General features: G+C 31.1%; 2 protein-coding genes across 3 annotated transcripts; one reads left to right on the top strand and one right to left on the bottom strand.

Moving 5' to 3' along the window:
* The first annotated feature begins 5544 nt into the window (after nucleotides 1-5544).
* On the top strand, nucleotides 5545-44632 carry l(2)k14505 (ATP synthase mitochondrial F1 complex assembly factor 2 homolog l(2)k14505). Of its 2 annotated transcripts, none has more exons than XM_066737294.1 (6): nucleotides 5545-5605; nucleotides 5933-6126; nucleotides 6197-6307; nucleotides 6384-6564; nucleotides 44201-44316; nucleotides 44382-44632. In XM_066737294.1, exons 2-6 carry the CDS (start codon nucleotides 5938-5940, stop codon nucleotides 44523-44525), a joined length of 741 nt encoding a protein of 246 aa, XP_066593391.1. In that variant the 5' UTR covers nucleotides 5545-5605; nucleotides 5933-5937; the 3' UTR covers nucleotides 44526-44632. The 2 variants fall into 2 exon arrangements, with proteins under 2 accessions (XP_066593391.1, XP_066593389.1); XM_066737292.1 differs by lacking the exon at nucleotides 5545-5605 and adding an exon at nucleotides 5635-5870.
* Nucleotides 27271-29303, bottom strand: LOC136779737 (uncharacterized). The gene is given in 2 exon segments (XM_066737497.1): nucleotides 27271-28253; nucleotides 28256-29303. Coding segments are annotated over 2 exon segments (2031 nt in total).
* Nucleotides 44633-54912: the final 10280 nt, after the last annotated feature.

Raw genomic sequence — 54912 nt, 5'->3', positions numbered from 1 at the left:
AGTCTTTAAAAGGCTGTTTTGCTCTTGGTACATCAAGTGAGCGCTGTAGCGCAGGCGGTAAGGTTGCCGTTTATGATGCGGTGGGCTCGTGTTCGAGTCATGGTGAAGTTTAAAATTTTTTCATTTTTTTTTTCATTACAAGGATTATTTTTTAATAACCATTAATTTATTGGACTCAATAATAAATAAAAAAATGCATTTGTTAACAGATTAATATAAAAACATTGAGTTTATTTTACCTCAACTCATTTGTTATAATAAAACGCATTTTCTGTATTTATTACCAAATCTAATTAATTAATGGCTACATTTGACCATTTTATCAAAATTAAAAATCAATTTAGGAAAAGCATTTTTATTTGCTTTGAGTTTTTAGGTAAACGCAGGACCACCTCACACGGATGACACGTAAAAATGTCACGGTTAGCGGTAGTCGCTCTTCTTCTAAAGCCAATGTTGCCTGAAGTCCAAATCACACCTATGCTCTCCAGGCATAGTTGTGTTTGTACCGCTTCCCTTTAAATTTTCTATACTGCTGCTTGCTAGCGCTTATCTTCATTTTTGTTGCTAAAAGCTTGATTCTGGCATCACTGCCGTGTGGAACTATTAGTTTGCTAATAAAAGCAGAGGCTTAATTTTAAGAGTTTGCAACATATAGTAATTAATATAGATACAATTGTAAAAAGAAAACAAAAATTTTATTTTACATATATTAACTTTAAATAAAATCCCACAAAGTACTGTAAAATATCTTACATGTTATATAATATATCTAATCTGTCAGCTTCTTTATTTTAATATTCATCTCAATTATCACAGTTTGATCCTCAGCGATGACACAGTAACCACATTATGGTCAATCTATTCTTTTTTTTAATGTTCGATCCACATAGCTTCATCCTCAGCAGTGATACAGTAAACACACGTACATTACTATAATTTAATCTGAAACAAAATCCCACAAAGTACTATAAAACATCTTACATTTTATATTATATATCTATTATGTCATTTTCTTTATTTATTATTGTATTTACCCAAATTGCTGACTCATTTATTTTAATGTCTGTCTCAATTAACACAGTTTGATCCTCATCAGCGATGAAAAAGAAACAACATTATGGTGAATCTATTCCTTTTGTTTTAATGTTCAATCCACATAGCTCCATTCTCAGCATTGACATAGTAAACACATTACTATAATTTAATCTGAAATAAAATCCCAGAAAGTACTATAAAATATCTTACATTTTATATTATATATCTAAGTTGTCAGCTTCTTTATTTATTATTGTATTTACCCAGTTTTTTCACTCGTTTATTTTATTATCCGTCTCAATTAACATAGTTTGAATCTCAACGATGACACAATAACCACATTATGTTTAGTCTATTCCTTTATTTTAATTTTGAAAATCTGCATAGCTCCATTCTCAGCACAGTGACATAGTAAACACATTACTATAATTTAATCTGAAATAAAATCCCACAAAGTACCACAAAATATTTATATCTTACATTTTATATTATAAAATTTATTGTTATACTTATCTAAAATGTTCAGTCCTTTATATACTTTTAAAAATTATTTTTATGTACATTTTACAAATTTCGTCACTTTATTTATTCACTTATACCATCAGTATATCAGCTGTCAGTAAGATTAAAACTGTCACTTTATTTCTTTATATTACTTTATAACTTGTGGTATGTATATACTAACATTTGTCTTGGCTCACGGACCATGCATTATGTATTTTGAAATTAGTAATTAGAAATATCTATATTGCGGTCCCTCTACAGTCTCTACCCTCTGACGTATTTCCGCCGACCAGTAGTATCAGCAGCGACTATAGCGTAGTACCCAAAATAGTACTACGCTATAGGATATGTCGCTTTTGGGTACTACGGTAGTACCGAAAGTACTACACTTGGCAACCTTGACTGACAGCTGTCAAATGGTGCGGTTAACCTTTATTTTCGAATCGTAAACAAGAATAATATTTTCGGAAAACGATTGCGGAAAAGAAGAAAGGATTTTAGTAAATAACGGAGAAAGAAAAATATATCAAATGAGTATTAATTAATATCAAAACATAAAAATTATTGTAAATTTTTAAGGAAATATACTTTTTGATTATTTTATTTTTGTTACAGGTGAAATTCTGTTCCTGATGAGTTTCAATTAAGGAAAAAAGTACTTATAGACCAATAAATGAAAAAGCATTAAATTATAAAGCATTTCTGTATAGTCCAGTCATTTCAATAATTTAGACATAATGTTATAACAGTGAATGTGTAAGCGATTGGTGTATATACAACCAAGTTTTATTGTAAATTAGTAATGATGTACGTTAATGTTTTGATTGCTACTTTTATAAATTAAAACTAGTTCAAGTAACCTAATATTTATATTTCTTCCCTTATTCCAAATTCTATATACACATAGTACGTAATTGCATATTCTCATATTAGTCATATATTCTTTAAATTACTAACAAAATTACTACAATTTTATATTTGTAGGGCATAACTGTTTCTTGCAATGATTTTTATTATTCGATCAATGTAAGACAAGTTGCATTGGGTTTTCTGCTAATGTTTTATTGATCCACCACATCCTTCCACATCTTGTGTGACATTTATTTGGCTCTGTTGCACTATTTTCTTCTAGTCTATAACATATAACATTAATTTTCTAATCATTTATACATACACACAGATCTGATAATACTGCTGATCTGCAATTATTTTTGTAATAGTTGAAATGATTGTTAAACCATTATCTTCTTTAATTTGTAAAATGGACATTTGAATGATACTATTAAAATTTGTCATCTTTTCTGCGAGATATGCTCTCATAATACTTGTGAAAATAAAGTTCTTTAAAAGGTATTTGTATACTGCTGAGTTCATCTTGTTTTTAGCTTCAAATAGTTTTCCCACTACACGCATAGATATCCATTTTGAATATAGAATACTTATTTCATTACATCTATTATGATGTTGTTAGGATTGATAGAAAGACATATCAATTCTTTGAAAATGATATAATATATATCTAGTAAAAAGATAAATTAAGATTTTAGAACAAATGAATTTCACATACAAATAGAAGTAACAAAATATGTATCATATATTGAGGATGGATATCCAAATGTGAAGTTGGATAATTATTTGAAGCTAAAAACAAGAAGCATTCAGCAGTACATTTAAATGTATTGGAGAACAACATCCTCTCAAATGTAAAGAGAAGATATCCTATGGAAGAGGTGCCAAACATTATAAGCACAATATTCAAGTGTCCATTTTTCAAATTTAACAGAACAATGGTTTACCAATCATCTTAATATTTATAAAATCAGTTAGTTAATAGAATAGCCATATCCAAGTGTATTTAAAAATAGCACAAAAATATTGGTATATGTTGAAACTTGAAAAAGGGATTAACAAGGAAAATAGATGTCATACAAGATGTGTGGAAAGATGTGGTGGATCAATTAGCCATTTGCAGAAACCCTTTGCAATTTGTCTTACATTGATCGAATAATAAAAATCATTGCAACAAACAGTTATGCTGTACAAATATAAACTTATGGTAATTTTATTAGTAAATTAAAGAATATCTGACTAATATGAGAATATGTAATTACGTACTATGTGTATATAGAATTTGGATTAAGGAAAGAAATATAAATGATAGGTTAATTGAACTAGTTCTAATTTATAAAAGTAGCAATCAAAACATTATCGTACATCATTACCAATTTACAATAAAACTTGATTGTATATACACCAATCGCTTACACATTCACTGTTATAACATTATGTCTAAATTATTGAAATGACTGGGCTACACAGAAATGCTTTATAATTTAATGCTTTTTCATTTATTGATCTATAAGTACTTTTTTCCTTCATTGAAACTCATCAGAAACAGGATTTCATCTGTAACAAAAATAAAATAATCAAAAAGTATATTTCCTTAAAAATTTACAATAATTTTCATGTTTTGTTATTAATTAATACTCATCTGATGTTTTTTCTTCTCTGTTATTTACTAAAATCCTTTCTTCTTTTCCGCAATCGATTTCCGAAAATATTATTCTTGTTTACAATTAAAAATTAAGGTTAACCGCGCCATTTGACAGCTAAAGACAAACTCCATTTTGCTACAGTTAAAATTCCCTAGATAAGGAGTTAAGGATGCTTACGTTCAGTGATCTGATGCGGGTTAGGGTTAGACCCAGTTTCAGAGCTGCAACTTTCGAAAAAACTCTAGATGGATCCGAGTCTAGTGAGGAGGCTTCCGCGAGTGATCGGATCCGGGTTAAAGGGGATTAAGGTAGGACGTACTCAGACGTGATCGAAATTCAAAACAGCATTGGTAAAATTTCAATAAGCAAATAAAGGTAAACTTAGTTATAAACTTTTATTATTAACATTTTATCACGTAGTTTTTTAATTTCATCAGGTAAAAATAAAAAATTAAGAAGAATTAAATTATATTTAAAATGATAACCTTAATCTTATTTTTATTGTATTTAAATGGCAATAAATTTTCTGTATATTTGCAATTAATTACTAAATTTTTTCAGAAATAAAGATGGATCAATACTACGCTCACAATAGATATGTAGGTATGTAAAGTTTAAATGTAGTACAGAATACTAAAATAGTAAAGTATTCAGTTTTATTAATTATACTTTAAATTCCTGCACAACCCAAAACATTGGAGTGAAAAAAGTGTATTTGCATTAATTATTAAATCTTAATTTCATTAGACTTTATTAAAAGGAAATATTTTAATTAATACTTTCTTTTTTTTGACAGATCTGAATAAATATTACTGGACAATTGGAAGCACAAAATTGTTGTTGGAACATATAAGGAAAAATAAAAATATAATACAAAATAAAAATATTGGTCAAAAAAAATTATGGGAGGTAATTGCTGCAGAATTAGGTAAAAAAGGATATTTAGTTAATGGCAAGCAGTGTTCAAATAAATGGAAATCCTTTAACTTGTTGGTAAAACCTATTGCTATTGGTCACTTGTCCGTTTTTGACACTTCAATCACGTCGGAATACGTCCTACCTTAACCCCTTTAACCCAGACCAGATCAGATCCACACGCGGAAGCCTCCTCACCAAATCCGGGTTAAGCTAGGGTTTTTTTCGAAAGTTGTATTACTGCGACTGTAGTAATCCCTAACCCGGATCAGATCACTGAACGTAAACATCCTAAGGACCGACTATCGGTCCATGAATACGGCCGTAAGAGCTTATTATACCTAAAACACTATACTTCGTTTCTTCTCTGTGAATCACATACATTTTACGTGGTATATTCAATTCTCGCCAACAAACTATACAGCGTAGTATCTTCCAACTTGGCGGACTTGGCAACGCTGATTCTAAATTCGATTAGCGTTATCGAAAAGCTTTAGATTACAATCTAGGGAATTTTCAGTTTTATTTCAATTTCGGTTGCATCGCTGCTACAAGACCAATCCAAATCCGAATTAGATCGTAAACGCTCGTGATTAGATGCCAATCCAATCCGATCCAATCCGCAGAAAAGAAACACACGCCAGATTGATCTAGTGAGTGTAGTTTCTTCTTGTTGTCAGTTGCATAACTGTGATAGATTCCATTCCGATCCAATAAATATACAATCAGAAAAGAAACACCCTGTGAAAAGAAACGTCCACTTTTCAACGGTGGGAAGAAAAGATTCTGTAAATGTGTAAATGAACAATTCTCTCCATCGTCTCTGGTTAAAAATGTTCAATCGTTAATACTTAACAATGATAATGTTTTATAGATGTTTTCAGTTATCCTCAGTCGTTAAAATATTTCGAAGTTATGGTAGTTATAATGAGGCTCTGTTAAAAAATCTTGCTTTAAAAGTTAATTTTTATTTTTTACAGCTACTATGAAAAGATTTTACAAAAATACTAATATTTTATTAAGTAATGGAAAATACGAAATTTCTTTAGACCAAAGAAAATTGAAAACTCCAAGTGGTAGGATATTAGAAATTAGTAGCAAACCTTTGGCTTATGCAATTGCAGCAGAATGGGATTCTCAAGTGGAAATTATTCAAAGAAGTAACATGCATTTAGTAAGTAATTAAATCTAGCTAACAACCTTCAACATGTTTATTTCAATTTTATGTACTTTGATTATTCTAGACAGCATTATGTAATAGTGTGTTAGACAACCCAAATAACCATTCCAAGACAGATATGGTCAATTATATTGTGCATTGTTTGGAGACTGACACCACCTTATTTCAATCTAATGTATGTAAAATTATTTGAAAATATATAACTTTATAATGTATGGCTTAAGTATATTATATAATATCCATATCTGCAGGAGTCAGAGGAACTGTACAAATTACAATGCCTATATTGGGATCCTTTAATTCAATGGTTTTGTAATAGATATCAAGTTGATCTTGTTAAGACGCAGAGTATTAATACACCTAACATATCACTAAGCACAAAACAGACTTTAATAAAACATCTGGTGTCCTATAACTATAGCTCTGTACATGGTAAGATTTATGCTAAAAAATTTATAACAGAGATCTTGCAAGTACTTTGAAAAATGTTAAACTATTATATAGCTTAATTTCAATTAATCTTTAACCAAGACAAGGTACTCTGATAGAGACTGAATATTAATCTGATCTTTAAGTACTGTTGGAATGGCAAAACAAGTAAGTTTTATGTATATTGTAATAGGATAAATTTTAAAATTCTCTCCCTTTCATTCAAAATTTGCATTTTCAGATTTTTGATCATTGATTTGTACAGTAGGCTTATCTGTTTTTGCCATTACAATGGCCCTTACTGACAGTGTTCCTTATTGTTTGTTTTATTTTTTTAGCTTTCAGTTATTCATCTGTGTCAATTTTAGTTTCAAAATCTGATATTCAATACAAAATGTTATATAGAATACTTCAAATTAAATAATGAGAGAAAGTTGTTGTAGGAATATTTTATTGTAGTATAACTGATCACATTTCTTTAGTTATTTTGGTACATTAGCACAGGGCTTGGAATTATTCACACATTTCAGCTATTTACTATAGTCACTAATAGAGATTTCCTATTAGTGACTATAGTAAACAATTGAAATGTACAAAAATTTCTGAGCCCTGCACTAGCACATCTTTAGGTAAGGTTAGTCTGAATCTAGAATCATCATAAGAGGTTAAAGATTGATACCCCTAATTCTAGTTTCAGTCAGAAGAAATTAATTGTATTTTTTAAAATCAAAAGGAGCAACCAAAATTCATAAAAATGATGATTGGAAAAAGGAATGGTTTTTTCATTTTTAATTTATCTATGCAAAAATCTGTTAAGCATTATATGTTGATGATCTCATCATTTACATTTTATGGTTTATTTTTGTAGTTTACACTTATATGCTGAAATGGCACAATACATGTTTTGTATATTGTAGCATTTTTCGATCAAATGCTACCTGGGATTTTTTCTTTTTTCACGTTTTTCGTTTCCTTTACTTCTATTCATGAGGAAATGTTAAAAAACAATCTAAATGTATAAGTAGCATCCCAATTTGTACTTAAACCTTAAAGTTCCATATGGGGTTTGACACCTAGTAAATTTTGTATATACTAATTAACCAATTGTGTTGAATTAAAAATGTTATAGATAATTTACCACCGAGATATGAATTTACATTTTCCTTAAAATAATGATAAATAATTTAATTCTTTAAATTTTTAGCAAAAAAATGTCCCATATCCGCATTAATGTAGATATTGAAATACTCTTAGGTGTTAAACACGCAGTATGCTTTTTATGTAATTTTAAGATGTGCCCTTTGAGGGTTAATTGAAAAACTTAACAAAATATGTTACATGTATTATATTATTTTCAGTGTAAAAGTGCATGCAACAATAAGGAATCTTTAATCTCAGAGTCTAAGCTTACATAGGCAATATACATAAAGTGTACATATACAGAGTCAGAAAAAAGTATAGGTGCTCTTAAACATTTCGGCAGTTACATATTTTAGAGAAGAATATTTCAAACAAATGTTTTGTAGCTTTGAGGTGAGGATAAAATGGTATCATTGGTTTGATCTTGGAAAGTGTACTAATGAAAATGTAGAGGTTAGCTTCAGTTTTTTAAATAGAATTTCCTATATTTGATTGTTCATTATAACTAATCATAAGAGTTATCGAAAATTTGTTATTATTTTTTTATCTCATTCACTCTTTTACGAGATACAACTGTTTAAAGTTTTTAATAGAAGTGAATTTGTTAAAATAGTATGCGTGACCGCTTTACATAGGAACGCGCGTATAGTTACTCTCCTACGTATAGTTTCTAATCGAAATATCTCATAAATAACTGCATGAAATGAAGAAATGATAAGAAAGTTTTTGAAATCTCTTATGATAATCTACAAGAATAAGTAATAGGAAATAGAAAGCTTCGTTTAGAAAAACTCAACATGACGTTTATATTTGCTACAGCACCCTTTCCAAGATAAACTCAAGAATACCATCTCATATGCACATCGAAACTAGACGTCTTTTGTCTGAAAAATATTTTCTCTAAAATACATAGTTTCTGAGACGCTTAAGGGCTCCAGACTTTTTTCTCATCCTTTATAAAACATGTACAGATAAATTACTGATGCGATATACAAAAAAACTGTATAGTATGCATGTACAAGGTGCATTAACATTCGTGCAGTTTTTTAGAAACTTAGATAGAGGATGAAAAATTTATTCGAAAATTATTGAATCAGAAAATGACTCCATGAATTGTGAACGGTTGATGAATGATTGAAAGTTGTAAATTTCGTCTAAGGATTATTACACGTCAAAACAGACAAATTTCGGAGTATAACATCGATTTTTTTTTGTTTTTTTCAAAATAAAATATGTTAAAATATATGAAAATACATGATTTTTGGTGCTGGTTGGAATGAAAAATATTTTTTGGTTCGGAGATATGAACTGTCAAAATTTGCAGTTTTGCTGTTTTCGGTCAAAATACATCATCTTTGAAAATTCATATCTCCTAAACGAATGAAGGTAAGAGAGTCTGACTAAAACCAAAATACTCAGAAAAATTCATAATATATACAGAAAATATAAAAACAATAGTTTGTCATAAATTTTTAATACCATTAATAATTGTAATATAAATTTAAATTAACGAATGTGTTGTCATACTCAGACAATTATAAAAAAAATTAGGAATGTTCTTTGGGATATTTTCTACAGATAATGAATAATTAAAAATTTAATCATCTTTTAGTTTTCATAGTGAAAACAATGATTTTATCACGACGCGCACGGTCGAAAGAGTCGGCCAAGCAATGTAGATCGTTTTAGGCACATACACAACTGAGCACGGATAGCCTCTACGCGTCGAACGCCTTCAATCTATGGATTATATAAGTTAATAAAATGTTTAATTCTTTTATTCATGTTTTTATTGCTATTATATATTAAAAATAATGTTGTCACTATTCTGCTATATGAGCACTCCCATCATATTTTACATTTAACGAAGAGTAAAACTGAAACATATTTTTTAAGTCATGAAACAGTTCGAAAGAAAAAAATTTACAGTTTTTCAGAAATAAAAAAAAGAAGGAAGTTTTTCAATTATTACTTTATAAATATTAACCGTTTGACTGCTAAGGAGCGGTATCGCGCTCTTCGCATTTTTGGAGTAACACAAGAAGAGCGCGATAGCGCTCCTTAGCAGTCAAACGGTTAATATTGTTTCTTTATAATACGAAAAGAATGATTAAAATTGATTGATATTTGTCTAAATGAGTGTTTTTTTTTATAACATTCAGTCGAAATATGTCCCGCAGCGCAATTTTCGTACGTTCTTGTAAGAATTACTTAGCAGTCAAACAGTTAAGGAGGCAGCCTCATGTAATAAGTTTTTAAAATCGATATTTTTTTATATATGGATAGTACATAGTCTATAGATATTACCTTTAAAATATTACATTAAAATTCGTACTGAGTACATAGTTATATAGATTTTTGTAGTTGTGCGTCATGCAATAGTATTGCTTGAGGGGCGTACTGTTCCGCTAGAAACAATAGCTTTCAATTTTTCTGTGTACGGTCAAACCTTGTTTTCATACATTGTCTGAGACTATATTTCATATAAGTTTAGTAAAAATAATTGTTATAGTAAACAGTTATCGATTCTGTTATCATTCGTCAGCTGAGTCTCTTTCCTACCGGAAACTTTAAACGCGTTATTCTCAAAACAACTTTTTCCGAATTGGCGTGACGCATAACTCGAAAAGTTCTCAACCGATTTAAACAATTTTTTGTTGTTTTAAAGCTAATAAAATTCGTTTATAGATGAACATCAAATTAAAAATATTTTACGAATTAATATTTAGTAATCTGTTTTAAAACGAACAAAAAAATTGTCAAAATTAAACTTTATTTTTCACAGTTGATACTTATGTTTAAATTATCATTTTTTTTCAATGAAACGAAGTTCATCCAGAGGGTAATTTTATTAGAATTGTAGTAAAAAAAGTAAAACAAGAATTTTTGGCTTTTTAGAGAGGCTACACGTCATGCCGTTTGAGGATGTTGATGTGGACGCTTTAACATTAAAGTCAAATAACTTTTTGTGTAACTCAACTAAAGTAAAAAAAAATATCATAATACTTTTGAGAATACATACAATCAACAGCAAAAATAACGATTCGATTATATATTCCCTTACCACTGAACAAAAATCCCAAAATCTGCTAATTTTTCGTAGTGTTACACGAGGCACCCCTCTTAAAACTTTGCTGACTGGTGACAAGTTAACTCGTCTTTTCATGCATATATGTTGTACAATTGCTGGTCAACAAGGTGTTAAAGTTAAAGATTTTCAAATAATAAAATAAAAAGTAATCGATTTATTTACAAACGAATATATTGAGGAATTTGAATTTAACGAGTATACTTGTACAGACAGATCCACAAAGCGCAATTAGTAAAATATGCAGTTCCGGAATTTTTAGAAAAATTAGACAAACAAATAATTTTATTAAAGCGTCATGACTTTGTCGTGAAACAATAAAATAGTCTTTTACAATTTTTAAAATCTCATCTTCTGAAAAACGAATTAATGGTAGTAAAAGATTTTTGTGAAACCTATACTGCTTTAATTCAGAATGAAATTGAAAGTTGTCATTAGTATGTCGCATAAATTACAATTCATCCTTTTGTTATATATATATTTTAAAAGAAATGAAGAAATTAACTATGAGTCATTTGCTGCAATGTCGGAAAATTTAAATCATAATTCTGTAGCAGCTGATTTACTTAAAAAAAATTAATTATTTAAAAACGAAATATGGGGAGAATATTAAGAAAATAACTTAGTTTGTTAATATATGTGTAGTGTAGTATAAAAGTAGATCAAATTTTATTCATCTCCTTCACCACAAGGAAGATTTTGAAATAGTTGTTGATTGGCACTTTTTTGCAACTTCGCGTGGTAAAAATGCATATGATGATATTGAAGGAACCGTAAAACGTCTTGCCGCTAAATAGCAGTTTGCAAAAACCATTCAAAAATCGAATTATAAATGTTTCGTTATTATATATATTTCAGTAGACCGAAGAAATTATAAAAAATAAGACATTTTCATTTTTTAGCAATGAAGAATATGAACAATATAACAAGATTTGAACAATCGTTTTAAAAAAGCGAAAGTAGATAAGGGAACTAGAAATTATCAGACATTTTTAACGATAGATTTAACAACACAATTATAAGAGAGATTTAAAGCTTTTTCTGAATCAAATAACTATTACAATTGAGGGCCCGGAAAGCATAACGTGACTCGGGCGAGGTAGCCCAACCTAGTATGTAAGGGAGGGGATAACGTCTACCCCGCAACGAATGGAATATTTCGAGTAAATATAAAACATTTTGAAATCGTGATTTCTTAGTTAATAATAGTCGGATTGACTTGTTTTTTGTGGCAAAATATTCGTAAATTTTCAGCACTTCTGACTTCTAGACGTATCATTAATTTGTTATAATATTTATTAATAAATAGTGAATAAATTTTTCCCATCTCAGAGCTTACAAACCAAATTATAAATTTCATGTTTTTTTAATGCAGCCATTGCATCATACTCGTCTTATAAATCGTTAAACATAATATATCCAATGGGTATAAAATGTAAAGAATTAAATAATATTCTTGAAAAATATTTTTAATGTTTATCAATAAATATAGTGATAATTTGATGATACAATTGAAATAGTGAGAAGCGCTGAAAGTTCACTAATATTTTGCCACAAAAAAGAAATCACTACGACTATTATTAATTGAGAAATCGCGATTTGAAAATTTTTCAAATTTACTGTAAATATTCCATTCGTTTTCGGAGAATAAACGTTTTTCCCTCCCTTACATACCAAGCTGGGCTACTTCGCGCGAGTCACGTTATGCTTTCCGTGCCCTCAATTGTAAAAGTTAGTCAAATATTTTTAGTGTACCAGTTTCATATTTAAAATATTTTCTTCTCTCATAATTTAATCAAATGTGTAAATATCGAAGAATATATTTTTTTTTATATTCTGTATCATGTGTTGAAGTTCCTCATTTCATATTATTTTGTAAATAAATAACGACTGCTTGTAAAGCAGAATAATAATAAGAATATTGTTAATTTATAATAGTACTAAGAACAATAATAAAGAATGCAAACTTTTTATTAACTCATCTAATCCGTAGATTGATAGAATTCGACACGTAGGGGCTAGCCACGCTCAGTTGCACGTGCGCCCAGCTGTTTACCCAGCTCAGCCGACGCTTTAGGCCATAAGCGTCGCGATAAAATTGTTTTATTCACTTTGGATACTAAGAAAGTATACATATTTTAATTTTGTTTATCTATAGAGAACATTCCAAGGAACATTCCTTTTTTTTATATTTGTAATAGTATGGCAACACATTTCTTTATTTAAATGCTTATTAAAAATGTTAACGGGAATTCGTATACCGACATTACAGGGTAAAAACTATTTCGCATGCAGCGTCTTCGTTTGTTGACGGATTGTAATGTTATAACATGTTTTTGGAAATGCTAAAATACTATATGCTGAAGTACATTTCGAAATATAACAAAAAATGAAAAGAAATTGTTTCAATGAATATATTAACGTTATTGAAACAACAAATAAATTGCAAAATTTCCCAATGTACTTCAGTAGATAATCTTTTGACATTTCCAAAAATATGTTATAATATTACAATCTGTCAATAAATGAGGACGCTGTATGCGAAATAGTTTTTGTTCTGTAATGTCAGTATACGGATTTCCGTTAACGGTATTACAAATTTATAACAAACTATTGTTATTTTTTTTAACAAATTATTAATCTTCCCGAGTATTTTGGTTCCAGCCAGAGTCTTCTATCTTAATTTGTTTAGGAGATAAAAATTTTCAAAAATTGTGTGTTTACCAAAAATAGCAAACTTTGAGAGCTCGCATCTACGGAACAAAAAGAGATATTTTACTTTAACTTGCCCCAAAAGTCTTGGATTTTTTTATCTTTTAACCTATTATATTTTGAAAAAATTGGTGTTGAACTCTGAAATCTATACGTTTTGACGTGGAATGACCCTGAGGTTACAAAAATTCAATAATTAATTTCTTCGAAAGGAGCCAGAAAATAAATAAAAAATTCTACTAAAATCTGCTTTTAACTAAAGAAAACAGAACATAATTCAATACAAATAAAAAAATACAATAGAAAGATATTTGTCGATTTGGCATAGAATGTCTCTAATATACATATACCGTAGAAATTATCTTGTCTTATACAGTAAGTTTGGCCGTCCTATAGCCTTGAAATCTTTTCAACTAGTTTTATCTGTATAATTTAAAACATGACATGTGAATATATCTCACGGCTTTATTCTAAAACATTTTAAAACAACTTTAAAATGAGATTGTAATCATTACAAACCTCTTTGCAATTTTAATTTATGAAATTTTCCGATTTGGTTTCTGTCAAATAAACAAATTCTGCAACATATGAATAACTGTAGATTTGATTAAATAATGGAGAAAAATTATTTATTTTAACATTAAAAAAAAGTCGTTGATTGATTAAGGATTCACTTATATTTCCTTGTAGTTGTTTTCTACTATTGTATTCGGTTTTACTGATCACACACTAAATTTTGTCCAACGAAAGAGCATCGGCATGACGAGCAGGTAAATTATGTCCTGCCTACTAAATTATCATAGTCTACAAATTAGCATGCTTATTTAATAGGCCAAGCAATAGAGCTCTTACGTGACATAAATACTATCAGCAAATCGATGATATTGTCACACATGAGACTGTCCATACAATATAACTGAATATGCTTCTAACTCTCAACGTTTTCCATTCGTTTTTTATTAATAATTTTTATTAGAAAATCGATTTCTTCATATTTTGCTAATATTTCAAAAACTTTTGGAGCAATGCTAATGAAGTCAATGGATGAATTATAGAGGTTGGAAAGACGAATAAAATTAGATATCGGATGATAAGGTAGGATAATTAAAAGCCAAGAAAATTGGAAACATCGGGAAAATCAGTACCTTTTTTAAAAACTGACACCTCCGCCATTTCTAACATTAAGAATTGAATTTTTGAGAGACTAGTTATTTGTATGTATTTTTTATGTGCTAAATTGAGATGCTATAAAGTAATTAGTTTTGGCGCAATTGCAATTTAATTTACTAATACGTTATTCAGCGAAGGTTCTAACGATTTGGACTGTCCTATTTGCATTTTCAATGTGAATTAGGAAAATAGAAGTAAAGCGCAACAAACGAATATTTTCGTGTTGTGCTAATATGACAAGAAATATACGAAAAATGCCTTTAAGGGGGACACCACCTTAGTGCGCAATAAATAAGGTTTTAAAATAAAATTGTGTTTATTGACGCAACTATCAAGAGACTCAGTAGTGTCTCGACAGTAAGTAAATTCTGTCAATCGCTACTGAGTAACTTTATAGCAAGTTTCGCCGTTCCAATTTTCAAACCGAGTTATCTCCGTGAATGATCCGTTATCATGATTTAAGTCAAGCTTTTCTTAAAATGGTTTTGAAAAAGTTTTCATTTGAGAACATGAACATCAAAATGGGTTCATGCAATCCATAGATATCATACTCTGTTATCTATACATATATGTATAGTATACAACAAAATTAATATTCTTCTCCTGCATAATCTTCTCCAAATTTTTGTGTATGTCTCGAGCTGAAGTTGGTTGCTTGACGTAGATTGGTACTGTCTCGGTAGACCTCAGTAGGCGTAGACGCGAATATAGTTATACACGAAACGTAAGTAGTGTAGTTGTTTATGTATATCAGCGACATATGATTTACTTAATTTATTACGGTAAGTCAGGTTAATATATCTTATGCAGCAAGTTTAACAACATTAACCTTAAAATCATTATAGACAAAATGTACGTGCTGCATTTCTTTTGTTTCTTATCCAGTTTGCAGTTATTAAATTCTTTATTCAAGTATAGCAAACTTAAAACTACATTGAAATGCTCTAATCGCTGCATATAAACTGATAGAATGCAAATATCATGTGTAAAACCAGATCTTCTAAAAAGGTCAAAGATGGACTAAACTTTCAGCAATAGTATGTAAATTTAGAGTTTTGCAATCAATTTTCCCTCCAAAATATATGAAATACTTATTAAATAGTTTATGTAAAGGTCATTAAGTCTCCAAAATAGGAGTGAGTATAAAAGACTCTTCTCATCTCTTTTTTTACAATGGCAAATCTTAAAATGTCATTGATATTCAAAATTTATAACTGATTCTCATCATCTAGTGGCTTTCAAAGGTTTTTATTAGTCATGCTCCTGTGTGGTACACACATCTAAAAGTATCATCAAATACCGCAATTTTCCCATAGAAATTGCTAGAATATAAATTTCATTTGTAAAACCAGACCGTCCAAAAATATCACAAATTAAATAAATTTGCATCAGTAATATATAATTTCAGCGCCTTGCAGTTCTTTCTCCCTTCAAAATTTATTAAACAGTGATTAAATAGTGTATTGAAAGATTTGAAAGTCCACATTCAACAATTGTATATGTTATCATATTACAAATAATAATATCTATCATTTTTTTACGTTAAGTCATAACAAATTACGAAACCTGTTTGTTGATTATACGTTTATTTAATCAAGAGTATTATACAACATATTAACATATTTATAGCTGTGATGCTTAAAGTTTTCTAAGTGAGGCATCGCGAATTTGATTAATTTTTCGTATACACAGAATAATGCTAAACATATCTGAAAATGCATGTTAAGAGACCAGATTGTTAAATTAATAATTTGATTCGATAAGTATATTTCTTTTGAATGATAGGGAGCTTGTGGAGAGCTTCCTTATATTCTAAAGCAAAAGAAATATATGCTGAAAGGTCATATTATTAAATTAATGATTTGACTACATAAGTATTGCTCTTTGTAATAGTAAAAGGCTTGAAAATTTCCCTTATATTCCGAAGTAACTAAAAGAATATTATTTTATTTGAAGTACTATATTCTTATACAAAACGTTATGAGATCCCACGAAACAACAGGCTTCGCTTATAAAAAACAAACGACAAGCATAAAAATCGTCAAGCGAAAATAATTTAGTAAAATAAAATATTTGAATTAAAAAAAAAATAGTGAGCTCCAAATATTAGGCAAGTATGTATTTTCACTGTGGCAACAGTTAAAATTTGGAAGAAGAAAATAGTAACATTAAAAAGTTGTAACTTACTAGACCCGTAATGTTCTCGCGTAAGGCGCTATTTTACAATACAAGCGTTGCTTCTTGTAATTTAAAAATATAGCTATTTAATGCCATTGCATACAGTGGGCCCAGCAAATTAAATTGTTATTTTAATTTTTTTTTTTTCGGTATTTTAACTTTTGCCACGGTAAAAATATATACCTACTTGCCTAATATTTGGATTTCACCAATTTTTTTAAATTGTATATATTATTTTACTATATTATTTATGCTGGACGACTTATGTACTTGCCGTCTTTTTTTTACAGGCAAAGTCTGTTTTTTGTGGGATTTCATAAAGTTTTTTAAGAATATATTAGTTCAAAGAAAATATTATTATTTTAATTACTCCGCAATATAAGAAAGGTGTCCAAATTTCTAATCATTCCAAATAGCGGCTCTTATCTAATCAAAGCATTAATTTAATAATGTGGCTTTTTAATAGGCATTTCTTTTGCTTTAGAAATAAAGGAGCTTTCCAAACTCTATAATTCCAAAGAGAAATACTCTTGTATAATCAAAACATTAATTTAATAACGTCATTTCCTAATATGTATTTAGAAAGATTTTTACTATTATTTGTTGTGTAAATAAAAAATTAATTAAAGTCACAAAGCTTCATTTTGAAAACTTTAAGTATTACTGTTTTAAATGTTTTAATATGTTGTACAATACTTGAATAGATAAACGTATTATCCGCAAACAGGGCTCTTAATTATTTTTGAGGAAGTGTAACAAAAAAAGATTGATATTATTATTTGTAATGAGAAACTTACATTATCTATTAATGGTCTTTCAATACCCTACTTAATCATTATTTAATCAATCTCGGGGAGAAAAGGAGCTGCAAGGACCTGAAATTGTATATTAGTGATAAAAATGGTGTCAATTTGTGATCTTTTTGGAAGGTCTGGGTTTAAAAAGGAAATTTGAGTTCTGGCAGTTTTTCTAGAAAAGTCATGGCATTTCATGATAGTTTTAGGTTTACTACACAGGAATATAACTGATAGAAATTCCCAAAAGCCATTAGATGATGGTGAATTAGTTTTAAATTTTCAATATTAATAACATTTTCAGATTTGTCATTGTACGATAAGGAACAAGAAGAATCTTTTAAACTGTCTCCTATATTTTGGAAATTTCTTAATCTTTACATAAAGTAAATGATAAGCACGTCAAATATTTTGAAGGGCAAATGGCCTACAAGGCTCTGAATGTACACATTATTGATGAAACTTTAGTTAATTTTCTAAATTTTGGAGAGTCTGGTCTTATACACGTAAAATTTGTATTGTACCCATTTTTGTGCAAAAATTAGAGCATTTAATTGTCCTTTTTATATTGCTCTATACTTGATTAAAGAATTTAAAAACTGCATAAGCTGGATAAGAAACCACAGAAATTCAGTTTGTTTTTTTCCTACAGACTTATGGCCTAATATCCAGCAGATTTTTTATATATTAAATATCGTATTCAACATGTCCTCTAAGAATCGATAAACTTATTATGCATTATTCGTAAAGAATTTGTATTTGCAACTCAAAGATGTTTCTACAGTTAACCCACTCAATACGTACGTTCAAAAATACATGTTTATTGCCTAAGCCAAACTGATGGTTAAATGTTTTTAAGATGGTGTGTGTGAAATGTGATCTTTGCAAAATTCGGTCAATTTCTAAACTATCAAATTTCGCTTTAATAACGGATAAAGACCTACCTCTACAAACTAAATTTCTTGTATTTAAACGTCTTACTACCTCTGCAATTTGATTTCCTCAGCTAATGAATTAGTGACACTATTATCTTTATTAATTGTTGTAAAAATTAAACTAGGTGTTCACTTGGCTTATTAACAGACTACAGTTCTATTACAAAACATTTATTTTCACATTAAAATACAGACTGTTCTATTTATTTTATAAGATCACAAGTGATTGGTTATTATTTAATAACAGAATATTGACACTAATTTTCTATAAGATCATACCTCCAATTTGGAAAGTTTTTCAGGAGACAATAATAATTTCATTTCACTCTGATTAGGAGCATGTAGATCAACATTTGTTTTTGATATTCTTTTATATTATAATTGAAAATTGAAGAATGATTGGCAAATATTAATCTAATTTTCTCCTATTGTAGTAATAGAAATGTTTTATTGTCATCTGAAAAATGTCCGAAAGGAGGATACAGTCTTTTGAAGATTTGGTATTGATAAGAGTTTAAAGAGAAGCAGAAATAAAACATTCATGTTATTAATAATTTGAATGCCTCAATGTATATCATATAATTTTTAATTACCTCATCAGCTTCTGTGAATTAATATACTCCTGACAATGACCTATGCACATTACTATGTTGAAAATAAACTTCTCACATTGGTAATGTTATTAACATTAATCGCAGTTAACCCTGTCAGCTCTGTCCTCAGTAATGAAAATAGAAATGATTTATTTTAATTGAATTTAAAAAAGAAATTCCATAAAGTATCACAAAGTATATAACCTCCTGTATTATAAAATACAATTTTTTGCTTATCTAATAATTGACGACTTCTTTTGTCATTATTGATTGAATTTATTTGTTATTTTGAAAAGTTAACGTATTCATTATCACAACACAATGAACAACCTCATTGCATTAAATACACATAACCTCACATTATACAGTTAACAGTAGTCATCGAATTAATTATATCGATTATATTGATTTATTTGACAATTGATAACTATAGTTTTGTCGTTGAGTATAGTTTGTTGGAAGGGGGCTGCGAAAATGACGTCATTTTCGTTAGCGGCCATCTTTAACCCGAGACATACATTCTTGCTGGAGAAGAAGATTATGAAGGAGGAAAATCTTAATTTGGCATATATCAAGAGACACGGTAGTGTCTCGACGGCAAGTACATGTCGCCAAGCGTGGCGCGCTAGAGGCATCCGCTCCCTTCTTTGTAGTCGATATAGATATATCGATAGTTAATTATCGATATATCTATTCCTAATGTAGCGCTATCTCGCTCAGAAGGAGGGAACCATAAGTATATCTTACAATATATGGATATCCAATTCAATGGCTTGCACCGGTTATAGTAATCGTCTTACGAAGTTGAAACTTAAGTATGTGAAAACTTGAAACTTAAGCTTTCATTTAAGACCAAAACCATATATAAATTATTATTTGGTCCGCAGTTATTTGATAATTAATGAAGCAGTGTTCGGCCAGCATTTTTTCCGTAAAACAATTGCTCGCTAAGCTCTTGAAGCAAATTCAGGTCAGTAAAAATTTTGGGTGCCAAACGGGTACCACTTTTAATTTTTTTATTTTGATTATTAATAGTACTAGATGTTCCAATTCAATCAATAAAAGTATAAATATGTGTTAATTGTACTAAAGCATTGCATTTATTTATTTGAAACCATAGAAAAGTTGTTAATCAAATGAAAGAAAAGTTAAACGTGGTTTCCCTTTTTAGCACCTATAATTTATACAGACTTGAATTTGCTTCAAGAGCTTAGCGAGCAAATATTTTACGGAAAAAATGTTGGCCGAACACTGCTTTATTAATTATCAAATAACTGCGGACCTAATAAGAATTTATAAACGTTTTTGGACTTGAATGAAAGCTAAAAATTCAAGGTTTCACCTACTTGAATTTCAAATGCCTCAGACAGTTAATGTAAGCGGTGCAAAGAATTGAAAATTGATATCCATAAATGTGGAGACGTAAAAAATGTTGTCATGTTCCTTTCCTTTAATACAGGCACCCATTAGATTTTTCTATGTCAAATTAATGCAGTAGGACGCGGAATTTAATAAGCATCACGACAATATCCTCAAATTTGTTCTACCTCTTAGGGTTGCCAAACTACACGTACATAAAGGAGAGCCTGTCTTTTTGATTATTTTACCAAGTGGTCTTAAACTATTGGCCTGCAGTGTAAGTCAAAAAAATGTATTAAATTATTTGAAGTTCGAAGAACAACATATATTTCTCTGATAATTATTTGCCGGCTTTGCAAATCGACAATAACTACTTTAACTCGTGTGATTGCCGCTCTCGCTACGCTCGTGCGACAAACTTTATCCCACAAAAAACAAGCTTCGCTTGTAAAAAAAAGCGTCAAATACATTAATCGTCTAGCATGAATAATATAATAAAATAAAATATTCGAATTAAAAAAATGAGTGAAATCCAAATATTAGGCAAGTATATATTTTTACTCTAGCAAAAGTTGAAATTTCTAAAAAAGAATAGTAATACAACAAAGTTACTTGCCAGGCCCGTTGTATGCAATGGCATTAAATAGCCACATTTTGACATTATGAGAAGCAACGCTTGTGTTGTAAGATATCCATTTAGATATGAACTTTATGGGCCCGGCAAGTAACTTTGTTGTATTACTATTATTTTTTAGAAATTTTAACTTTTGCTACAGTAAAAATATATACTTGTCCTAACATTTGGATTTCACTCATTTTTTTAATTCGAATATTTTATTTTATATTATTTATGCTAGACGATTAATGTACTTGCCGCCTTTTTTTACAAGCGAAGCTTGTTTTTTGTGGGATCTTATAACGTTTTGTAAGAATGTAGAAAATAAAAGTATATAATTGTTTTAATTAATAAAAGCTAAAGAAACATTTTCCAATGTCCATATTGTTACAAAATTTAAAATTTTAATTCAGACATTAACTTAATAATCTATTAAATAAAATACAAAATAATGCAATGATGAATTTGTATCATAATTACACTTTTGGAGAGTTCCCTCATAATATTCACTGACTATATTTGAATTATATTTCCAAGATTTTATGCCCAAAATAACCTGCAAGTTTTTCTTATAAAATGCTAATTAATACAAATTTGATGCATTTTGAAAAGAAATTAATATACAAGGCCCTGAATTCACATCATGATGTGAATTTAGTAATTTTTTTATATATTTTGAAGGGAAAATGGACCTTAAGGCTTTAAATGTTCATAACATTGATGAAAATGTAGTTACTTTTTGACATTTTTGCAGGGTCTGGTCTTACGCATAAAATTTGCATTCCACCAGATTTCATACAGAAATTAGAGTATTTTATTGTCGTTTTAAATTTGGTATACTTCAATACAGAATTTAATAATTGCACAAGCTAGATAAGAAATGAAAGAAATACATTACGTATTATGTCCATAGAAATTTATAGCCTAATATCTAGTAGATTTTTGCTAGTTATTAAATATTTTATTTAATATATTTTCTGAAATCTGTTAAACTTATTACATATTATTCGTTAAAATTTTTTAAAGTCAACTCAAAGATGCTTTTATTGTTACCTTATACACCATACATAATGCAAAAGCCATTTTTATTACTTTTTATCCAACTTGATAGTTAGTTCTGTTTAAGATGGTGTACAGTATGTGATATTTTCAAATATCCTATTAATTTCGCAACCATTTAATTTAATTTTGGTAATAGATGAACAGCTATTTCTACAGTTTATATTTTTTAATCTTCAATATTTTACTAGCTGTACCATTTAATTTTCTTGGCTTATGCGATATTACTGACACTATTATATATATTTATCATCTTTTGAAAATTATACGTAGAGTTAACTGTGCTTATTAATAGACTACAGTTCTTTTGCAAAAGACTTCTTTTCATGAAAATACAGACTCTACTATTTATTTTATAAAATCTGGAATGCTAGATTATTATTTATTAATAACATATTCATACTATTTTTCTGAAAGAACATATACCAAATTTATACAATATTTTGGAGACGATAATAATTTCTTTTTACTTTAATTAGAGAGGTGTAGAGGTAAATATTCTTTTATATTATCATTGAATATTATATAAAACGTTAAGCAAATATTCATCTACTTTTCTCTAATCGTATATAGTAATAAGAAAGTTTTATTGTCTCCAGGAAAATTGTTCAAATGTAGGATATAATCTTTAGGACATTTAGTATCCATATTAATTTAAAAAAAAGAAAAATTGAAACATGCATTTTGTTATTGATTTTAATGCCTTAAAGTATAGCATATATGATTTTCAAATACCTTAACAATTTCTACCTATTAATATAATCCTTATACTGATTGATGCACATTAATATTTAACGTAAACTTTTCATTATCAAAGTTATGAATATAAATCTCAGGTTATCCAATCAGTTCTATCCTCCGCAATGAAAAAGGGGCTGTTTTATTTTCATTTAATCTGAAAAAGAAACTTCACAAGGTACCACAAAGCTTACTGCATTCTATATTGTAAAATAGAATGTTATACTTATCTAATTATTGGTTCCTGTTATTATAATTAATTGGAAGTTTTTGTGGATTTGCTAAATTGACACTTTTAATCACAAACTAGCCTCACTGCGTCAGGTTAATTAGATACACACACAGTTGACAATACGTCAGATCAAAATTCGAGCGAGACAATACTAAATACAACCTCATTATCATTAAAGAGAGCAAAACTGTCATAGTCAAAAATTGGTTGGCAGCGCAGTAGTAGAAAAATGACGTCAAAGCGACTAACTTCAGGGCGAAGACATCCGCCGAGGATTGAAGGAGAAAAAGAAGAATCGTAATATTTCGGTATATATATATAGGCAACAGAGTACGAGATCTCTGGATTGCGTGAACCGTTTTTAATGTCCGAGGTCTCATTCGAAAGCTCTTCGAAGACCTTATTCAGATATGCTATGGTTAAATCGTGAAAATGCATAATTCACAGAGATACGTCGATTTAAAAATTGGGACGGCTAAACTTACTGTATAAGTTACACGGTAGCGCTCGACTATATACACGTGTACTTGCCGTCGAGACACTACCGTGTCTCTTGATACTCGTTAAAAAAACATGCTTCTCACACTAGTTGCAAAATATACTATGTTCAACCCAATTTCCAAAGATAATGTGTTAACAGAAATCCCGGCCCTATAGAAGTTAAACCACATATTCTCTATTAGATTATCAAAGATGTAGCATAGGATTTTTTTATTGGATACCGCGTTCATTTTTTATACATGGTTAAAACTCAAAATTTTCATCAAAATTAATTTTTTTTAAACTGCACTGTTATTTATACAATTCTTTAAATTTCTTAAAACCGGGACTCTACTATTTACTAGCGTCTATCCCTTTCCGTTAATATATGAAACGTTCTGCATTTGGAAGGGTTAATAAAAAATCAAACTTACAATTGAGCTTTATGTTCGAGGTAGGAAAGCCTTTCGGCATAAAACCTCTTCTCGTGTTCTTTATTCTATACAAGTATTCACATCAGCGTTCTTAGCTGAATTGAACTGCCGTCGTTTGCCTCTGACTCGTTCTAACACGCATCAAGGTGCCATTACACGGCGTGTGGCGTGACGCGCCACACACTGTGATAGTGCTCTGGCGTGCCACTTTTCACGCCGCTTGCCTATTTTCAATCCCATTTTCGAGTTTTGGAGCAGAATTTGAATGTGGCTTGACGCGCCACACGCCGTGAAAATGGTCCGGCGTGACATTCTACACGCCGCGTGTTGTTCCCATCGATAGGCGGTAAAGTTAGTCTACTTCAAAGGAAAGGAGGCCAAAGCGGGAATAGCTCTACTTCCCAAACAGAAATGGAAAAACGGGACAGTAATGGCAGAGTGTTGGCCCATATACGTTCATTAATGGCCGATTAAAGCAGCCATTAATGGCAGATTAATGGTTAATTGCTGGATGATAACATGGGTCCAGTAGTTGGAAAAAGCAATTACCCAATTGTTATAAAAACTATTGGACCATTAATGGAGCATATTTTGGATGACAAGCTGAGCCATGAATTGTTTGCAATAATAGGCTAATCATTTTAATCATTAATGGGCCATCAATGGGAAATATATGGTAAAATAAAATGGACCGTTAATCAGTTGCACGAATGGAATAAGCATTATAATAATTATTGGGCCTTTAATGGATTCAGTATATTTAATTAATGATAACATATTTATTGAATGGTTCTTTTTTGGAAGTTTATCTTAGAAACAGCTACAAATCTTTTTAATATTTATACAAATGAACAAACAGAACGCATTCTTTGAATAAACTCATGCGTCAAGGTCGTCGAGGTTATCAATAATTTGTTGCATTGTAGCTCTTAGTTTTCGGCCTCCTTTGCGGTCATGTGCAACAGCTATCCATCGCCCTACTTGTCCTGTTAGGTTTTTTAATGTCGGATCGTCTCCAAACTTTTCAGTTAAAATATCTGTAACAATAAAAATCAATAACTTAAAAATTAATAATTTAGATTTTGATTTGGATTCCCTTAATTTATCATCGGATTTGGTAAAAATTAAATTAAATTTTTAAATATTTTGACTATAAGCTTGGCAAATGAAGTAATGAATAAAGTAAAATCATATATTTAAATTTTAAATTTCATTTTATCAATTTCTTAAGATAATTGAAAGCCCGGAGTTTAGTTTAAACACAATAAATAAATAGAACCTGATCCTATACGTACTTTTTAAACATAAGAATATCTGCGTCGAACTAAAATTTCGTTTGCCGGCTCCTCGTATTAGTTTACCAGTTGCAGAATAAAGCAATTTCACTTCTTTCGTAATAGTAACAACCAATATCTTGCGTATACAATCCCTGATAGTAGTACAGCCTAATATTGTGATACGGAAGAAAGCCATCTGAAAACCAATATTTAAGTTATTTTTACATTGTCAACGTTTATCTGTCTTTTTCGTTCTTTTCATCTTTGATTACTTACCAAGGATTCTTTCATAGATGATGAGTTCTCCAAATTGCTTTCCACTTTTAAAAACTCATCCAAGGAGCTGATCGGTAAATTAAAGCCCAACTGTTCTCTGATTTGATGTGCATTTTGATGCGGTACTACTGCTGTTGTACTATTTGCAATAATACAATTCTTAATTTCTTCCATCTTGTTCTTGATGTCATACTGCAGACTTCTTTTGCAAGATTCTACAGCTTTTATAATCATTGTCGTCTGTTTGGCGAACTTTTCATCTATGAGCTCCTTGTAAGAACCTGTAAAGAAGATACATTATTACATATATTACACGCTTACATAATATGAATAGGTTAGAAAATTGATTTAGATTAATCTGAAAATTACTCACATTCAAATTGCACTGTTTCTTGAGGTCTCTGAGTTGCTTCAATAATGCTGGAACTGAAACTCCCTGAAAAGTTAGGTTAATTACTTGAAACATATGTATTCAAAAAATTAGAAATAGTATCAACATTTTTAAATAGTAAAATAAAATGAATGTTGCCAAAACGTACTGCACTACTGTTATATTGTTAAAATTTATATCAATTTTTAAAATTCAAGATAAAAAATAATTTAATAGGTGAAATATTTGCATGATTTCCATAAAACTTAAAATTACCTTCATTTATATTTTCCATTAAATCACAACTTATCGTTCTCCCTTTTTGTAAGAAGCTCATTGTTGGTATATTCTTCAATTCTGCAGCTATAGCAGCATCTTTTAACACTGTAGGAGAGGTATTGGCAGGGTCCTCATTTTCAGTACTTAAAATTTCTGTAGTCGTAAATGACCTTTTGAGTCTTCGACAACCCTGTTTATATGATTCTGAAAAAATATATAAATTATTGTATAGGTTAGAGAATATTCTTTTTGTAGCTATTTGATAACCGCTTTTTGTATAAAAGTTAAATATTAATACAAATATAATGATTTGCTTTAACTTACTTGCAGTTGCTAATATTTCAATAGGGTATACTTTCCAATCTAAATCTGCATCTAATGATTGCTTTATATATGATGCCAATTTGGTATAATCTTCTTTTTGTGGGTATTTACAGAAAAATGAATCATTTTCTTCTACAATCCATTTCGATGGGACAAGCTCCACGATGTCTTGGCCGGTTTTAGATTTCGGCAAAAATAAAATTACAGAATAATTTTTACCACCCATTATAGATAAATTAAAAAATGAATTTTTTTAAAACTCTGTAATGGGTAATAAAGATGTTGGATCGGTACGGTTGTTATATTACTTAAAAATCTTTTGATGATTGTAACACACACACACACACACACACACACACACACACACACTATATGGTGAAGTCAGTGAAGCCACGAAATAAACAAGAACCACATATACGCATGTACAGATCTGAACTTCTTTTTTTATTTTTAGTTACATTGCCCAATGTTATGGCCGTAAGTGCACGAACTATATTATTTTTGTCACATAGTTTAACATATAGTACTGCCCTGCGGAAAATTTGATCGTCGTCTTTTTCTGCTATAGAATAGTATAAGATTTTCACAGAGCATGTAGTATATTGATTTATTCTGTTACTAAGTTTATTAATGAAGTAGTGAAATTGCATGTATTTCAATCATTTATCAATACACACTTGCATTTAATTTCTTGAATAGGTACAAGGTACTCTACTTCCGAAAAACGGCTGCCACTAATCACACCAACATCAATGGAAGAAGTTGGGTACTTAAATAAGTCACGTTGGTCTATCATTTCACATGCCAAAAAAAAGAAATCACTATCCTTTGTCGAGATCTTCCCATTTGCTTCTTTTTTAAATAATTGTTTTATTTTAGTTATTTTTCCGTGTTTCAGTAGTACTACATTATTTGGGGAGCTAGATGTAAGCTTGTAACCATTAACGGTAATGGAAGATATATAATAATAATTATTTCCATTATATGTATAAAGACTCTTTGCGTTGTCTAAAATATATTTATCTATATTCCTTTTTTTAACCATTTTACATCCTTGTCCTCTTTCAATTTCGTCCAATCTGTTTATTATCTGTGTTAATGGTTTGAACGGAGACTTTACAAGTTTTTTAAAAACACCAATATAATTTTCTCCCCAAAATGCCGATAAATTACTTAAGCTGGTTTGGAAGTTCTCAGCGTCATCAGTAACATGAATCAGATAATGCATACTTAGTACTTGTGATTGAGGTCCATATAATGATGGCAATAAATAAAAGAATTTTTCTAATAAATTTCGTGCATAAGAGCTATGTGATTTAATTAAATCACTGCTGTGTAAAATACGGCATGCAACAAAAAATAATAAAAAGTGTTTATAATAATTACTTGATAATAAATCCTTTAAAATTATCGGACCGCAGTATAAAAGAAAAAATCTGAACTGGGTTGCTTTCCATCGAGATACTCGGCATATGTCAAAACATTTTCTTTGAAATTCCGATGGAACGTCACGGGACAATGCAATTAGTTTTTTCCCCATTAGAATAACTTTCGACCTTTTCAAGCGTGCAACATTGGTTCTTTGTACCCATTTTTCAAGCAATGATTTCATAGCACACAGGAAAAAAAGATGCATAGATCTATAACCACAGATTTTACAGGATCAAATTTGTTTAGCTCTATTAAAGGAGACTGTATATTTTCTTTATGATGTTGTAGCTGTTGCTTGTTCTTAAACGACATTTTTGTACGTTTTTGGCAGGTCATCGATGGATATATCCTTTTTTTATTCCTACCTTCTCCAACAGTTAAGCCTTTAATTTCGCATCTTTCACATGCATAAAAAGATCCTGGAGGTTTGATGCATTTGATGAAAGCTCGTGCTGGAGAATCAGCTATTATAGCTAATAGTTTAAAACCAATATTTTTCCCGTTAATGTTAAGGCCATTTGTGGTTAGGTTATTTATTTCTTTAATAAAATCATAGAGATAATGTCTTATATTGGCTGGTTTAGAATCTCCACAATAAATTGCACAAAGAAAAGGTTTGGTGATGTAATTTGAATCAAATATACTTATAATTATTGGCCAAGTTTCCACTTTAGAATTATGATATATTTGGTTACCGTCAATGTGTACAAGAACTTTTAATTCTGTTTGATCATAATTGGTAGGAATTATAGCGTTTAGCTTCTTCTCTATGCCCAAATAAACATATTCACCTTCAGTGTTTAGGTTACTTTTCATAGGTTCCAAAATCCGGTGGTGAACTGTACCTAATAAAGTACGTGCATCTTTCGGTAATGTTGCATGTCCTTCCTCTCGAAGTATCAATAATAATTGCGTAACAGTATTTAAGCATAATGTAGATTGATTTTGCAAAACCCATTGACGGAGTTTTTCATTAATGCTTATCTTTTCAATATCTTCTTCCAATATTGAACTTTCGGATGTAGAATAGTTTAAGACTGGAATATTAGAAGAGACAGATAAATTATCATCACTAGGCATCAAGGGTCCTTGTTCAATGTCCAAGTTTAAATCTAACTCTTCTTGCTGTTGAATAGCATCATTTTCTTCTCTTTCAAAAATATTCATATTATGTTCTTCATTAATCGATCGTTCACTATCGTCTTTGGTATTTTTTAATTCGCGATGTTTTTTAAGTCTTTTATAATTTTGGGACATAATGATAAATTAAATATAGAACCGTTTAATAGCATATGTGTCTTGTGCCAGCAGTACAACTGACTCCCAAGTACCAACTACCAAGTGCCAGTCAGAAAACTGTTCAATCTTAATGTCAATTCATGATCGAATTGATATCGATACTGTCATATTGATATCAATTCGATAACTACTTGATATGAATACTGAACAGTTTTCTCACTGAATAATGGACACAGAAAAGAAAAAAAAGGTTTAAATCTTTGTAGGTTAGAGATTTAACTCCTAAAAAAAAAAGTTGAAATTTTTTAGATCTATGCTACAGATGCGTGTATACAATGTTATGTATATATACTTTATACTTTATAAAGGACCATTTAGCCGTCAGAAGAGAAGACTATCTGGATATGCTTAAACGATATAACTTACAGCATATTACACTTAATTTTGAAGTTTCCCCCCAAAACTATAATTACATATATCATAAATCAAATAGTTCCCATTGATCAGCTGATTATCGGTTAATAATAAACGGTTAACGTACAATTTTAATTCACCGACCAGTTTTGCCTATTAATTCGTCAATGTCTGGGAAAACATTGGCGCCATAATTGCATTTCTTTTACATTTTTTAATTCATTTTTAAACGGGCATTTCAAATTACCTATTGATTTATATTGTTTATAAATAATCAAAATATATTGAAAGTTTATAAAGATTTAAATAAACCGTTAATGTGAAATAACTGTTTCAGATTAATTAAAAATTTTAAGGTTAAGTGAAATATTTTCGGCCAGCGCTTTAGCAAACATTGGACAATTAATGAATAAATCGTTAGCCGATTGATAAAAATTGTTACTTGGCCATTTATTGTTAGCCGATAATCAACCTATTAATGGTAACTGTTTATTGTTCGTCATATATGGGCCAATGATTGGCCACGTTTCCATGGCTGGTGATTCCTGCTTGGGTTATCAAGCTGAAACTAGCAGACCAAACAGCGACAGGATGGGAACCACTGCCATATCAAAATGTCAATAATTTCAGGAAATTGATATATTTTCAAACGGAAAACACTGGGGTCTCATTAAATATGTATTGTTGCAATTAAAAATTGCCCAAGTAAACTAATTATCATCATGATCAATAGGAAAAAGACGCGATTTTTGGCCTTTCCAATGTTGATTTCCGATTTTCTCAATCCAGTGTCTAGGCCATTTTTTCAAATCTCTAAATGGTAGCGTATTGCAAAATTGTTTATGTCAAAACTTCAAGTAGCTGCCAATTTTTTCCTGGCGGTCATAAATTAATGAAACCAATTGCAATCGATTGGTATTAACGTTATTAATCAACAGTAAAAAGGGCATATTTTTAAATAATAAAAAAAACTTTTTTTAACTGAAAAAACCCGTGGCTACGGTCTGCATTTGAGTAAATATTGAATTTTAACGATTGCAATAAAATCTATTGCATTGTTTATAAAAAACCATGAATTTTAAAAGAAAAATCATGACGATCGGACCAATAGCAGCCGAGATCATTAACTTTTAATGAATCAATTATTACGTAAAAGCTATTTGACTTCTGAACGTGAAATTTGGCACAGTTGTAGTAAACATATCACTCTATCACTTAAATTTTGTTCTGCATCTTCGGACAATTTGATATGGTTTGAGACTAAAAAGAATCTGTTGAAAATTGCGCGCCCGGCGTTGGCAATCTGCTCGCTGCGTAGCGCGGTGTTGGGGGTAGTGGATCGGCAGTGCAAAGAGGCGCGCTGGAGACAGATAATACTCTTAATTGTAAAAATAATTTCTAGACAACCAAAGGTCGTACGATTTTCTTTATGCCATAGATTTTCTATAGTTTTTGCATTTTTACATAGTGTCTGCCTAAATGGACTTGCCAGTAAAACTAGTCAATTGCTAGACCAGATTCAAGTTTATAGTGACTAGAAGTTGATAAGGTTACCAAATGAAATATTTTACAATTCAGCAAGCAAATCGTAATAAACTTTAAAAGAGAAAAGCATAAGTATTTACTAAGTTATCTGAAATGTTCTCGTACCTAAGAACGTGCAAAGAATATGAATAATAATCTACAGCATTAACAAAAAATTATTCTTAATTTTGTAGCTTATCCTTTCATAAAATGAAAAAAATTTCATTTATTCTTAAAGGAATCCTTCAGGCTCTCCACTTATTAGGCCGAAATTTCGAAATAAAACTGTGGCTTTACTTGAAAACCAAATTTCAAATCATTTTGCTCTTCCAATGACGCAGCGAACTCCTCTATCTGATAAAACAGTGGGATTCAAAATCAAGAAAAAATACAATTTCTTATAATGGCTTTGTGAATATAATACTTATTTCTTGACTACCTTAGAGCAGTTCAGAAGTCGCATTACCGAAAAGATAAAACGATTTAGAAATTACTCTAACAATAACGCCGTATTATTTTCCAGACTTTTTAACTAAATGGGTGCTATCGAAGGTCCTTTTAAAAATAGCCAGAAAATAAATTTCATTAGCACCAGGATCAGGAATGTAAGACATTAGGAGGTAATATTATTAATGGGCGTAGTTGCGTGAATGTGTGTATATGCGTGTACGACAATACGGATTGACAGAGAAGTACAAACTTCTTTTGTTTTTTGAAGGGGAACTGTCAATGAAAGTGAGAGTAAAGTAATTTTTCCATTGAATCAAAACCCCCTGATTCATCGATTTAAAATTGATTTATCTCAGCAATGATCCTTTTCCGGACCTTATAGTATAACACTTTTCTACTTAGTTTGGTCCCAAGAATATGTGGTTACAATTAAAAATATCATTTCTGTTATACCCTGTATAGTTATACATTTTCCTTGACTGTCATATTATGTTTGTTTACAGCAATTGTACTCTCTAAATGTAATAATAAAGTACCCAGCTAGAGCAAAATGAGCTTCATTTTATGGGAAGAAAATTGTTCTCTTCTCTTTTTTAATTACTTAATTATTTTTAGAAAATGTTTTATAATTCTGAAAGAGAATAGGCAAAATACATTTTTGTTTTGATAAAATGGAACCTCATTTATACTAGCTGGGTATTTTATTAAACTTAAAGAATATATCTGCTGTATGTCAACACAATATGATAATCTAAGAAAGTATTTAACTGTGTATATAGATATAACGAAAAGAGTTAAAAAAATGAAATATGTTACCGATTAATTATGTTGATAGTATACATATGTACCAATACACATTCTTTGGTTTGTTGCTATGCAGCTGCTTTTATTCTGCTATACGTCATTTTCTTTGCACAAGTTTCTCCGAAATTTGCAAAGCACGGTCCCTTAAAAACAAGAAAAATGTTTTCCAAATTTAATACTACAGAGCTAGCCATTATTGCTATAGCATTGAGTGAAGAAGAAAAAGAGAATGAAAACTATACTCGTAAACTTAACAAAAAATTGTGGACAGAGAGCATTTGGAAAACTAGGTTCACTGAAGGAGAATTTCATACATTATTTCCTCATTTTGAATAACGAGAGAAGATTTTACGAGTATTTTAGATTGATAAAGTCTACATTCTATATTTTATTGAGCAAATTGCAAAATAGATTAAAGAATAATGATACATTTTGGAGCCTAGCAATTCCTCCGCAAGAACTGCTAGCAGTGTGTTTACGGCTAGTTTTTAATTTTTAATTATTCTTTTTCTTAATAATTCAAGTAATGATTTTATGAGAAATAATTTCCAACTTTACAGATTAATAAATAAAACTTATTTTAATATTTTAATAGAAAGTTATGTGCATAATTTGTAACTATTTTTTATAATAACATCGAGCTTTCAAATAATACTAGTACAGATCTTCAGTATGATTTTGATCTCTTCTATCTCTCACTCGATTTTGATCGTTTAATATTCTTGATTCTTTCCCTTGTGAATATACAATTTTTTTTATTTGTAATATTGTTATTGGATTTTTCTAATGTATTCCCTAATTCATAGAATACTAGGTGACTGTTGGCATCATATTTGTAAGGTGATGCATAGGGTGTTGCGGCTGATACTAACGTTGTTAATTTTGGTGAGAGTGGAGGCTGTAGAGGGGAATGAACTAATGGTTCTTGAAGGTCCATTAGATGTTTTAGTTCATATTCCTGAACTAATGAGAAAATCTGGCTTTTAGCTTTTTTGAGAAGCACAGGGTTAAGGGACTTCAGAACAGGAGCTATACCAGCCAGAAAAGCATCAACAGAATGCTTTTCTATTTCCTAGGTAACTTTCCTTAATTTCTGATTTTATTTGTCAGCTTCCTCCTCGGCTAAAATAAACGCCATTAATTGACTGGAAACTGATTCTTGAGAATTTTGTTTTTGCTAGGCATTTCGTTTCAATCCAGGCCTAACAAACTTCTCACTATTAATTGACATTCTAGTAGTACTCATCTCTTCCTGACTATTTAGGTATGTCTGCGTTCGAGGCTCCCTTAGTTCTCCACTTAGTTCTACAGGTTCTGGATCTTCGACTAAGCCTTCTTCGAAAGCGCTATCAATAGGCTCTACATTACTCTCTTCCACCTCATAATCTTCAATAAATAGTACATTAGAAATTGTTTCACTTTCGGCAAAATGGGGTACCAAGAACTCCAAAATATTTTCATATTTATATATTTTCGCTGAGATATAGCTGCTTATCCAGATACTGTCTTCCTTTTTTGAAGGGTTCTTCTAAGTTGATCACGGATTGAGTTCCACTTTCTCTTACATGCTTCTGTTCCACCTTAAAACGAAAAATTGTATAAAATTATAATCATTATAAATTGTTAAAAATGTATTTTCCTTTTTAGGTTTATGGCTACGGGTGATTCGTTTAAAACCATTTCTTTAAGTTACCGAATGGGAATATCGACCGTGGCAGCAATAATTAATAATACTTGTAACATAATAGTGGATAATCTGCTAAATGAAGCTGTGCCAATACCGTCAGAAACGAATGGGATGCCATTACTGATGAATATTGGTCAAGATGGCAATTTCCAAATTGTATAGGGGCTTTAGATGGTAAACACATTACAATAAAAGTTCCAAAAAATTCAGGAAGTCTTTACTACAACTATAAGAAATGCTACTCTATTGTACTTTCCAGCTCTCGTTGATCCGTTTTATAATTTTATTGCCGTGGACGTATAGGAGGTTATGGAAAAAATTCTGATGGAGGCATTTTAACTAATTCAAATTTAGTGAAGTTGTTGGAAAATAACAAACTCAACATTCCAAGTAAAGGAGCTTTACCAGATTTAAATATTGAATTTCCAATGGTTATTGTAGCTGACGAAGCATTTCCACTAAAACAATATATAATAAGACCATATCCGGGAAGAAATTTAACAGATGACAAAATAGTTTATAATTATCGTTTGAGTCGGGCAAGATGAATATCCGAATACTCGTTTGGTAGTTTACAACAGTTTCGAATATTTAATAGAAGACTTCAAGGTACACCTGAAAATATAACAACACTTGTGCTGGCTGCATGTGTGTTGCATAATTATATTAGAAAACACGAAGGCTATGCGCTAACTGAAATTGGCAAAAAAAATAATGGAGATTCGACATGTCAGCAAATTTAATAGAGCTACCTCGAATTAACGACAAATCAACAAATGATGCATTTTCCGTGCGCGAACAGTTAATGACTTTTTTTAATTCTTAAGAAGGCAGGGTGGATTGGCAAGAGGAAAGGGCGGTGTTAGTTTAAAAATGATTTTCAATTATTAGTTACAGACAATAGATCAGTTAATAAAATTTTGTTAATATTTCCTTTACTTGTTTTAATTTAAACAAAAATTACTCTGAACTATTAAAAATAGTTGTTAAAATGATAATATGTTAAGCAGTATTATTAGTTATTATCCTATTATATTCGTGAAAAGAATATCCACTTACCATTTGCTTGCAAATCACGAGCAATTTTCTTTCACACTCTATCCTTGTATTCTGCATTTCTATATTGCTCAGTTCTCTGATTATATGGCACAGGATATTTCCTTACTTCCTCTATCAGCTTTTCCACGTCTATTTAAAGAATTAAAATTATTTGATTAAATTCAATATTCCAAGCATACACCGCTTAGTTACCATGAAACTTTAAAACAAAATAACTCTGCAATCGCTTGGTTTCTGTAAGAAATTCGTACATACTTGGCCTACATCGATTTTGCTCACGAAAAATTGACGGTCGAGGTACTTTCAACAATAAGCTTCTCTATTTAAATTCTTGGAAGCAAAATCAATGCAAATCATGTTCGACATAAATATTACAGAATTGTCTAAAATATTTGTCCGCGCATTATTGCATTATGCAAGTATAAATTTCTCTATCAAGACAACGTGGCACAGTATGATATCGGTGCGGACACGCCGCACAGGTATCAAAACAACGATTCCTCATCCGTGACATGACCGTGCTACGGTACGGAATTGATACGGGCACCGTGCGCACATGGCACGGCCATGAGTGGCCAGACTTTTAACGGTGTACACGATTCTGGGAGAACCACGGGTCTGAAATTAAATAATTTTTTTTATAAACTATAAAGTAGTGCGCAAAATGTGACTGTTCAGTTTTTTCAAATCTTTTATAGTCTTCGAGAAAAAATATTTTCAATTTAAGGTAAGATTTTTTAACAACAAGAAATTGCACTAGAATTATCGATACTTTTACACTAAAAAAAATATTGAAAAACAGAACGGTCACATGGAAGAGAACGTACATCGGAAAATATACATCAAATATGAAGCCATTTTGTTAATTATAACTCGAAATATCGTGTACACCAGGTTGAGAAATGTACTTTCGACATAATCGCGTTTAAAGTTTGACAACGAATTTCTAGTATGAAAGATTAATTCATTTTAACGAATTTTAATCAGCTATTCCTGCTTCATAATATGTATTTTCTACAAAGGAACACTATCAAAAAGAGAGAATGCAGCGTGACGATCCCTGCCTACCTGGCATACTTCTTTTGGCCCTTTCGAACCAATACGCACTTTTATTATAAATGCTATTACTTTGGAATAAAGTTTGGCATCGATATGGGACTAAGAGCAAAATATTTGTAAAGGTTGAAGAAACGGACCCCGTAATTTTATTATGGAAATTGGGTTTCGGTGAAATTTGCTTAAACTTTGTAAAAATATAGATGATTACTTGCTGATCAAAAGTTACCATAGACGTGACCTTCAAAAATCAAATTTACGACCTTTACTGCATTAATAAAGTCAGGAGAACTGGCTTAGCTCAACATTGGAAATTGAATATCTAATTATTATTTTTTTTCGCGTCATGTTTACTCAGTTATATAAAAGAAGCAACGATAATAAGTATTTGAATATTATATTTCTTTTAAAATAATATTTTAATTTATTAAATAATTGTTAAGTCATAATAAAGGTAAGTAATATTTTTTAAATATAGGGTGAATCTCTAACGGCGGGACATAGGAGATTAGTGTTAGTTCATTATAACACCCGGAATGATGAAATTCAAGAACCCTGATTGGTCAATATCGTATAGTGCCAACTTAAAATAGGCCATTACCAATAGTTTGATACAAAAAATGAGACCCATCCGCCATATTGGTGTAAAAGTGTTTACACACTTTTCGTAAATAGAAGCAGAAAGAAATGAATGAGCTGTTAAAAGTAGTGATTCAGATTAATTTGTGATGAGTGTAACTTTGGCAAATAAAAGTGATGATTGTAATAAAAAGAGGAGATAGGGAAGATCTTGGTTTTCATAAAATTTGTTATTTAATGTATTAACCATGACTGACTCAATGAATTCAGTCAAAGCCTGACATTACAGCGTTTCCATCCTCTTTAATAATCAAGTGTATTTTTGTAACAACAAACTCAAACTTCTTGTTATACCAGTGGACACAATGACCTATCAGATGTTATCCATTGACATAAAAGAAAAACATATTTAAGTCCTTATTGAGTCAGTCATGGTTAATACATTAAATAACAAATTTTATGAAAACCAAGTTCATCCCTATCTCCTCTTTTTATTACAATCATCACTTTTATTTGCCAAAGTTATACTTATCACAAATTAATCTGAATCACTACTTTTGACAGCTCAATCATTTCCTTCTGCTTCTATTTACGAAAAGTGTGTAAACACTTTTATACCAAAATGGCGGATGGGTCTCATTTTTCGTATTCAACTATTAGTAGTGGACTATTTCATGTTGGCACTATACGATATTGACCAATCAGCGCTCCTAGATCCTATCATTCGGAGCGCTATAGTCAACTAACACGAATCTCCTATATGCCGCCGTTAGAGAGAATGACCCTGTATGCATCACCATTGACACGTCCTGTGTACGTGTCATTCCTTCGCTGGTGCTCTACCCCTACCACTGATCTACTTTCGAGCGTTTAACCGACATCTGTAATTTTTAAAGGCTTTTTTCGCCTTTTTATCAACACTTTAGCGCTATACAAAGCTATACGTTTTGTTGTGCTTAACTCCTACTTTCCTAATCTGCTTTGAAAATGGAAATAGTACATACAAACCAATTCACAAGGAGAGCCTTCACTAAATAGTGCATTAATAGTACAAATTGCAATTGCGCCAAAAGTAATTAACTTACAATATTCCAAGTTATCATACAAAAAGTAAATATAAATTACTAGTGTCTGTTGAAAGGTTAGCTCTTAATGTTACAAAATGGGGGAATTATTAGGTTTTAGAAACAGTACCAATTTTCCAGTTTTTCCGAATTTTCTCGTCTTATAATTATCTGATCGGATCATCCGATATCTCATTTTATTCGTCTTTCTTATTTATAAAATTCAGCCATTACGCCATTACTTATTGGTTCAACTGTTTTGAAAATATTAGCAAAAAACAAAAATATCTTTTTTAGTTCAAATTTTTAATAAAAATCGAATGGAAAAATGTTATGGTTAATGTTGAAAGTAATTTACTAAGTTCTAATTGGCGGACCGTGGGATGCGCATGCGTGTAGGATGAACTGGATGAACGGAGGTTTTGCAACGCAGGGGTTTTTTGAACAGTAGAAAGAGTGTAACGGTCATGAAGATCTGGCTGAAAAAAAGAACATTGTAGGAGCAAGCTAAAATGTAAAAATAAAGTTAAAAGTGCTCTACACCTGTATTTTGAATAGAACAAATCACAAATACAAAAACTTCTAAATCTTTCAACAGTTAGAAACATATCAATTATGTTGTAGGAACAGTATCACATGTGACAGTACCATCAGTTTGCCCATTATATTTATATCAAATATAACCTCAAACTTAACTACAGGGTCTTTTCCTAACAGCGGAGAATAGGAGATTCGTGTTAGTTGACTATAGCACTCGGAATGATCGAATCTGAGAGCGCTGATTGGTCAATATTTCGTAGTATCAACATATAATAGGCCGTTACCAATAGTTGGATACGAAAAATGAGATTCATCCGCCATTTTGGTGTGGAGAAATGTTTACATGCTGTTCGTAGCAGAAAGAGGTGTAAAATGGAAAAATGTCAAATGTTGTCGTTACTAAAGTAAAAATTGAATACTTTGAATGAAAATGAAGAATATTCGTACTTTCCATTCATTATTTTCAATGTTTACTTTAGTAACTTTACCATTTGACATTTCTCCATTTTACACCTCTTTCTGCTAGGATTAGCATGTAAACATTCTCCACACCAATATGGCGGATGAATCTCATTTTTTGTATCCAACTATTGGTAACGGCCTATTATCTGTTGGTACTACGTAATATTGATTAATCAGCGCTCTCAGATTCCATCATTCCGAGTGCTATAGTCAACTAACACGAATCTCCTATGCTCCGCTGTTAGGAAAAGACCCTGTATATTACTTGGTCTATAGGCACACTATGTAACCATTCAGAGGTGATTTGTGTATCAACCCTTTCAGGGGCAGTGATAAGTATACTTACCACCTTTTTGCGTTCAGTTTTTTGTTTATAACGGACGTGTTTTTCAGTATCCTGATACTTATAGATACTTTTCAAACTCTCGGCATGACTAATTATAAGTTTCCTATAGAAAAGTATGTAAATTTTTTATTTTGAAATAATTATAAATAATTTAATCACAAAAAACTCACTTTTTTTTAAAAAAAAATCGATTATTCTTGAGCGGAAAATCCTAGAAGTCTAATAATTTTTTTGCTTATATTCTATATAGAGTACTATAATATATATTATTCTCAAAAATTTTTCAAGCGCTAGATTTTTCATAAAAATGATTGAAAATGTTAAAAATTGGATTCTTGCAATATAAATTTACTTATTACTTATTATTAATGATATATAACTTATTTTAATTAATTTTAAATATGTAGCATTTGAATGCATAGTATCATACTTATTATATTAGCCATAGCCTAATAGTAGTCAAATTTCACTGTCCCACTACACATTTAGCGCACGGGAAGAGCTTTAGAGCCGAATGCCAATAACATTTCCCGCCTAAAAAGTGATAAGTAGGGAAGAGGTGTGTTAAACGGTACCCGGCCCTAGGTCCTACAAAATTTTTTAAGGAAGTTCTACCCCAAAATGATTTTCATAAGATTGTTTAAATTTTAATTGAAATGGGTTAAATATAATAATATTGACACGATAGTCAAATCTGAGATTGATGACACGTTTCTATCTAGAGAAATTCAATATCAATGTTATTACTTTTACTATGGAACATATAGAAGATTCTGCTAAAAAGACAACATTTTTACTAATATTAGATAAACGGTTCTTTAGATTTTTTGTTAAAAAAGAAATGTTTACGGATTATACTTGTTAACAGCACATAAAAAAAATGAAAAATATGATACGTACCGTTGACAAGAAAATGTAATTCAAAGTTTTATTGTAATACGATAAACGTGAAAGACAATGAATATGGCAGCGTCGCATATGCGCGCGCAACTGCGGCGCATATATATACTAGTAATGAGGGAGAATATATATTTTCAAATTATTATTGTATTTAAATTTGTATATCTACATTTTAAATTATATGTTTTAATTGTGGATGCGAAAAATAATAGGATAAGTAGTACAATATAAAGATCGAAAAACATGTGTTCATCTTCCATTGTTGCCGTTATTACAAAAAGCTTAAATTGCATCCACAACTTCACTATACGCGTTAAGCCATTCGCCGGTGTGAATAGTACCTTTGGGATAGAACATCCTTAAGAGGAGTATACTTTCTACCTCTTCTATGAATATGACTGATGCGGGATGCTATTCGCGTAAGCGCACAATAAAATTGAAGAAGCTCCATGGGAAAGTTGCAATTTCATGTTGCTTTTAATGATTTAAATAATATTTGTATTTACCTAATGTCAAAATGCTTTGCGGAAAGGGTTATGATAAATGTCAAATCAGATATCAGATAAGTATTTCATTTTAAATATTAAAATAACACTTATTTAATCTAAAGAAGTTGATTCTTTGCTCTATGTGTGTTACAGATTTGCTTTTATAAAACTGGATTTGCAGAGGAATACAAGAATTCTCAAGCTCTACCAAGATATATGAATCAATAGAGAGCTTTTGGAGTGGTGCTTTCACACAAGTTTGCAAGGGAATCATTGGCGAGGAGATGGCGTGCAAAATTCACCAATTCTTCAAAAGAAGAGGAATTTTTCTCGCATCAAACTCTCTACACTCAATCCATCCCTATCAAATAATTAAGGCTTCTTGTTTCTTATCACACTGTAATTTTAATATTTTTACTGTGTTTTCTTTAGAAATTATCTATATCCATATTTAATGTTGGCAGTATTATATGTACCATCGATCATTCTTAAGTAATCATATTGTTAGTCTCCTTATTCGAAATGTTATTAAAAATGTCAGCATTTCCCATCTTGCACGAAGAATTCTTTGAGCTTAGTTTTAGTATTTAATTTTAGTGCAATAAAATTTAATTTGTTTATTAAAACCTTTATGTATTATAAAGCATTTATATTTTTAGAAAGAACTAAATTTTACCACTCACAACGGAAAACAAAAGGAATTCTTTGTGCAATAACTCCAAGGGTTGCTTTTAGTACTCTAGTTGTAATGAAAATTAAGATATCATGTTTTACTGAATCTATTGCCTTCGAGTTTGCCAAGCAGTTATATATAAATAGGTTTTAAAAGAGAACAAAGAATATAGTGGAACATTATTTTTTTATTCAATTTCTTCAACTGTAACATTTATAATTAATATATACATACATATAATATTTTACATATAATAGAATGAACACTTTTATTTGTTAAAAATTTAATACAATAATATTATTTTTGAAACCTTCAATTTCTTTGTATTTTGACTTAAATCTAAATAAAGACGATCAACTAAAAATTTCTATGTATATTATTAATTCCTTTTTTGTATATATTATCTAAAACATTTAATCTCCTTATAATATATTTTATTGGTATTTTGCTTCTAAGCTTTCTAATAATCTTGAAAATCCTCTTCTACATCTTCCGATAAGTGTTCGAATGATAAAATATTTATGTTTTCGAAGTAATTTTATTTGCATGTTCAGACGTCAATATATCTCTTATTCACTATGCAGGATTCATGCTTGGATAAATATATGTTATAGGAAAATTGTAGAAAATAATTTAAAGAAAAGTATAAAAGCTGTGTCATTTTTTTTACAAATTTGAAGTACAAACAGCTTGATCGTCTTTATTTAGATTTAAGTCAAGATACAAAGAAATTGAAGGTTTCAAAAATAATATTATTGTATTAAATTTTTAACAAATAAAAGTGTCATTCTATTATATGTAAAAATTTATATGTATGTATATATTAATTGTAAATGTTACAGTTGAAGAAATTGAATAAAAAAAATAATGTTCCACTATATTCTGTGTTCTCTTTTAAAACCTATTTATATATAACTGCTTGGCAAACTCGAAGGCAATAGATTCAGTAAAACATGATATCTTAATTTTCATTACAACTAGAGTACTAAAAGCAACCCTTGCAGTTATTGCACAAAGAATTCCTTTTGTTTTCCGTTGTGAGTGGTAAAATTGAGTGCTTTCTAAAAATATAAATGCTTTATAATACATAAAGGTTTTAATAAACAAATTAATTTTTACTGCACTAAAATTAAATACTAAAACTAAGCTCAAAGAATTCTTCGTGCAAGATGGGAAATGCTGACATTTTTAATAACATTTCGAATAATGAGACTAACAATATGATTACTTAAGAATGATCGATGATACATATAATACTGCCAACATTAAATATGGAAATGGTTAATTTCTAAAGAAAACACAGTAAAAATATTAAAATTACAGTGTGATAAGAAACAAGAAGCCTTAATTATTTGATAAGGATGGATTGAGTGTAGAGAGTTTGATGCGAGAAAAATTCCTCTCCTTTTGAAGAATTGGTGAATTTTGCACGCCATCTCCTCGCCAATGATTCCCTTGCAAACTTGTGTGAAAGCACCACTCCAAAAGCTATCCATTGATTCATATATATTGGTAAAGCTTGAAAATTCATTGTAATCCTCTGGAAATCCAGTTTTATAAAACCAAATCTATAACATACATAGAGCAAAGAATCAACTTCTTCATAAATGAAATAAAATTAAAATATGCAAGGAGATAATAACACAAAGTATCGCACAACGTTTACATTGACATGGTAAAATTACTGTTTGATGAGAAACAAGAAGCCTTATCTGACATGGATGGATTGTAGAGAGTTTGATGCGAGAAAAATTCCTCTCCTTTTGAAGAATTGGTGAATTTTGCACGCCATCTGCTCGCCAATGATTCCCTTGCAAACTTGTGTGAAAGCACCACTCCAAAAGCTATCCATTGATTCATATATCTTGGTAGTGCTTGAGAATTCTTGTAATCTTCTGCAAATCCAGTTTTATAAAACCAAATCTATAACACACATAGAGCAAAAAATCAACTTCTTCATAAATGAAATAAAATTAAAATATGCAAGGAGATAATAACACAAAGTATCGCACAACGTTTACATTGACATGTTAAAATTACTGTTTGATGAGAAGCAAGAAGCCTTATCGGACTTGAATGGATTGTAGAGAGTTTGATGCGAGAAAAATTCCTCTCCTTTTGAAGAAATGGTGAATTTTGTACGCCATCTCCTCGCCAATGATTCCCTTGCAAACTTGTGTGAAAGCACCACTCCAAAAGCTATCCATTGATTCATATATCTTGGTAGAGCTTGAGAATTCTTGTATTCCTCTGCAAATCCAGTTTTATAAAAGCAAATCTGTAACACACATAGAGTAAAGAATCAACTTCTTTAGATTAAATAAGTGTTATTTTAATATTTAAAATGAAATACTTATCTGATTTCTGATTTGACATTTATCATAACCATTTCCGCAAAGAATTTTGACATTAGGTAAATACAAATATTATTTAAATCATTAAAAGCAACATGAAATTGCTTCTCTCCCATGGAGCTTCTTCAATTTTATTGTGCGCTTGCGCGAATAGCATCCCGCATCAATCATATTCATAGAAGAGGTAGAAAGGATACTCCTCTTAAAAAATTTTGTAGGACCTATGGCCGGTTACCGCATTAAACATAGTAGCCATATTGGATCCGCCATCATTAATTTTGTAATTCTGATTATATATTCGTATTCAGCAAACCCAAAGACCCTTATTCTACCTATGATTTTAAATATATGTCAAGAAGAAAAATGTGCCCCTGAAAGGGTTAAAGTATTACGACTGTATAAAAGTAATGATGCTCTTTCGCCGGATAGAGTGTAACATAGTGTTTTCTGCTTCTTTCTTTTGTGTTATTTTAATGTTTCTTAAAAAGTTGTTTATAATATAATATTTTAACTAGGTATTTTATGCGGTGTCGATGCTTTGAAGTCAGTAATTTTAACATTGGCTACCATTGATAGAAAAATTAATGTTGAAGAAGCAGTAAAATTATCACGATTAGAAGAAGAATTTCAGGTATATTATTCTTTATACAATTTACATTTCTTTAAAATTTTAATAATTATCATTTTTTTATCTAGACATCTCATTGGGGTATCGTGGAGTGGTCACACAATTTAAATAAGGAAGATTTACAAGCTCGACTTTCTGCTGCTATTCTATTTACTTATTTCAATATATTTTCAATTACTTCTAGACCAAAAAATAGTAACTGTATTGGTTAAAAAATTTGTTAAATACAAATAAGAGTACCATGATAATTAGCAAAAACGTGTTTGGGTTTCAAATTGGTATAATTTGTATTGAATAATAAACATAATGCCTATTTTAAGGTGTTTCTATTAAACTTATCTGTGTTATCGTCCTTTTTTATTATGATTTGTTTAGGAGCTAGCGGAACAGCACCTCTTCGACTTACTTGATCGACCACATCCAAATCTACAACAAATTACTGAAATCACACAATCCAATCGTTTAATTCTTCAATTTTCCCAAACTTAACTAAGTTCATAACACCACAATAACCCCCCCCCACAGACTTTCTTCTAAAACCTTTCAAATATTCTGCCAATAAAGAAAGTAGAATATGTTAATAATAGTATACACCGCAAACCTATTCAATAAAAAATTATCATTAACAAATGTAAATTTAACTCAATTGATTCCATGACAATCGTCTCTTTACAATCAAAATTGATGTTTTGACTACCAATAATCATGAATAATTCGTATCAAGAGACACGGTAGTGTCTCGAAGGCAAGTACATATATAAGTAGATAATGACATGTCTATACCACCGAGCTCTATCGTGTAACTTATACAGCAAGTTTGGCCGTCCCAATTTTCAAACCGATTTATTTCCATGAACGATTAATTGTCATGATTTAAGTAAAACATTTCTTAAAATGGTTTTAAAAAAGCTTCCATTTGAGCCCATCGTCAAAATCGGTTCACGCAATTCAGAGATCTCATACTCTGTTATCTATACAGGGTTTATCAGCAATGATGCTTTTAATGTTAACCACATATTCTTGGGACTAAGCTAAGTCGAAAAGTCCTATACTATAAGGTACGGAAAAGCATAATTGCTGGGATAAATCAATTTTAAACCGATAAATCAGGGCTTTGATTCAACGGAAAAAATACTTTAATTTCACTTTCGTTGACAGTTCCCCTTCAGAAAACAAAAGAAGTTTGTACTTCTCTGTCGATCCGTATTGTCGTACACACATATACACACACGAACGCAACTACGCCGATTATTAATATTACCTCCTAATATCTTACATTCCTGTTCCTCATGATGCTAATGAAATTCATTTTCCGCCTATTTTTAAAAGAATCTTAGAAAGCACCCATTTATTTGACAACTCTGGGTAACGATACATCGTTATTTGTAGATTAATTTTCAAGTCATTTTATCTTTTCGGTGACGCGACATATGAACTGTTCTAGGGTAGTCAACAAGTAAGTATTATATTAAAAAAGGTATTATAAGAAATTTTATTTCTTCCTGTTTTTAAAAATCTTACTGTTTTATCAGATAGAGCAGTTTTCTGTATGCATAATTGGAAAAGCAAAATGACTCAATATTAGATTCTCAAGTAAAGCCATAGTCTTGTCTAGAAATTTCAAGCTAAGTGGAGAGCTTGAGGGATCCCTTTAAGAATAAAAAAGCTTTCTTTTTCATTTTATGAAGGGACAAGCCACAAAATTAAAAATAATTTTTTGTTAAAGCTGTAAATTATTATTCATAGTCTTTGCACGCTCTTAGGTATGAAAAGATTTTAGATAAGTTAGTAAATACTTATGCTTTTCTCTTTTTCACTTTATTACGACTAGAAAAAACAGACTTCGCCTGTAAAAAAAGCGGCAAGTACATAAACCATCTAGCATAAATAATATAGTAAAATTATTCAATTAAAAAAAGTAGTGAAATCCAAATATTAGGCAAGTGTATTGTTTCACCTTAGCAAAAGTTAAATTTTTGAAAAACAAAAAGGAACAAAAAAGTTACTTGCCGGTCCCGTAATGTCCATGCGCAGTGAGAAAGTGAATCGAGTGTAAGATGCAGCTGTAGCGTAGTACAGCAAATTTCATGTTAAAATACAGAATGAAGTTAGCCGAACCACAGACGATTCTATTTCTCACTGCGCATGGACATTACGGGACCGGCAAGTAACTTTTTTGTTCCATTTATTTTTCAAAAATTTAACTTTTTCTAAGGTGAAAAAATAAACTTGTTTAATATTTGGATTTCACTACTTTTTTAATTGGATAATTTTACTATATTATTTATGCTAGATGGTTCATGTACTTGCCGCCTTTTTTTACAGGCGAAGTCTGTTTTTTGTGGGATTTCATAACGTTTTGTAAGAGTATAATATTTAAAAAATTCAATAATTCTATTAATTTTTCTACAGAATTTAAAGAAAATTTCCACACTTCTCATTTTTTGAAACAGCAGCGCTTAACTAATAAAATAATATATATTAATATTGAAAAAATATCATAGTCAACACATTGAATTTATTGATATTTATAATGCATTCTGTATAAATGAAGATCATAATTAATGCCCCGGATACTTGTTTAATGTTTTCAGTTTCTCTATAATAAAAGTTTGATTAAATTTTTCATAATCAATAAACATACTTTCAACATATAAAAATAATTAAGTAAAATGTATGTTTTAATTAATTTACATTTTCTGTTTATCATCATTTGACTTTTTACCACCATCTGACCTTGCCAGACTTCAATAGTTACATCAACTACTTGAGTTGATACTGGGGCAAGACTGGACAAGCAATTCGCAAAGCTTTGAATAAGCTACAATCAAGCATATATTCAAAGATGATATTGTCGTTTTGCATACCACGTTTCTTTTTAGCACCAATTACTCTCACATTTATGCTGTTAATTCTTGACAAAGGTGACATAGGAGATACATTGGCGAGTCGTCCTTATAACATTTCCTGTGCCAGAGTCCTCAAATGTGTTCGTTTCGCTAATTTCTATACACTATTGAAACTGGTCGGACCTCTGGTGCTGCAAAATGGAGTAGAAACCATTAATTTTTAGACTTAGTTTCAATTGAGAAAAAACGTGCAGTTTTTCATCCATACCAATGACTACTATACGGCCTTTGGCCTAGAATACTAGCATATATATATATATAGGTAACAGAGGAAAACTATCAACAGTTATTAACTCAATTTTACAGGATTTCATCTAATGAATCTCATCCTTAAATTATGGCTGAGCAATGGATGACGATTATCTGAATATTGGCTTATTCTTACTTTGCCATTCTTTCAATGCTTTCATCTTTGCCTGTTTCAAGCACCAGAATGCAGGAGTGAGAAGCCCAGTGTTTGATTCAAGTCCAATAGTCAATATGTGAGCGAACCTTCTTCCTTGGATTTTTAATTCAATTGTACCAAATGTATTTAAGTCAAAGCGCAAGTATTACTATTTGCTATAATACACTTGCACAGTGACTGTAAAATACTAAATGATAACAGTATAAGTAAACCTGAAAGTAGTGGTAGCTAGGCGGTTCCTGTGACACGATGGTGAGGGGAGTGCGGGTGTGCGGGGGGAAGTGTCTCCGTGACATGGGGGTGAGGGGGGTGCTGGCGTGCGGAGGGAAGTGTCTTATGAGCTGGGGTATATTGGGAGATGAGGGAAGGGGGGGGGGTGTGCGGGTGTGCGGAGGAAATGCCTTGGCTGTGGGGAGTGTGTGTGAGAGAGAGAGAGATCCCTCTCACCCTCTCTTTCTCCCTTAGAGAGTCTCTCACCCCTCTCCCATGACTCTTGGGCCCGGATGGTTAGTTATCCTACGGGTCGACTAGTTTCCTAAGGGTTACCCCTCTCCCATCACTCTAGGGTCCGGATGGTTAGTTATCCTGACATTTACCCAGAGAACTTTTTTTTGTATTTTAGTTAGTGGAGGAAAAAGTTTCAATTTTCTCCACTAGGTGGCGATCACGAAAATTACTGGGGCAGCTACACCGCTAGGGGTCCTCACCATCTTACAGACTACCATTTTTTCTTAGGCCTGCCCTCGGAGGGGCTTTTCTCCCTCCACATACTTATCTTAGACCCTCCCACTATTTTCCTACTGTGGACCCTCCATTTAACATGATTTCATATTTTTTCATAAACATTGAGCAATAGGATGATTTTTTCTTTTATGAGTTAGTAATAATTATAAAGTACTTTTTTCATTATTTTTCTTTTTTTCTTTTACAGAATAAATTAAGGGAAAAAGGAGTAGGGGAAAAGAAAGACACATTTGAATAAAATTTATCATATAATTAAAAACGAACATGAAACTTATATATATAATGTGACGAAGTATAATGTTCGTCACTTATATGTATTTCGTCTTTTCAGTTAGTCCGGTAAACGGGAGGGGGAACATCACCTGTCAGGCTTAGCGATAATCATGCGTATTAATCTTAATCGCGGTCGATAAGAAAATAGATCCGCGCATGCGTAGAATACATTGTCTCGCGTGCCATAATTGCCGGACGACACTCGCATTTTTGGGCCCTACGTAGCCGGTTGTGTGCCGTAGTTGTGTCTTGTTGAGTCGTTAAGGGTACTCCCCTGTTTAGTATTTTCTATTTCTTCTCTACTTGTAATAGTGCGCCATAGCGATTTCACTGATGGGATTCCTTGGTTATTAAGGGAAAAGGTGTAGCATGGTAAGTGGACTCGATACAGGAAGCATGGAAGGAAAGCAGAACTTGGGAAGGACCGTCTAGCACGTGGTAGTCCTTAAAAAGGCCCCTGCATGGATCCCCATTTTGTCTGCATATATAGTTGATTCCAGGTAAAGCTGACCTCGAACTTGCGAAGTCAGGCTTCCTTAATCTTATACTCCTCTTTCCTCGAGTTTCGTCCGGCATTATTACTCGTATGATTTTTCTTATATTTGTATCGAGCGTATACCAGATATTTTGTACTTAATTAATTCTGGTTCGGACTTGTCCAAACCTCGCACGGGATTGAGAAACGCGAATCGCTGAGGAATGCCCTGTATCCAAGGGATAATTATAGGTCGGGGTGTAACCCCTCGACGGAGGCGAGCATCGTGTGTGCCTCCTCTAAGGCTTTCCTCGCCTATTTCGCAATAGTCTCCCCTAGGTTATCTTTATTTTCAGTTGCATACTTTAAAGCGTCTTGGTACACGCCTAGAGATAGTCTCAAGCCGGTCAGCCGCGGAGGGTCATATTAACGGATTTAGCAAGCTGGCGCCCAACACCTTGTAAACGGTTTATTGAACTTGATCTCCTTTTCATTATGGCGTATTTAATATAACTAACCAGTTTATATAATTAACTATTGTTATTTTAATACAACGTAGGGAATACCCTATTGTAACTATGAGAACGTTTGCTGGTCCGTAATAATTAAAGTAAAGCTGTATTTTTAGAAATTAATCATTTGCTTATTTGATTACCCGGCCAATAACTCCCTCCGTGTGCCTTGTGCGTCGGTTCTGGTCACTGCCTATCCCCTGGCAAACCAAGGCCCATAAGTGATATTTTTCGTTTTTAGGTAATAACCTTAGTGAAAGCGCTTATTTGGCCAGGCCGCGAAATACGACGTTACAATAAAAACTAATACAAATGAAACTTATATAAATATTAATAAACAATAATATTTAACCCATTCAGCTAATAACAGCTTCTGAAACATAAAAGATTTATTAATATCAATTAAATTGCGAACTTAATTTTTAATATTTACCTTTTATTTGTTTCCGCACCCACTTTGCGAAAATATCCACTTCTTGGGCCACACAGTGGACTGGCTTGTTCTTTCTCGTATACAATAATTTATGCAAACTACATGTTTGCGTATACGTTCTATATTCATTTATTAATATATCGAATTAGGGACAGTTGTATGCTTCTAAGTTCATACAGATAATCCTCAGTGAATTCAGAACATCTCTTTCAATGTGGCCTCCTTTGTATACCACTATCGGCCGTTCACAGTCGTCGTTGATTTGATTGATAAAATCAAATACGTCATGTTGGTTGTATTTTTCACAACCAACATTTCCGTATTCAATTCCGTGTATATTTTTAAACACAAAACTCACTGTCTTTTTATCACTCAAATTTAATTTTTCATAGGGCACACTGACCCTAAACGCCCCGTAATGCGTATAATTATTAGCCAAATTTTGTATAGCTATTTCTTTGTAGATAATATTTTTGTTGACAATAAAGCCATCAATGTCAATCATATGCGTAATTTCGTTTAAACGTCTCATTGTGGCAGAGTAGCTTAAGAGTCACTAGCTTAACTTGAACTGAAGAGTACCCTACACGCTCCTCAAGATTTTTTAAATGCTGTAAGGGATGTGAAAAATTTGATCTGTGGTGGGAGGTGACTAACCAGACACTCTTAGAAACACCATTGGTCCAAAGAGAGAATAGTTAAGGATAGTGGGAGAATTGAAATACTTGGTTTGAAGAGAAGGGGAAAACTTTAGAGAAACAAAAAAAGAATATATTTAAAATAAAGGCAAAGTGTAATAAATTTAGTATTAAAAACGCTAACATGATGATCCCAATGTTCGTCGATTTTCAAGGATTCCATTTAATGGATAAGACATTTATAGTTAAAGAATTTGCAGTTTTACAAGAACTAAAAGTGCATCATATTTTATTTTCACCCCCCCTTTCCACATACTTGGTTAAGTGAAAAGGAGAGAAAGAAAACAGAGTAAGTATATTTTATAACAAACAATAACGAATTATTATTTTCAATGAATAAGGAATTTCTTTTTCAGTTCAATCTTTTTCAATCATCATGGCTTAAATTGGATGGATAGTTTTTCACCATATTATAAATATAAAGATATAAAAAAATATGTATATGCGGATACGGTTTTTGTAAAAGGGGTGGAAAAGTTAAATTGGTTAAGAAGTATTTGTGATTTAAAAATTAGTAATGTAGATGAATATGTGTGGGGAAATTATAATTTAGAAGATGGTTTATATAATTCACAACTTCCTATTTGCATGAATCATGAGGGTATATGCGCACTGAGAAATGTATATTATATGAAATATATGTATGAATCAAAAATGTAGAATATATATATTTTTTAAACTTGAATGCATTCTTTTTTCTTCAACTTGCAACCTGATCCGTAAAATATTTATATTACTGAATTGTCTCGGAGACTGATTATTTGAAGGACTCTCCATCTAAGATTTTTCATTAGTTTCACGCTGATCATTTAAACGGAAAGAACTACGATGTCGCTTCTAAATAGAGTTTTAAATAGTCAGGATGAATATCGTGAGTGGGTATGTGATTGTCGTTATTACTTTAAAAAATTGAGAGTTGCTAGCCACAATGCACGTACAAGGGCAAGGCAGAAAATTTTTACGGAAATTGCTCAGATACAGTGCCTATTAATCAGAGCAGCAAGAGAAAAAAATTATTCTTCAAATCACGCTCTTAAGAATCCCGATTTAAGAACTCAGCATGATTATCGCGAGTGGGTTTGCAAGTGTCGTGATTATATTCGAAATTTGAGAGAATCCAACCGAAATGCAACTCCAGATGCTGTACAGAAAAATCTTGCAGAAATAAAATGTATTCGAAAGTTACTTCTCCATGTGGCAAAAAATAAAAATTCAATTGGAGCGGGCATTAATGTGAAAAAGCTTATTTGGAAAGATCTTGATTCATCATTTAAAAGTCGAATGTGTAGTGGTATGATAGTAAACACTAATTATATCGAACCACATGAATTTCTATTGGCAGCATCAGATATGCTGCAATCTTACATGAACAAAGTATTCAGTAAAGTAAGCGCTGTTAAGATAAATATGGTATTCAACGGACAATTTATTTGCAAGGAAATTAGTGATTTCAAACATATTTCCACAAAAAATGTGATTTTATTCAAGAATGATACTTTTAGTGATTAGTATAAAACAAACGTCATAGATAAAATTTTAACAAAATTAGGTGAATTTCAAAAGCGTGATAGTGGGTGGGCTTTGGAAAAAATATTAAATTTAATTGTGAATATAAATCATTATAATCCACTACATGCAGGCTGTACAATCGACCTTCCAAAATATATTAAGAACAATCATGCAGTGATAAACATACAGAGTGATGATAATACATGTTTTGCATGGGCTGTAACGGCTGCACTTTATCCGGCTACTCAACTAAACACCCACAACGAAAATCTTCATACCCCCATTTTAAATCTGTTTTCAACGTTAGAAGTATAACATTTCCAACCACATTAAGGCAGATACCTAAATTTGAAGAAGACAATGATGTGTCGATTAATGTTTTCAACATGATGGATGAGCAGGAAGGGCAGGAGAATAAAATTATTGCACCTCTTCAACTCACAAAATGTGAGAAATCGAGACATGCGAATCTTCTTCTTCTCGAACATCAAGGTGCAGCACATTTTTTATGTATCACGAATCTTTCTCGCTTGCTAAATATACAACTGACTCGAAAAAAACGATCTCATCTTATTTGTAATCGGTATGTTATACTGTTTATATTTTAATATAATTTTATTTAATGTTTATATACTAATATGATTTTTTCTCTTAGATGTTTACACTATTTCTTCAATGAGGATAAACTTCAATCTCATAAACGTGATTACAGTGAGCTCAATATAAACGTCCGTATACTGCTACCTGAAGAGGACCGTTGGGTGTCCTTTAAAAATGACAAGAACAGTGAGAGGACCCCATTCGTTGTATATGCAGACATTGATTGTTTATAAGAAAAAGTGAATGAAACGAGCGGTAGTAGTAGTATTTATCAAAAACATTTACCCTTTAGTGTAGGATATTATTTTAAAAGTGTTCGTGATTCATCGCTCTCAATTTATAAATCATATCGTGGACTCGAGTGTATAGAATGGTTTGTGCGAGAACTCGATAAAATTGCTAGCATAGCGAGCGAAAAACTAAAGACTGTAGTGCCTATGAGAACGCTAAGTATTAGTGAAAATTTTCGTCATAACAATGACCCCGACTGTCATATATGTAAAAAGCCATTTCTCCCAAATCAAATACGTGTTCGCGATCATGATCATTTAACAGATAAATATAGAGGACCCGCTAACAACAATTGTAATTTAAACTATAAAGATTCGCACGTTATTCCAGTAATTATTCATAATTTATCTAATTACGATGCACATTTCATCTTCAATGCGATCGCTAACATGTATTAGGGTTCAGTATACCTGCTACTTACACATAAGGAAAAGTATATTTCATTTACAAAATTCATACGGAAATATAATATTCAGCTCAGATTTTTTGATTCATTTAAATTTCTAGCATCAAGTTTAGATAAATTGAGCTCATACTTGGAGAGATCTCAATTGAAAAACTTAGAGTCAGTATTTTCGAATTTAAATACGGAACAATTTAATCTACTAACAAGAAAAGGTATTTTTCCTTATGATTACGTAGATAATCTGAATCCTCTGGAAGAAAATGCTTTACCGCCTCGCGCGTTATTCTATTATAAATTAACTGACAGTGATATTCGTGAAGAGGCATATAATCATGCTAAGGAGGTATGGATCAATTTTCAAATACAAACACTTGGGGAGTACAGCGAACTCTATTTAAAAACTGACGTATTATTACTGTGTTACGTACTGGGTAGTCGTGGCCGCCTATCGGTCGTGTTTCGCGCTGACTCGACACTACAGTCTGAGTCAGTAGAAACGCCGATTGAGCTTAGCGACACACAGTACAATGAACTAAAGTATTACACTCCGAGCGGTAAGAATGTAATGAATTGGCAGGATTCGGGGTGAATGATAGTGTGTATAAACACACGTTGGAACAGCAGATTTGACACAATGCTATGTATTTTCAGATATTACAAATGTACTTACAGTAAACACTAAATATGCTGTATCAGCATTCGCAGGATTATTTACTAGTCGTCACAACTATTGGAGAGACTAGACTCTCCTATGGTTGTGGATTACTCGCACTTAATTAATTATGATCAGTTCGTAGTAGTTGTTGGTATCTTTCAGAACGGTACGTGTTAGGCACGACTGAAAGATGAACCAAATGTAATTACAGTAAACACTACATATGCTGTATCAGCATTCGCAGGATTATTTACTAGTCGTCACAACTATTGGAGAGACTAGACTCTCCTATGGTTGTGGATTACTCGCACTTAATTAATTATGATCAGTTCGTATTAGTTGTTGGTATCTTTCAGAACGGTACGTGTTAGGCACGACTGAAAGATGAACACTCGCGACAATTTCTACACGACTTGTTTCGGATTGAATTATACTAGACTTAACTACCAGTACACGGCGACTGGGCAAGAGATTTGTTAGAATACGGTGGAGTACTCTGCTCCCGTGGAACGAACACTAGAGTTACGACCTTGGAACGCGGATGATGCGGCAGCGGCTAAGCTTGCACAGAATAAGACTCGACTTGAGGGTCGCGGAACTCGCATATATGTAGGAGGCTTAATAGGTCATGTGTCGTCAGTAGCGCCATGATCTTTCGACACATGACGACCAAAAAGTATCCACATCC

This window comes from Prorops nasuta, unplaced genomic scaffold (genome assembly GCF_024137725.1).
Source record: "Prorops nasuta isolate Cenicafe-Biocafe unplaced genomic scaffold, Cenicafe_Pnas_1.2 PNAS00017, whole genome shotgun sequence".
NCBI classification, from domain to species: Eukaryota; Metazoa; Arthropoda; class Insecta; order Hymenoptera; family Bethylidae; genus Prorops; species Prorops nasuta.
Note: the sequence above shows the minus strand (reverse complement) of the source record. Positions and strands in the feature narration are given on the sequence as shown.